The 72089-nt window shown below is 48.4% G+C and overlaps 1 protein-coding gene across 18 annotated transcripts; it reads right to left on the bottom strand.

Moving 5' to 3' along the window:
* Positions 1-44237: 44237 nt before the first annotated feature.
* Positions 44238-52035, bottom strand: LOC123136252 (uncharacterized). 18 transcript variants are annotated; one of them, XR_006466720.1, is made up of 6 exons: positions 51569-52035; positions 51292-51464; positions 51101-51220; positions 50886-51005; positions 50724-50787; positions 44238-44740 (listed from the first exon to the last, which is right to left on the bottom strand). XR_006466720.1 is itself a non-coding variant. In XM_044555588.1 (5 exons), the coding sequence occupies exons 1-4, from the start codon at positions 51356-51358 to the stop codon at positions 50739-50741; spliced, it is 339 nt and encodes a 112-aa protein (XP_044411523.1). In that variant the 5' UTR covers positions 51359-52035; the 3' UTR covers positions 44238-44740; positions 50724-50738. The 18 variants fall into 18 exon arrangements, 2 of the variants coding, with proteins under 2 accessions (XP_044411523.1, XP_044411522.1); XR_006466719.1 differs by having other exon boundaries at positions 51101-51206; XR_006466724.1 differs by having other exon boundaries at positions 51292-51358.
* Between the last annotated feature and the right edge of the window lie 20054 nt (positions 52036-72089).

Here is a 72089-nt window from a genome sequence, read left to right as displayed (position 1 = left end):
CTAAAATAGTGTGAATAGTGACCTATAATAGCAAATAAATTTTGTCTTTTTTGCTGTGAAGTCAACTTTTGTTTTTTTTTCATCCAGATTTTTTTACTAGTGCAAAAGTAAGTCAAGTGTTTTGTCAAAATAGTTCTTACCTATTTTGACTTTTTATTAAAAAAAAAATCCCATATAGGATGTATATACATGCAGGTTCCAAAGTGTATTTCCCGTGCTATATAGGACTATTCTCCAACTAAAGTACACAGACGGGCACCCTGTCTGTACCCAAGCTGTACCGGAGCGATCTGTGCTTGATCAAGCGATGCCATCTACCGGCGCCGGGCTCCACCTCGACGCCAGTGATCATCGCGAACGCGCACTCGCTGACGTAGCCATGGCAGCAGCGGCTGCACATCCAGTCATCATCGCACGCCTCCTGGCGCGTCGTCTCGAAGAACTTGGCGACGCAGAGCCGGCGGTCGCCCAGGTGCACCACGTACGAGTGCGACTCCAGGTCGTGGAATCCCTCGGGCACCGCGAAGCCGTCCCACACCTGGTCCGCCACCGGCGCTCGTCCCTCGTTGGCGGCAGTCTGCAGGTCGGACGCGCAGACGTAGCCGGCGTCCGAGGCCGAGACGCCGAACCAGAGGCGGCTGGCGTACTCTGGGATGGGCACGGCGCGTCCCTGGAAAGGGAGCGCCCAGTCGCCGGCCTTTGTCCACGCGCCGCTCGCCGTGTCCAGACAGTACGTGCCGCGGCCCGCCGTGGAGACCCAGATACGGGCGCCCTCCGCCGCGTGGCAGGTGATCTTGCCGGAGCGGCCGCCTTCCTCGTCGCCATAGCCGGGGACCCGCACGTAGGGCGGCGGCTCGAGTGGACGCCAGACCTGTTAGAAGTATATTTACGTTTAAGATAGAGATAAGAGATAGAAATAGGATAGGTTTAATTTGTCCTCTACTCTAAGTCTCTCTCCCTCCATTGTACCTCTATATATATCCCTACACGGGTCAGATTAATACAACATAATAGATGAGAAGAGCGCCACACATAGCCGTCTCCGTTGGCGTCGAGGAGTCAAGCGGGCCGTCGCTGGTCGCGGACTCTCCTGGCCTGCGCGTAGCTTGTCGAGCTTGACGTCGAGCCGACCGGAGTACTGCCCGCTGCATGCACGCGCCACCTGCGCGTGGATTCGGGTCAGATTAATACAACATAATATTCAGCCATCTCATAGCTTTTACATGGTATTAGAGCGGTTAGTCTCGCGACGCCGATCCTAAGTTCCTCTACCACTTCCGCAGCGCGCCGCCCCCGGGGAGATTAATTTTCTCTCCTCGGGGGCGCGGCACCCGATCGGTCAAAGATTTGATCGGTCTCGTAGTTTTAGATCAAATTTTCGAGTTCATCATTGTTAGATCGATTCTTTAGATTAGATCGATTTTCAAATCAGATCCCTTAGGTCAATTTCTTTTTAGCTACAAATAAATCCCGACCATCCTCAAATCTTGGTGAAAATTAGGTACAGTCAGGAGGGGCAGTGCCGGCCGGCCGAACAAGCCGGCAAATAGGAGACGGGACTCCGGGGCGTCTTCCTCAGATCCTTCAGATTCAATCTGACCCGAATCCACGCGCAGGTGGCGCGTGCATGCAGCGGGCAGTACTCCGGTCGGCTCGACGTCAAGCTCGACAAGCTACGCGCAGGCCAGGAGAGTCCGCGACCAGCGACGGCCCGCTTGACTCCTCGACGCCAACGGAGACGGCTATGCGTGGCGCTCTTCTCATCGACCAAGATCGACCAGCAACCCTCGCGCGGACCAGGCATGGCGAGCCTGCCGCGGAGGCGGATGCACAGACTCGCAGAACTCCATCAACAGATGCGCACGCAGCTTCCCACAATGTGGGACATGAAGCAACCAGCAGCCCGAGGTACGTGCATGCACTCAGATGAAGCTTCAGTCACGTCTACGCGTACGCGTCTGCGGACGCACGAACTTGGAGCACCGGCGGCTTGGATCGATCGGATCTCCGATCGTCGGCCGTGCCTACGGTCGTACACGGATCATCTTCTTCCGGTACGCGGATAACATCGACCCGACCTGCAACTGCATCGACACCAGCACCAATCAAACGACTACACCGAGCCCTCCTGCACCTGCATCGACCGCCGCCGCCGATCTGTGCACGGCTACACCGACGCCTCTGCATCGAGGCGAACGACATCAAGTTGTACGACTACGCCAGGCTACTTCTTCGACACAACACGGCGTCGACACCGCGTCGCCGCGAGGGACACCTTTAAGCGACACATCGTCGACGCGCCGCCGTGACGCCATAGCTGACACTTCATCGCCAAGGTCTTCATCAACGTTGTCTTCATCAACATAGTCGTTGACACACCGCCGCTGCCTTGTCCACAACATGGACACCCAGCGTCCTCTGACAGACTTTCTGCAAGACGCGACCCTGACGACGGCAATGACCGCGTCACGACGACGGCAATGACCGCGTCACGACGACGGCATCGACCGCGTCATCCATGACAGCACGACTGCATCGACACGGCGTCACTACAGTGGCGACCCTACACGGCCACACGGTTCTGGCAAAACCGATGTGTGCTCGATGGGCTTCCTCCGGTCTTGGCAAAATCGGTGGACTCATCGTCGACGGCACCCTCTGACATCAGCAAGGTGCATCGTCCACGTCTGCAGCTCCGTCATAGCGCATTTTTTTGCGCCTTCGGCTTTGTGCGGCTTCATCATCCACGACGACCACACCATCGACCACGACTACCTCGACCACGGCTACATCACCATGATCGGCTACCTCGACATTAATGGCTACGTCTACAGCAACTCATCGGCAACAACTCCAGTCAACAGTGTCCGCCTCGTCACTTGCGTCCACGACACTCCCGCTGTGACTGCGGGAGGGAATAGAGGAGAAGGCGGGAAGGCACAAGAAGGGGACACAGTCACCGCCCTAACTGCCGACCCATCAGAGACGCAGTGGATGATGGCGCAGCGGAGAAGACGACAAAGAGCAAGACTTCAAATTCAGTCGTAATCGTCCACTTCACTCCCGCTACGACTGAGGGGGAATGTTAGAAATATATTTACGTTTAAGATAGAGATAAGAGATAGAAATAGGATAGGTTTAACTTGTCCTCTACTCCAAGTCTCTCTCCCTCCATTGTACCTCTATATATACCCCTACACGGGTCAGATTAATACAACATAATATTCAGCCATCTCATAGCTTTTACAAGACCCAGCCCTCGTCCTCGTCGTCCTCCGCGGGCTTGTGGTCGTACGCGAGCGCCTCGACGGATCCCCGGCCGGGGTCGTCCGCCTGGGGGTCAGCCTCGATGATGTAGGCGCCGTCCTGGCCGTCGGCGGCGAGGGACAGCGTGGGGCACCACTTGGGCGCCGTCACGGGGGGCAGCGGGTGGACGGCGTGCGAGTAGTCGTCGTAGAGGACGGCGCGCCCCGTGTGGTCCATGGCGACGATCCTGTCCTTGCCGCGGCCGCCGAGGAGCGCGAACTCCCTGCTCCCGGCGTCGTGCGCCGAGTGGGGAGGGTAGAAGCTCATGGCGGGATCAGGCAGGCGCTCGTTCTCCGGCGGCGGCGGCGGCGACGCGGGGGTCGGCGTGCCCCTGGGGTAGAAGAGGCGGGACGGGTCGATGCGGTGCAGCGTGTACCAGGCGGAGGGCGCGTGCATGTAGTTGTTGAGCACCATGTACAGGAACCGCCGGCTCATCATCGCCGCCCTCCGCCCCACACGCGCTCCCCAACTCGCAGATCGATCGTGTCTTCCTTCACACGTCTAGGTCTTGATGAGGTCTACGGTGAAGTTTTGCGCAGCGGTTGTAACGAGTTGAGGTTATCCAAGGAAACCGTTCAATCGTAGTATAACAAAATAAATCAACCAGTAGGCCCGCATGCCACACCCAGGCTTCACGATTCGAATGCGCGCAATGTACACGCCATTGCTAGCAGCCTAGCACGAGGAACCTTGACGATGATCTTTCTCTGGCGATCGCACACTGTCATGTACTCCCTCCATTCCAAATTACTTGTTGCACATATGGATGTATCTAGATGTATTTTAGTTCTAGATACATCCATTTCAGCGATGAGTAAATTGGAACAGAGGAAGTAGGAGTAGCTGTTCTCGACATGTGTGGGCACCTGATCTCATCGAGCTGCCCAATGCTCACCACATTGCTTTTTTTTTTTGAGGGGATGGGGGGAGAGGAGGGGAACTCACCACATTGCTTCGGAGGTAAGGGATCTGGTGCACGTCCGTGGGTACGCGATGTTGGCCGTCGGTCACGACGAACAGGACCGTGCCCCTGCCGTGTGTACGAGTGTATCGTGTGTACGAGTGTATCGACGAGGGAGCCGTCGCCGAACTTGACCGCGCCAGAGATGTACTCCTTTAATTCTGTGTCAAAAACGTTCTTATATTATAGGACGGAGGGAGTACTTGTCAAGCTCCGTGAATGTCGGGTAATCCCTAGTCATATGATTTGAGGACCCAGTATCCAGGAACCGGGCCTTGTCGATCTCTTCTTCGGCGCGGCTAAACTCCACGCGGACTCACTCCTCGTTGATGTACACGCAGTTACCTTGTGTCGTGGAGGCACGCCATGGGGAATTTCTATCGTGGCAGCCGAATTTGCTGCCATGGCGGCATTTTCGTCAGGGGGCAATATGGGTGTCGAGCCCCCAGTTTGGCTGTCGTGGCAGCCTTTTCCTCCACGACCGTCATTGGGAGGCTAGGATAGGGGGCGTCCTCCTGGATGACGTGGGCCTCCTCCCTCGCCTTCTTGAGGTGTTCCCAGGTCCAGTGGCCCAGCTTGTGGCAGTAGCGGCACTCGTCGATGCTGCCGCCCCATTGCCGGCATGGTTGCCATCGTCATCGTGGTTTCCGCGCCCACCACCCATGCAACATCCGCGTCCTCCGCCGCGACCCTGGTTGGTGTTGCTGCTGCCGGATCTGTCATAATCATGGCGCGCTTGCACCACTCCTTTTCAGTGAGCAGGAGTTTGCCTCCGCCATGATCGGCGGAGTCGAGGTCGTACAACTCCTCCGCTGCCTTCAGCCTGCCGGTAAGCACTTCAATCAAGAGCGTGTCCAGATCAACCAACGTCTCAATGGACATGGTGGTCTGAGAATTTGTGTGGCACGACTGAAAGGAACTTACGAACAACCTTATTTTCCGGAATTTGCTTGTCGAGAAGGCTGAGCTGATTCACCATACCAATGAGCTGCATGGCAATATCGTCGATGCTCTCGCCATCGTTGAAGTGGACGGCAGTGTACTACTTGATGAGGGTCGCCACCTTCGCCTCTTGCACACGGCTTTCCTCGGATCCGCGTGGTCTTGAGGAGATCCCACACGTCCTTGGCCGACGCCTTTGCGGGATGGCCTCAGGGGCCAGCCTGTCATCTGCATGAATCACGGTGCCCTTTTCGATGGCCTCCCAGAGATGGCGCCCCCCAAGCATGACTTGCACGAGCAGACCCAGTCCCCATAATTGGTACGGGTGAGCATCGGCAAACGGTTGCCGGCGGCATCGCGCACCACTTGAGTCTGCACGATCTGCCCCGGCTCATCGTCGACGCCGGTGATTTGAGCTCGCAATGTGCTGTTGGGGGACCGTTGAGCCTTCAGCTTGTCGTCGTCACTCATGTCTCAACCAAGCTCTGGTGCCAATTGTTAACACACTCAATTATCCTCTCTTTTAACTCTCTCACTCTCCCGTACGAAGAAGATCAGTGGCGGAGCTATGTTGTGGCCAGGGGGGGGGGGGGGCTGCCACCCCAGCCTTTGGCCAATTTCCAAAGAAATTTATTTTAGGGAGACTTAGATTAGAACATTTTTAGCATTCCCCCCCCCCCCCCCCCCCAAACACCGATAATTTGTGTTTCGCCCCCCAAGAGCTTTCCGGCTAGCTCCGCCACTGAAGAAGATGAACAGAAGAAAGAGTACAAAGTTTTTGTGCAAGTTTGTTGTTTCTTTCTCTCCTATTTATTTCTTCTATATATCTAAAAATAGAACGTGTCGTGTTGCCATCCTACGACCGAGAACAAGCCGCACAAGCCTCAAATGCACATCCGGATGGCACGTATCACGTCCTCACGCGATTTCCAGCTTTTTTTTTTTTAGAACCACGCGATTTCCAACTAAAATGCCAGAAAAAAAGCGGACTAAACTGACCCGCTACCATGGCAGCAAAACTGGGCCGAAACGGGCTGCCATGGCAATGCAAGACCCGTGCCTTTCACAGCTAGTTTATTTCCACACGCAAATTTCACACACAAAAAAAATCAACACGCGAAGTACCAAATAATCCATCTATTACAAGACCAGGACGTGAGAAAAATGAACGACTTGGTAAAAATTTCCCTCCTAACCATTGGCGCACCTGTCTACCTACGAATTTTTTTTGCTGAAGTGGAGAACCGAGTCTTTTCTCTCTTTCTTTTTGAGGGGGAAGTGAAGAACCGAGTCGACTGGGCTGCTCCGGCCCAGCCCAAGGGGAAGTTCTGCCACTACGACATGAACAGCGAGATGCTGCATGACTCCTACCGCTACGAGTTAAAAACTGCAAGTCCACGCCACCATCTTCAGGGACGAAGCAAGAAAAAATGGGCACTAGTGTCAACCACTCCCCACGCTAAGCCTCTAGCACAAATTATAGTGGTGCAACAACATTGATAATGGCCAAGAGCGATATAAAAAGCAACAATATGCAAGTGATATTATTATTACATCAAAAAAATCATACCAAGTAGCGAGTATTGGCTGAGCAAAGCATAAAATAACACTTTTTTACATATTCCAGAAATAATAGGCAAAAGGATGACTTCGAACGTTTCATTTTTAACTTTCTGGAAAGGATGAACAAAATAACATATTAAATTCACAACAATAGTAAGAAACAAATAATGCAGAAAATAAGTATCATTAAGGAGAAAAAAAAGTGATACGAGGCTCACATTTCATAACTTCCCTTCTCGATCTTTCATCTTCTTAAACAGATCAATCACATCATCATTCGTTATCGTAGAAAATATGTCTTTCTCCACATAGCAAATCAAGCAATCACTCGTGAACTCGTCACCCATTTTGTTCCGCAAAACACTCTTGACAATATTCATTGCTGAAAAACATCTCTCCACGGACGCTGTGGCAACTGGCAGAATTAGCACCAACTTGAGAAGTTGATACACCAAAGGAAAAGCAAGATGCTTTTTAGTTTCCACCAACACTTTAGCAAGATCGGCAATGCCATCCAAATTGGCAAATCTTTGGTCCGCTCGGACATTGTCTATGAAAATCCGAAGTTCATGACCAAGATCCATCAATTGTGTTGAATTGAAATTATCAGGATAAAACTCAGCTAGCTTCAATAAACTATCCAAGTTAAAAGCAGCGAAGGAGTTTTTTTGGTTGAAAGAAGCCATGTGGATAAGCAATGCAGAATTCACTTCATTGAATCTATCATCGAACTCTCGAAGTTGCCAATCAATAACAAAATTAAGGCATTCTATTTGGTAATGATGAAGATTTGTAATGTTGGTTCTTTTTCTTGGCTTATGCCGATCGACATATTCATCATGCATGTTTAGCTTACCGAAAAAGGGTTTCCCCCCGCTTTGTATTTCAAAGCAAACCACCATTGACACATCGCAATGCTGGGGCGAGCAGCACATCAAGCCCAAAGAAAAAGAAGAAGAAAGGAAGAAAAAAACTAAAAACGGCAAAGATACAAGATACCAAAGGAGCCACTAACAAGACTCGAATACACCAAGCACAAGCTTGAACATCGAAGCCCTCGGCGAACAGGAGCCAACACACGCCGCGGCTGAGCCGAGGTAGATCCCGCTGCAGGAGGATTGTCACGCTCTGTCATCCCCCTTGGGCCAAGCCATCCGGTCCGCCATTCGTCTCTACCTCCGAAGAGAGCCCCCTGCCCTCTAGTCCTGGATCGGAGGACACTACGCCGTCGACAGGCAGAGTCGCTCACCCCTGAGCTCGCATGACTAGGACCAACAGGTTGCCGGGAGGGGACGACAAACACAACGACCGCACCAGGCAGCCGCACCACCGAGCATCGCCAACGCCGCGCGCCGGCGCCAACATCAACCGCAAGTGGCCGAGCATGGACACCACTGACGATATCCGGCAGCCACCTCCCATGCCAAGGCCTCGACCACCACTCCGTCGCACCAAGGTGGTGTCTTCAAGAAGAAAAACGACGCCGGGGCGCCGTCACCACCCAATCCGGAGATTTGAGGCTTTCACCCGGGACGACGAAGGGAGGGCGAGGGGGGATTGCGAAGCCGCCTTCAAGAAGGGGAACGACGCCGGAGTGCCGCCGGCATCGTGGCCGCAGAGAACAGCCAAGGGGTTTCCCCCAATCCATCCCCCGAGAGGAAGCACCATCGCCAGATCTGCTCCCAGGGCAAACGGGGAAGCCCCAGGAGCCAGCCACGCTCGCCGCCGATCCGCCGCCCACGCGGCCAGGAGCGGCGCACCCCGCATCTGCATCAGCCACCCGCCGAAGGGGGGCCGACGCGCTCCACCAATGGCCGCCACCACCACGCCAGACGCCACCGCGCAGAACAGAGCACACCAAGCCCAACACGCCGCCGCCAGGCACCGGCCCCGCCACCGTTGTCCGCCGCCACGCCGTCACGCCCTCGGCCAGCGCCACGGCGCCGCCCGCTAACCCCGACCCGCGTCGGCCCTAGTGAGCAGGGGGAAGGAAGGCCCCGCCGCCGCCGAGGCTGACCGGGCTTCGCCCGTCAGCGCGAGCCGGCGGCGGCGAGGGAGGAGTCGAGGAGGAGGGGGGCCTGTTACCGGCGGCTAGGGTTTCCCCTCCGCGTCGCCCGCAGGAGCGACCGGGAGGGGAGGGGGGGGGACTTTTGGTTTCACAACTCAGTCTGCACCTATTGAGGATGCTGAAACCCATGTTTAGCTTAGGAATGTCATGTTCTTCACAGAATGAATATACCTTCTCTAGAAGTGATTCCCATCCATCATCTCTTAGTTGTTGTAGATCATTCCGTATTGACTTCACACATGACATGGCATTCAAGATATCTTGATCCTTTTGTTGCAATGCATGTGACAAAGTATTGGCACTCCCTAATATATGGAACATCATGTGCAAATAGAACACAAAATCAAAGGTTCCAAAATATGATAGAAGGCCACGTGCTTCACTTTTCTTGGAATCCTTCTTGCCTTCTTTTGCTACATAATTCAAGACACTAACAATTGATGGGAACAACTGGATTAAGCTTGAGGGTTCTATAGTGAGAACCCCAACGGGTGTCTCCAGCCCTTTGAAGTGATTGGTCTTGATTTAGCCCTGTGCCAGTACTAATTCGTCCACTACTTATGGATTTTTTTACATTTTCTCGGTTACTCTCTCTGATCATGTCTTTTCTTTTGCAAGAAGCTCCGACCACATTAAATAGAAGAGAGATCATATAAAAGAAATCCGCAATATCTTCATTCTTCTTTGAAATCGCCACTATAACCAATTGAAGTTGGTGAGCAAAACAATGCACATAATATGCTGACCTATTCTCTTCCAGAATTTTGGCTTTCAATCCATTGAACTCACCGCGCATGTTGCTTGCGTCGTCATAGCATTGCCCTCTAACTTGTTTGAAGCTTAATCCAATTTTAGCAAGCAATTTTTTGAGAGCTGACTTGAGACACGTTGCAGATGTTTCACTCACATGTACAACTCCAACTAAACGTTCCAGGATCAGTCCAAGCTTGTCAACATATCTCAAGACAACAGCCATTTGTTCTTTATCTAACACATCCGAAGCCTCATCAATCAATAAACTGAAAAAATCACCACCAATCTCTTCAAGAATAGAACCCAACGTTATCTGTGCAAAACAAGAGAGAGTGTCATTTTGAGTGCTCACAGCAATATAAACTGCATGAAATAAATATATAGTAGTGAATAGTGATGGTTGTTATTCACCTTGGCAAAATAACTCACAAGTTCTTTTTGAATATCTGGACACACCCATTTGCAATTTTGTGGAGCATTCTGAAGGACTACCTTTCTTACATCCTCATTCTGATTTGCTAATGTTTGTACCAACTCTCGAAAATTCCCCTTATTTTTTGAATCCTCTGATTCATCATTGCCACGGAAAGCTAAACCTTGATGTAGCAAGTATCTAACCGATTCAACAGAAGTATTCAGCCGAATGCGGTTTTGCTTCTTTGTGATATCAGTTTGCTTGTCGAGGGCAACCTTAATGGACTGATTTTGATTCATTAAAGCATCGCATCTTTTAACAGCTACATTGTGAAAGCTATTAACTTCACCCTCATGAGTATCTAGTCTTTGTTTCTTATTCCAACAAGAGAAACCTTTAACAACAAATGCATCATTACCACCTTGGCCATCGATGCAATCTCTAAATAGATAGCAACACAAGCAAAATGCCTTATGCACCTTATCAGTGTACTCTAGCCAATTATAGTCTTTAAACCATTTTGGACTAAATCTCCGTTCAGCTCGTGCGATGGTTTTCTGAGGATATTTAAAGCCTTCTTGTGGTCTGTAAGGTCCTCTATTTAAATATATTCTTCTAATCTCATCTTGCTTCTTAGGATTCTTTGTGTACTGCCCTATTCTTTTTCGATCAGCTGGATCATGAGGAAGTGCATCTAAGTTAATTTCTGCCGGAGGCGAAGGAGTAGTATCAATATTTGACGCAAGATCTTGTCTTGGTCTAACTGGCCTTGAAGTCCCTGCCACGTTACTATCTGGTGCTGGTCGTTTTCCTTTCAACAAAAATTTATCCATATCCTCCTCGTCCTAGGCAAATCAAAGAAAAAAAACTAAAAAAATTACTTAGTCAATAGCCATCATGAAATCAATGGACATGTAGAATTGTAGTCTTGTAGACAGTCTAGAGAGTAGAGACCGAGATGCAAGAGAGAAGGTGCAGATTACCTGGGATGGGAAGCCAACACTTGCAAATCAAAGATTATGCACTGGCGGACGGTCGGCCGATGTCAACATTCACCCGATGAAACGGCGTCGAGTTCACCGTCGTTCGTCGCCGATTCGCTGTGGCGGCTGCGGAATTAGGGATCGAGATGAGGAGGCGAAGAGACGAGGGCGTCCGTCTGTTCGCGTACAGGTACAGGCGTACAACAGCCGGGTAGCGTATATGGATTAATTGATACATAGAGATGTGCGTAACAGCGTTACGTCAAAAAAAAAGAGAGATTTTTTTTTTGAGACAACACACGAAGCTTTTTATTGATTCGTCACAATGTTTACAGGGACGAAAGAAAGATCTCCGGGATGGCCTAACCATACACGGCGGCCACCCCTGAGAGATAAAGCATGCTTCGCTAAGTTGTGAGCTTCATAATTTGAGCTCCTAAACTCATGGCTAAACCTACACATATCAAAAGTTGCAGAATGGCTTAATATTTCATGCACAATAGCACCATATGGAGATGCGTCCTCCTTTTTCAGAGAGTCTACTGCCTTCTTGCAATCCGATGCAACATGAATGCGCCTTTGGTACAAGTCCTCCGCAAGTGCAAGGCCTTCTCTGATCGCCATGGCCTCCAGCGTTTCCGGGTCCCCAATATGCTCTATGATCAGCGCCGAAGCTCCCAAAAACAGACCATCTAAACTTCTGCAGATTGCACCCACAGCCCCGAAACGGGCTTGCCTTGGTGCGGCCGCGTCCACATTGATCTTCACGCATCCCGTGGCCGGAGCCTGCCACTGGGTTGGTCTTGCAGCTTTGACTACGGTCCTCCGAGGTTCACTTGCCTTAATATATCTCAAGTCATCAAGAAAGCTTGTGATAAATCCATAAGTAGATTGCGGTGATTGGAAGATGTCCTCATAGATCGCTTTCCTTCTTGCTCGCCAAATTGCCCACATAATAACAATCATGTGTGCAAGCATATCTCCGTTCAACACTCCACTCATAGCAAAAAGCCAATCCTTGGGGTGTTCTTCCACTCTGTCCACGAGATGATGAACCAACTCCTCCGGAGCTAAGGCCCAAACGCTGCTTGACATCGGACACATAAAGAGTGCATGTCTCCAAGAGTCAACCGCCCCGCACAAAGGGCATTTGTCCTCGGTGGCCATATTGCGGTGTTTGAGTAAATCAATAGTGGGCATGGAGTTTCTCGCCAATCTCCAAACGAACATGCGTAGTTTCGATGGAACCTGCATGTGCCAAATAGTACTCCACTTGTCCGCCTCCTGCTGCACAATAGAAGTTCCCGCTTCTCCGCTCAGCCAGGCCTCCCGCTCATGCTTTGTTCTGAGGATCATGCGGTAACAGGACCGAACACTGAAATTTCCTCTTGGTTCTTCCTGCCAAGCCCAAAAGTCCGCAACCTTGCGAGTACACAGTGGTATCTTCAGAATATCGTCGGCATCAAACCGAGCAAAGGTTGCTCGAATCAGCTCCTCTTTCCACGATGCCGTGGTACTATCTATAAGCTCGGAGACCATGATCGGAGGGTTTTGCGTTAGCGATGTGATAGGTCTTCTTACTCCCTCCCTCGGTATCCAATTGTGTCTCCAGATATAAGTGGACTCGCCATCTCCAATCCTCTTCACAGTACCCTGTATCAAAACATCCCGACCGTCAATGATCGAGCGCCAAACCTGAGAAGGGTGTGACCCAAGCTCCGCCTCAAGAATAGAAACCTCCGGGAAATAAACAGCTTTTAAAATCCTGGCACTTAAGCTCAGTTCCCCCGTTAGCAGCCTCCACGCTTGCCGTGCTAGTAGAGCTAAGTTGAAGATCTCCATATCCCGAAATCCCAACCCTCCCAAACTTTTCGGGCTTGTCATAATATCCCAAGCCACCCATGCGGGCTTTCTTCTCCCCTGCTTGCTTCCCCACCAAAACTGTCGTATGATTGAGGTTATATTTTCACAAAGGCCTCTTGGCAACCTGAAACAGGACATAGAATAGACTGGTATCGCTTGGGCCACAGCCTTGATTAACACTTCTTTACCTGCTGAGGACAACAGCTTCTCCATCCATCCTTTGATCTTCTCCCACACCCGGTCTCTCAAGTATTTGAACGTGCCATTTTTCGAACGTCCCACATCGGTTGGCATGCCTAGATAGTGTTCATTCAAAGTCTCCTTGTGCACATGCAAGGTGTTTTTTATTGATTCCTTCAACGTGGCCTGACACGACTTACTGAAGAAAATTGAAGACTTCTCATGATTGATTCTCTGCCCCGAAGCTGCGCAGTAGGTCTCGAGCAAGTTTGATGCCACACCTGCACCCTCTACGTTGGCCTTGAATAGCAACAGGCTATCATCTGCAAACAACAAGTGGTTAACGGTGGGAGCCGTTGGGGCCACTTGAATACCTGCAAATGATGACGAAGAACTTGATTTAAGGAGGCACGAAAGGCCCTCTGCTGCAATCAAGAATAAGTAGGGGGAGATTGGATCTCCTTGTCGGATTCCTCTCGATGGCTGGAACGATTCGAGCTTCTCTCCGTTGAACATTACCGAGAAAGATACCGAAGACACCATGCTCATCACAGTATCAATCCACTGTCCTGCAAACCCAAGTTTAGTCATGATAGCCCTCAGATATGTCCACTCTACCCGATCATAGGCCTTCATCATGTCCAATTTCAGTGCACAAAAATTATTTGATTTTGATCTAGACCGCTTCATAAAGTGCAGACACTCATAAGCTGAAATTATATTGTCAGTAATTAACCTTCCGGGGACAAAAGCGGACTGCTCCTCAGAGATAATGTCTGGCAGAATGAGTTTCAGTCTATTTGCAATTACCTTGGATGCTATCTTGTATAACACATTGCACAAACTGATAGGTCTATACTGAGATAAAGCAGTGGGGCTTGTTACCTTGGGTATGAGCACCAAAACCGTATCATTGATGCATTCCGGACTCTCCTCCCCCCGGACAATACTCAAGATAATTTTTGTTACCTCCTCTCCACACACATCCCAGTGTCTTTGGTAAAAATGAGCCGGGAAACCATCGGGCCCCGGCGCTTTTGTTGGAAACATCTGAAAGAGGGCGGTCTTAACCTCCTCATTCGTATAAGGGGCACACAATGAGGCATTCATCTCTGCTGACACCTTCCTCGGAACATGATCAAGTACTGCATCCATGTTTTGAACACCCTCCGAAGTGTACAGATCGTGATAGAATTCATTGGCCAATGCCCGTAGTTCAGCCGGATCATCAACCACTACCCCGAGGGAATTTTGGAGGGCTTTTATCATGTTTTTCTTCCTTCGGATACTGGCTCGTAGATGAAAAAACTTCGTGTTGCGATCGCCCGCAGTGAGCCATTCTATCCTGGATCTTTGCCTCCACATAACTTCCTCACGATGATACACCTCGATCAAATCTTGGTTTATTTTCAACTCATTATGTGAGGGAGCTATCCTTGCTGGATCGGCCCGCAGATCTTCCAACTCCTTCTTAAGCCTCTTTATTTCCTTCCGGACGCTGCCGAAAGTGTCTCTGCTCCATTTAACTAGGCCATGTGAGATGGTTTGCAGTTTTTGTTTCAAATCCTCCACCGACAGACATGGAGGGCTAGCTTCCCAATCTGCTAGAACCACATCCTTAAAACCTTCATGTGATTCCTACATCACCTCGTATTTAAAAGATTTCTGTGCTTGCAACCGATCTGTATCTCCGAACTCCACCAAAATCGGTGCGTGATCCGACGTGGCGCATGTGAGATGTGAAACCGAGGCCATAGGAAACTTGTTCATCCATCCCGCATTAGCTAATGCTCTGTCCAACCTGCATCTTGTGTAGCTTCCTCCAACAACTTTTTTCTCAAAGGTCCAAAAGTGCCCCGAGTAGCCCAAATCTTGCAACATGCAAATATCTATAGTATCTCGGAATGCTTGTATTTGAGCATTACTCCGCTGCCCAACCCCCGCATGCTCTTCCGGACGTAACACTTCGTTGAAATCACCCACGCACAACCACGGCAAGGAGCTCAAAGTACTGATATTCTTCAAAACTGTCCAGGTTTGGTGCCTCAAATTTGTTTGTGCTTCCCCATATACACATGTCAGCCTCCACCTATCCTGGTTCTGTTCCTCGACCAAAACATCCAAGTGATAATCAGAGTAACCAAAAATCTCAACATTTATTGACTTATTCCAAAACAGACCAATGCCACCACTTCGGCCCTGACTACTAACAGCATATGCATTATCATAACCCAACGTACCAGCTAAAGCTTCTACCCTATTACCATCTATTTGTGTTTCAACTATGCACAACAGGGTAGGGGCAAATTGCCTCGCGAAATCACGAAGCTCACGAACCGCCGCGACTTTGCCCGCGCCACGGCAGTTCCAACACATGGTACTCATTGGGCCCGGCGGCGCTCCTCGAAGGAGCCCGCCAAGTTCTTAACTGCTGAGTTTGATCCTTCATTCCCTTCTTCAAAAGTCTTAGATCTCTTCAACTCCCTCGTCGGTGGTGGACTGGCAACAGAGCTGCCCACAGGCACCAAGGCTAGATTATTGTCAGCTGTAGTCCTTCCCTGCCCTGCAGTATCATTCTGTGTCCTTTCTAACAGTCCAGCCGCTAGCCTTTTCCTGGTCGCGTCTTCCATGTCTACGTCCTCAGCCCCCGGCGCTGCAGCCGTCCCTGTTCTTCCCATGTTCTTGGTCCCAGCATAGCTAGTATTGCCCTCTTCATACCTGGTGTTGTTCCTACCACCAGAACGGCCTCCTCTCCTGCCTCCACGATTGCCACGGCCTCCCCCCGGGCCTCTTCCTGTACGCATTACCCAGCTCGCTCGCAGGTCCTTGAACACCAGGGCAGATGGTGGGTGGATCCCGTTCCCATGCTCCTTGTAAAGATGCCCAAGCCTACCACAGACGGCACACCAGTCAGGCAGCTTTTCGTATTTGACTCTGTAGATCTGCCTCTTCCCCTCTCTGACCATGGATACAGCATTCTTCAAAGGTTTGGATACATTGATCCGCACCCAGACCCGGTAGAAATTACCAATGAAATCATGAGACAAGGGCTCCGTAAACAAGACTTCCCCTACTTTGGCCGCCAGAGGGGTAATCAGATGGGCATACAGATCGGGCAGGTCGTGGATTTGAATCCAGATATCGATCGTCTCTAACTTGACCGTCGACGGCTTTGAGATCCCATCATAGCGAGCCATTACCACCGCATCTCCTCTGAAGTTCCACGGCCCGTCATTGATCACCCTCTCCCAATCTCCCAAGCACGAGAATTGGACGGTATACAGATTCTCTTCAAGAGGTTTGAACTTCACTTCCTGCGCAGCATCCCACGCCGAACGCATGTTCCTATAGAACCAGGTCTGGCTGTATGTCTTGGTGGTGTTGACTCTGGCAAGCATGATCCATCTAGGCCCCTCCGCAGGAGCTTGCTTCTCATCAAAGATCACATCATCTAGGTCTTCCTCCGTCAGTCCCAGCTCTCGCATCATCGCCTCAACATCCTCTGCATCCGCCGTGGCCGATGCCGCGTTCGAAGCCATCAAGAACCCTAACCCGATGAGACAACAGATCGGGTTTTTTTGTTTGGGGAACCCTAACTCCACCGTTCCCTAGCCAAGCAGAAGCAGGGCCGCGGCACACGGCCGCTCCCAGCGTCGTAAACGATCGCCTGAGATAGGGGTACGTGGTAGGGGAAGATAGAACTCGACGGCGGCGTGGTCGCCTCCGGGAGAAAAAGGCAAACCCTAACTAGAGGTTTTTTTTTTAGCTAAAAAAAAGAGAGATGTGCGTAACAGCGTAAGCATTGGGCCTGGCCTTGTATCGTTGTTTGCTGCCGCAGGTTGTTGATTATTTTAGTACTTGATGGATTTTATGGGCTAAGGCTTTAGAGATTAGCTGGTCTGCTGCTGGGCTGGGGTCAATGGACTTTTTGGGCTGGGGTCAATGGACTTTTTGGGCTGGAGTCCTCTGTCCCAGCCCCGAGTCTGCCAGTCGTCATTGGGGAAGCCGAACCAGAGGCCGAGCTCCGGAGCGTACTCGGCGCGTCCCCTGAACGGCAGCGGTGAGTCGCTGGCCTTGCTCCACACGCCGGTCGCCGTGTCCATGGTCCATGGAGTAGGTCCCGTGACTGCGCGTGGACGCCCAGATGTGCGACCTGTCCACCACCGCGTAGGCGCCCGCGGCACCTCCCTCAACGGGAGGCGGCGGAAAGGAATGCCATTGCCAGCCACCACCGCATGGACGTGTTTCTCCTTATCGTTCGGCGCAAACCGTGTGGAGTGTATGAAAGGTCGTCGCCGACGGCGACAGGCGCGACCTCGCCGTGGGGCAATGTGGCTGTGATGTCGGGCAGCGCGCGGAAGGAGTGCGAGGCATCGTCGTAGAGGACGGCGCTGCCCTGGGTCGTGATCCGGCAACCTCTGATGTCTTCGAGGTGGGCGCGGTGCAGGGCGACGATCTTGTCCTTGCTCCGGCCGATGAGCGCGAAGTCCGTATCCACCACGTTGTCCACGTCGGAAGAGGAGAAGGTCATGGAGGGGTGAGCCAGGCGAGCCTTCACCGCATCGGCCGCCGCCACCTCCGTCATCGCCCTCGCCCTCTCCTTCGCTGCCTCCATCGCCATAGCCCTCGCAGCCGGCGCTGCGGCCGCCGCCGTCCGCTCCGGCGAACCCTTGGGGTAGAACAGGCGCGAGGGGTTGATGCGGTTGACCGTGTGCGAGACGGGAGAAGCACACAAGTTCTCGACCGCCATGTACAGAAACCGCCGGCTCATCGTCGCCTCCTCGATCCTCGCTCCAGATCAGAAATTTGGTCGCCGACGATTTCTATTGAAGTATCAATCATCTAGGGACGATGGCCCATGGGCCGAACAAGAACTACCGGGGGTTTTGCAGAATGCATGGCACAAGTGTGCGCGCATCTCGGCCTTAAAAAATAAGTGTGTGGGCATGAAATCGTGTTTAAAAAAAACCTCAAAAAAGTAAGATCATGTTAAAAATTGGACAACTCCGAATGTTTTTTATGACGAGTTTAGTGACGCGAAGATGGCATCTTTAGTTGTCAAGCATGACAACTTTCTTTTCAGATGACAAGTTTCATATTTTCTTTTTCTTTTTGAATAAAAACTTTAGTTGTAAAAAATGCCAGGGACGTAGTGCTTTGTGCCACACGTGTGACGTTTATCATTTAGGTAAAAGCTTCCCCTTAAAAGAGATCATGTCGAAATGAGCAAATACAAAGCCCACATTCCTATTTAGCAGAAGACAAATTGTGAAAACGAAAAGTAACCGTGCAAGACAGCAACTTCGACTATATAACATAATAGTAACCATACAAAAACGAGACACGAAAATCCCCAAAAATGAAGTATGAAAAGAAATTATTTCCTTTGTATTTATAAATTCAAATTTCTATTTATTTTAACGTTTTTGTCAACCATGAATATTGTTTATTTGCGGGCAAACCCTGAATATTGTTGATGTGCAAGAGCAAAAAACTTGTAATCGTGCATATCTCTTTTCCAAAACAATTTATCTATATAGAAAAAAGTATATTACACGCCCTAAATCTCGAGGTGGATGGGAACACCTTTCAGGTTTGCGACGCTGACCGAATCCCTGCCACACACACCCTCAACGAGTAGTTGCATTGCATCACTATGGGGTCGGAACGCCGCTATTGCTACTCTACCTACCAGAGCGAGATGTGATGGCCCGCCTCTCCACATAAGTGTACAAGACACGAGGAAGATGACCGTACACATCACCCTCTATGGTGTAAGATTTTCCCGACGGTGATGGAGGAGGGTATAAGAAGGAGCTTGGTTGGTGCCGGCTAGGGTTCCCCACCCGAATCGCCTTCTCTGTTTATTTTGTTGTTTGCCCAATTTCACGATTTCTTTATTAATTATGCAATTCTCATAACAGACAAAAAAAGTTAAGCATGGTGCATTCCATGATATCTCAGAAGTGCATATGAAACTCAAAACCCAAGAACTCGTTGGGTTTAAGCTTGAATTCTGAAAAGAAAACATAAATGCTAAAGAAGCACAATGTCTGTTCTGCACCAAATTTTACAAATATACATGCATGCTATGGCATGATAGCATGTGTTCTATCTTAAAAGAAAAACATTTTTGTATGAAAAATCTCTACTATTGAAGGGGAGTTTGTTGGTTTTGCCTCCACCCCTTCCATCGATAGATGCCTCTTTCCACCATTTTTCAAACCGACCTTCACCTCGTTACTTAGGGCTTATTCGGTATGGAGGATTTCTATAGGAAAAACGTTGGAACAAGGATTCAATAGGAAAAATTCCTATATATGCATTCGGTTTGTAGGCAACGCGTACGGGAATTTCATAGAAATACTATTCATTTCCTGTGTTTTTGAAGGAATCTATACATCCACTCAAAGCTCATTTTGTGCATAGAAACGAGGCAAGACATTTTCTTAGAATGGCAAGTGTCATCCTATCAAATTCCTATACTACTCTTAATTCCTATTCCATCCGTTCCAAAATAGATAATCCAATTTTGTACTAATTTTGTACTAAATTTAGTACAAAGTTGAGTTATCAATTTTGAAATGGAGGAAGTACGTTCTGATTTGCACCAAACCAAATGAGGCCTTTATGGAGAAAGAATTCCCGTAGTTGTAAGTACGCAATCTCAATCGCATTGGGTTTTTTTCTTTTTGCTTTTGCCTATGGATTTAATCTCGGACCAAATTCCTCCGTTGAAACACACGGATATTGAGATAGTATATCTTTAGAGCAACTCCAACGGGGAGATCAAACGGACGCGCGCTTTATCTGCTTTTCGTTTGTTTGGGTCAGCCAGGCGAACGTGCGCGTCCGCATTTGGAAATGGGTCGGCTTGACCGCCCAACGGGGAGGCTGATCCAAATGTGCCAGCATGGAAAAAAAATAGCTCGCACGAAATAAACATAATTAAACATAAGTGGCCGGTCAAACGCCGACAAAAGTCCACTTAAACCCAATTAAACATTAATTAAAACATTAAAAAAGTCTACGCCCGCCTGCTGCCGCCCCACACGCTACCCTAGACGTCGTCGGCCTTGCCCTTGCCCTTGGCGTCGACGCCGTCGTCGCCATCGCCGGTGAGGTCGATAAAGACGGGAGCAAGGCCAGCCAACCCGAACGCCGCCTGGTACGCTGCCAGGGAAGCCTCCTCCGGCATCAGCTGGGGCGGCGGCATTGCGGCTAGCCGCGCGCTCCTCCTCCTCCTCCTCGAGCCAGAGCACCTCCGCGTCGCGTTGGAGCATGGCCTCGTAGCGCATCTGCTCCTTGCCATCTGCCTGCTCCTGGCGGAGCCAGTGCGCCTTCCAGCGCTCGAGGTGGGCGTCCTCCTACGCTGGCGTCGCGGCGAAGTGAACGAGAGGCGCGCTCACCCACTCGCGGTACTGGTTCGTCCACGAGTAGGCCTCCTCCGGCCAAGTGGGTGGAGGCGGGGAGCGCTTCCGCGTCGGCTCCGGCTTGGGCTGGATGGGCGGCGACGGTGGCGGCACAAACAACAGGGTGTGGACGGAGTCCCCCGCCGCCGACAGGGCAAGGGCTTGCGCCAGCTCATCCCAGTGCGCGTCCTCCTCGAGGCGGCTAGCCTCCAGCGCGTCCTGCAGGGCCTCCTCGAGGGCGGCTTGGTACTCCGCCTCCGCCTCCATGTCCTCCGGCTTAACCTGCGGGCGGCAGTGGGAACGGCGGCAGGACGACGTCGACACCCGAACGCTGTTGCTCCTCGTGTTCGAGGGTGAATCAAGCCTTCCAGTTGGGAGAGTCGGCGGCGTACTCAGGCAGTCGACGCTGCTCCAGCGTGAGCTGCGCGCGGCGCCGGCGCACCTCCTCGTCGTGCGCCCGCTGGCTCCGCGGAACCGTCGGCACCGGGATCCGCTGCGGATCCAGGTGCCAATGGTGCGGCAGCGTGACGTCGGGGTACGGCAGCGGCGCTTGGTGCACTGGAATGTGCAGGCGCCGCCGCACGCATGCTTAAAAAAGAACGCTTTCACTGACTAACTAGTGGGCCCGTTATCAGTGGTCGTCATAAATAAGACAACGACCGGTGGCAGTTGAATGACCTACAGGTGAGGACGCGGCGGACGCCGAGAAGACGCGTGGCTTGTCTGCTTCGCGTCTGCGCCAACGCAATTTTAGGCCGAAAATGTGATCGGCTCGTTGGGCCTTCACTTTCGTCTGCGCCGACTCAAACGGACGAAGTCGGACAAAATGGATTGGCCCATTGGAGTTGCTCTTTAAGTTAGGCGTACAAAGTGCATACCCACCAGGGTGAAAAGCCATCTTGGGGCATCGTAGGACAGTCTCAGAGGAGCTCGGCTTGATAGAGAAACGAGTAAATCAATCGACACTGATTTTCAAATTCGCAAGCCAGTGCTATATAGGGAGGGAACTTTTGGTCTATGGATGTATATGCACCCTATATGCAAAAAAAATTTAGTAATTCAACCAAAAGTCGAAAATTCCTGAAAATATTTTTGAAATAAACTTGACCTTTTATTGTACTCGTGAGAAAATAAATCCACAAAAAAAAATCCCTAAGACAAATTTTTGGCTAAAATAGTGTGAATAGTGACCTATAATAGCAAATAAATTTTGTCTTTTTTGCTGTGAAGTCAACTTTTGTTTTTTTTTCATCCAGATTTTTTTACTAGTGCAAAAGTAAGTCAAGTGTTTTGTCAAAATAGTTCTTACCTATTTTGACTTTTTATTAAAAAAAAAAATCCCATATAGGATGTATATACATGCAGGTTCCAAAGTGTATTTCCCGTGCTATATAGGACTATTCTCCAACTAAAGTACACAGACGGGCACCCTGTCTGTACCCAAGCTGTACCGGAGCGATCTGTGCTTGATCAAGCGATGCCATCTACCGGCGCCGGGCTCCACCTCGACGCCAGTGATCATCGCGAACGCGCACTCGCTGACGTAGCCATGGCAGCAGCGGCTGCACATCCAGTCATCATCGCACGCCTCCTGGCGCGTCGTCTCGAAGAACTTGGCGACGCAGAGCCGGCGGTCGCCCAGGTGCACCACGTACGAGTGCGACTCCAGGTCGTGGAATCCCTCGGGCACCGCGAAGCCGTCCCACACCTGGTCCGCCACCGGCGCTCGTCCCTCGTTGGCGGCAGTCTGCAGGTCGGACGCGCAGACGTAGCCGGCGTCCGAGGCCGAGACGCCGAACCAGAGGCGGCTGGCGTACTCTGGGATGGGCACGGCGCGTCCCTGGAAAGGGAGCGCCCAGTCGCCGGCCTTTGTCCACGCGCCGCTCGCCGTGTCCAGACAGTACGTGCCGCGGCCCGCCGTGGAGACCCAGATACGGGCGCCCTCCGCCGCGTGGCAGGTGATCTTGCCGGAGCGGCCGCCTTCCTCGTCGCCATAGCCGGGGACCCGCACGTAGGGCGGCGGCTCGAGTGGACGCCAGACCTGTTAGAAGTATATTTACGTTTAAGATAGAGATAAGAGATAGAAATAGGATAGGTTTAATTTGTCCTCTACTCTAAGTCTCTCTCCCTCCATTGTACCTCTATATATATCCCTACACGGGTCAGATTAATACAACATAATAGATGAGAAGAGCGCCACACATAGCCGTCTCCGTTGGCGTCGAGGAGTCAAGCGGGCCGTCGCTGGTCGCGGACTCTCCTGGCCTGCGCGTAGCTTGTCGAGCTTGACGTCGAGCCGACCGGAGTACTGCCCGCTGCATGCACGCGCCACCTGCGCGTGGATTCGGGTCAGATTAATACAACATAATATTCAGCCATCTCATAGCTTTTACATGGTATTAGAGCGGTTAGTCTCGCGACGCCGATCCTAAGTTCCTCTACCACTTCCGCAGCGCGCCGCCCCCGGGGAGATTAATTTTCTCTCCTCGGGGGCGCGGCACCCGATCGGTCAAAGATTTGATCGGTCTCGTAGTTTTAGATCAAATTTTCGAGTTCATCATTGTTAGATCGATTCTTTAGATTAGATCGATTTTCAAATCAGATCCCTTAGGTCAATTTCTTTTTAGCTACAAATAAATCCCGACCATCCTCAAATCTTGGTGAAAATTAGGTACAGTCAGGAGGGGCAGTGCCGGCCGGCCGAACAAGCCGGCAAATAGGAGACGGGACTCCGGGGCGTCTTCCTCAGATCCTTCAGATTCAATCTGACCCGAATCCACGCGCAGGTGGCGCGTGCATGCAGCGGGCAGTACTCCGGTCGGCTCGACGTCAAGCTCGACAAGCTACGCGCAGGCCAGGAGAGTCCGCGACCAGCGACGGCCCGCTTGACTCCTCGACGCCAACGGAGACGGCTATGCGTGGCGCTCTTCTCATCGACCAAGATCGACCAGCAACCCTCGCGCGGACCAGGCATGGCGAGCCTGCCGCGGAGGCGGATGCACAGACTCGCAGAACTCCATCAACAGATGCGCACGCAGCTTCCCACAATGTGGGACATGAAGCAACCAGCAGCCCGAGGTACGTGCATGCACTCAGATGAAGCTTCAGTCACGTCTACGCGTACGCGTCTGCGGACGCACGAACTTGGAGCACCGGCGGCTTGGATCGATCGGATCTCCGATCGTCGGCCGTGCCTACGGTCGTACACGGATCATCTTCTTCCGGTACGCGGATAACATCGACCCGACCTGCAACTGCATCGACACCAGCACCAATCAAACGACTACACCGAGCCCTCCTGCACCTGCATCGACCGCCGCCGCCGATCTGTGCACGGCTACACCGACGCCTCTGCATCGAGGCGAACGACATCAAGTTGTACGACTACGCCAGGCTACTTCTTCGACACAACACGGCGTCGACACCGCGTCGCCGCGAGGGACACCTTTAAGCGACACATCGTCGACGCGCCGCCGTGACGCCATAGCTGACACTTCATCGCCAAGGTCTTCATCAACGTTGTCTTCATCAACATAGTCGTTGACACACCGCCGCTGCCTTGTCCACAACATGGACACCCAGCGTCCTCTGACAGACTTTCTGCAAGACGCGACCCTGACGACGGCAATGACCGCGTCACGACGACGGCAATGACCGCGTCACGACGACGGCATCGACCGCGTCATCCATGACAGCACGACTGCATCGACACGGCGTCACTACAGTGGCGACCCTACACGGCCACACGGTTCTGGCAAAACCGATGTGTGCTCGATGGGCTTCCTCCGGTCTTGGCAAAATCGGTGGACTCATCGTCGACGGCACCCTCTGACATCAGCAAGGTGCATCGTCCACGTCTGCAGCTCCGTCATAGCGCATTTTTTTGCGCCTTCGGCTTTGTGCGGCTTCATCATCCACGACGACCACACCATCGACCACGACTACCTCGACCACGGCTACATCACCATGATCGGCTACCTCGACATTAATGGCTACGTCTACAGCAACTCATCGGCAACAACTCCAGTCAACAGTGTCCGCCTCGTCACTTGCGTCCACGACACTCCCGCTGTGACTGCGGGAGGGAATAGAGGAGAAGGCGGGAAGGCACAAGAAGGGGACACAGTCACCGCCCTAACTGCCGACCCATCAGAGACGCAGTGGATGATGGCGCAGCGGAGAAGACGACAAAGAGCAAGACTTCAAATTCAGTCGTAATCGTCCACTTCACTCCCGCTACGACTGAGGGGGAATGTTAGAAATATATTTACGTTTAAGATAGAGATAAGAGATAGAAATAGGATAGGTTTAACTTGTCCTCTACTCCAAGTCTCTCTCCCTCCATTGTACCTCTATATATACCCCTACACGGGTCAGATTAATACAACATAATATTCAGCCATCTCATAGCTTTTACAAGACCCAGCCCTCGTCCTCGTCGTCCTCCGCGGGCTTGTGGTCGTACGCGAGCGCCTCGACGGATCCCCGGCCGGGGTCGTCCGCCTGGGGGTCAGCCTCGATGATGTAGGCGCCGTCCTGGCCGTCGGCGGCGAGGGACAGCGTGGGGCACCACTTGGGCGCCGTCACGGGGGGCAGCGGGTGGACGGCGTGCGAGTAGTCGTCGTAGAGGACGGCGCGCCCCGTGTGGTCCATGGCGACGATCCTGTCCTTGCCGCGGCCGCCGAGGAGCGCGAACTCCCTGCTCCCGGCGTCGTGCGCCGAGTGGGGAGGGTAGAAGCTCATGGCGGGATCAGGCAGGCGCTCGTTCTCCGGCGGCGGCGGCGGCGACGCGGGGGTCGGCGTGCCCCTGGGGTAGAAGAGGCGGGACGGGTCGATGCGGTGCAGCGTGTACCAGGCGGAGGGCGCGTGCATGTAGTTGTTGAGCACCATGTACAGGAACCGCCGGCTCATCATCGCCGCCCTCCGCCCCACACGCGCTCCCCAACTCGCAGATCGATCGTGTCTTCCTTCACACGTCTAGGTCTTGATGAGGTCTACGGTGAAGTTTTGCGCAGCGGTTGTAACGAGTTGAGGTTATCCAAGGAAACCGTTCAATCGTAGTATAACAAAATAAATCAACCAGTAGGCCCGCATGCCACACCCAGGCTTCACGATTCGAATGCGCGCAATGTACACGCCATTGCTAGCAGCCTAGCACGAGGAACCTTGACGATGATCTTTCTCTGGCGATCGCACACTGTCATGTACTCCCTCCATTCCAAATTACTTGTTGCACATATGGATGTATCTAGATGTATTTTAGTTCTAGATACATCCATTTCAGCGATGAGTAAATTGGAACGGAGGAAGTAGGAGTAGCTGTTCTCGACATGTGTGGGCACCTGATCTCATCGAGCTGCCCAATGCTCACCACATTGCTTTTTTTTTTTGAGGGGATGGGGGGAGAGGAGGGGAACTCACCACATTGCTTCGGAGGTAAGGGATCTGGTGCACGTCCGTGGGTACGCGATGTTGGCCGTCGGTCACGACGAACAGGACCGTGCCCCTGCCGTGTGTACGAGTGTATCGTGTGTACGAGTGTATCGACGAGGGAGCCGTCGCCGAACTTGACCGCGCCAGAGATGTACTCCTTTAATTCTGTGTCAAAAACGTTCTTATATTATAGGACGGAGGGAGTACTTGTCAAGCTCCGTGAATGTCGGGTAATCCCTAGTCATATGATTTGAGGACCCAGTATCCAGGAACCGGGCCTTGTCGATCTCTTCTTCGGCGCGGCTAAACTCCACGCGGACTCACTCCTCGTTGATGTACACGCAGTTACCTTGTGTCGTGGAGGCACGCCATGGGGAATTTCTATCGTGGCAGCCGAATTTGCTGCCATGGCGGCATTTTCGTCAGGGGGCAATATGGGTGTCGAGCCCCCAGTTTGGCTGTCGTGGCAGCCTTTTCCTCCACGACCGTCATTGGGAGGCTAGGATAGGGGGCGTCCTCCTGGATGACGTGGGCCTCCTCCCTCGCCTTCTTGAGGTGTTCCCAGGTCCAGTGGCCCAGCTTGTGGCAGTAGCGGCACTCGTCGATGCTGCCGCCCCATTGCCGGCATGGTTGCCATCGTCATCGTGGTTTCCGCGCCCACCACCCATGCAACATCCGCGTCCTCCGCCGCGACCCTGGTTGGTGTTGCTGCTGCCGGATCTGTCATAATCATGGCGCGCTTGCACCACTCCTTTTCAGTGAGCAGGAGTTTGCCTCCGCCATGATCGGCGGAGTCGAGGTCGTACAACTCCTCCGCTGCCTTCAGCCTGCCGGTAAGCACTTCAATCAAGAGCGTGTCCAGATCAACCAACGTCTCAATGGACATGGTGGTCTGAGAATTTGTGTGGCACGACTGAAAGGAACTTACGAACAACCTTATTTTCCGGAATTTGCTTGTCGAGAAGGCTGAGCTGATTCACCATACCAATGAGCTGCATGGCAATATCGTCGATGCTCTCGCCATCGTTGAAGTGGACGGCAGTGTACTACTTGATGAGGGTCGCCACCTTCGCCTCTTGCACACGGCTTTCCTCGGATCCGCGTGGTCTTGAGGAGATCCCACACGTCCTTGGCCGACGCCTTTGCGGGATGGCCTCAGGGGCCAGCCTGTCATCTGCATGAATCACGGTGCCCTTTTCGATGGCCTCCCAGAGATGGCGCCCCCCAAGCATGACTTGCACGAGCAGACCCAGTCCCCATAATTGGTACGGGTGAGCATCGGCAAACGGTTGCCGGCGGCATCGCGCACCACTTGAGTCTGCACGATCTGCCCCGGCTCATCGTCGACGCCGGTGATTTGAGCTCGCAATGTGCTGTTGGGGGACCGTTGAGCCTTCAGCTTGTCGTCGTCACTCATGTCTCAACCAAGCTCTGGTGCCAATTGTTAACACACTCAATTATCCTCTCTTTTAACTCTCTCACTCTCCCGTACGAAGAAGATCAGTGGCGGAGCTATGTTGTGGCCAGGGGGGGGGGGGGGGCTGCCACCCCAGCCTTTGGCCAATTTCCAAAGAAATTTATTTTAGGGAGACTTAGATTAGAACATTTTTAGCATTCCCCCCCCCCCCCCCCCCAAACACCGATAATTTGTGTTTCGCCCCCCAAGAGCTTTCCGGCTAGCTCCGCCACTGAAGAAGATGAACAGAAGAAAGAGTACAAAGTTTTTGTGCAAGTTTGTTGTTTCTTTCTCTCCTATTTATTTCTTCTATATATCTAAAAATAGAACGTGTCGTGTTGCCATCCTACGACCGAGAACAAGCCGCACAAGCCTCAAATGCACATCCGGATGGCACGTATCACGTCCTCACGCGATTTCCAGCTTTTTTTTTTTTTAGAACCACGCGATTTCCAACTAAAATGCCAGAAAAAAAGCGGACTAAACTGACCCGCTACCATGGCAGCAAAACTGGGCCGAAACGGGCTGCCATGGCAATGCAAGACCCGTGCCTTTCACAGCTAGTTTATTTCCACACGCAAATTTCACACACAAAAAAAATCAACACGCGAAGTACCAAATAATCCATCTATTACAAGACCAGGACGTGAGAAAAATGAACGACTTGGTAAAAATTTCCCTCCTAACCATTGGCGCACCTGTCTACCTACGAATTTTTTTTGCTGAAGTGGAGAACCGAGTCTTTTCTCTCTTTCTTTTTGAGGGGGAAGTGAAGAACCGAGTCGACTGGGCTGCTCCGGCCCAGCCCAAGGGGAAGTTCTGCCACTACGACATGAACAGCGAGATGCTGCATGACTCCTACCGCTACGAGTTAAAAACTGCAAGTCCACGCCACCATCTTCAGGGACGAAGCAAGAAAAAATGGGCACTAGTGTCAACCACTCCCCACGCTAAGCCTCTAGCACAAATTATAGTGGTGCAACAACATTGATAATGGCCAAGAGCGATATAAAAAGCAACAATATGCAAGTGATATTATTATTACATCAAAAAAATCATACCAAGTAGCGAGTATTGGCTGAGCAAAGCATAAAATAACACTTTTTTACATATTCCAGAAATAATAGGCAAAAGGATGACTTCGAACGTTTCATTTTTAACTTTCTGGAAAGGATGAACAAAATAACATATTAAATTCACAACAATAGTAAGAAACAAATAATGCAGAAAATAAGTATCATTAAGGAGAAAAAAAAGTGATACGAGGCTCACATTTCATAACTTCCCTTCTCGATCTTTCATCTTCTTAAACAGATCAATCACATCATCATTCGTTATCGTAGAAAATATGTCTTTCTCCACATAGCAAATCAAGCAATCACTCGTGAACTCGTCACCCATTTTGTTCCGCAAAACACTCTTGACAATATTCATTGCTGAAAAACATCTCTCCACGGACGCTGTGGCAACTGGCAGAATTAGCACCAACTTGAGAAGTTGATACACCAAAGGAAAAGCAAGATGCTTTTTAGTTTCCACCAACACTTTAGCAAGATCGGCAATGCCATCCAAATTGGCAAATCTTTGGTCCGCTCGGACATTGTCTATGAAAATCCGAAGTTCATGACCAAGATCCATCAATTGTGTTGAATTGAAATTATCAGGATAAAACTCAGCTAGCTTCAATAAACTATCCAAGTTAAAAGCAGCGAAGGAGTTTTTTTGGTTGAAAGAAGCCATGTGGATAAGCAATGCAGAATTCACTTCATTGAATCTATCATCGAACTCTCGAAGTTGCCAATCAATAACAAAATTAAGGCATTCTATTTGGTAATGATGAAGATTTGTAATGTTGGTTCTTTTTCTTGGCTTATGCCGATCGACATATTCATCATGCATGTTTAGCTTACCGAAAAAGGGTTTCCCCCCGCTTTGTATTTCAAAGCAAACCACCATTGACACATCGCAATGCTGGGGCGAGCAGCACATCAAGCCCAAAGAAAAAGAAGAAGAAAGGAAGAAAAAAACTAAAAACGGCAAAGATACAAGATACCAAAGGAGCCACTAACAAGACTCGAATACACCAAGCACAAGCTTGAACATCGAAGCCCTCGGCGAACAGGAGCCAACACACGCCGCGGCTGAGCCGAGGTAGATCCCGCTGCAGGAGGATTGTCACGCTCTGTCATCCCCCTTGGGCCAAGCCATCCGGTCCGCCATTCGTCTCTACCTCCGAAGAGAGCCCCCTGCCCTCTAGTCCTGGATCGGAGGACACTACGCCGTCGACAGGCAGAGTCGCTCACCCCTGAGCTCGCATGACTAGGACCAACAGGTTGCCGGGAGGGGACGACAAACACAACGACCGCACCAGGCAGCCGCACCACCGAGCATCGCCAACGCCGCGCGCCGGCGCCAACATCAACCGCAAGTGGCCGAGCATGGACACCACTGACGATATCCGGCAGCCACCTCCCATGCCAAGGCCTCGACCACCACTCCGTCGCACCAAGGTGGTGTCTTCAAGAAGAAAAACGACGCCGGGGCGCCGTCACCACCCAATCCGGAGATTTGAGGCTTTCACCCGGGACGACGAAGGGAGGGCGAGGGGGGATTGCGAAGCCGCCTTCAAGAAGGGGAACGACGCCGGAGTGCCGCCGGCATCGTGGCCGCAGAGAACAGCCAAGGGGTTTCCCCCAATCCATCCCCCGAGAGGAAGCACCATCGCCAGATCTGCTCCCAGGGCAAACGGGGAAGCCCCAGGAGCCAGCCACGCTCGCCGCCGATCCGCCGCCCACGCGGCCAGGAGCGGCGCACCCCGCATCTGCATCAGCCACCCGCCGAAGGGGGGCCGACGCGCTCCACCAATGGCCGCCACCACCACGCCAGACGCCACCGCGCAGAACAGAGCACACCAAGCCCAACACGCCGCCGCCAGGCACCGGCCCCGCCACCGTTGTCCGCCGCCGCGCCGTCACGCCCTCGGCCAGCGCCACGGCGCCGCCCGCTAACCCCGACCCGCGTCGGCCCTAGTGAGCAGGGGGAAGGAAGGCCCCGCCGCCGCCGAGGCTGACCGGGCTTCGCCCGTCAGCGCGAGCCGGCGGCGGCGAGGGAGGAGTCGAGGAGGAGGGGGGCCTGTTACCGGCGGCTAGGGTTTCCCCTCCGCGTCGCCCGCAGGAGCGACCGGGAGGGGAGGGGGGGGGGACTTTTGGTTTCACAACTCAGTCTGCACCTATTGAGGATGCTGAAACCCATGTTTAGCTTAGGAATGTCATGTTCTTCACAGAATGAATATACCTTCTCTAGAAGTGATTCCCATCCATCATCTCTTAGTTGTTGTAGATCATTCCGTATTGACTTCACACATGACATGGCATTCAAGATATCTTGATCCTTTTGTTGCAATGCATGTGACAAAGTATTGGCACTCCCTAATATATGGAACATCATGTGCAAATAGAACACAAAATCAAAGGTTCCAAAATATGATAGAAGGCCACGTGCTTCACTTTTCTTGGAATCCTTCTTGCCTTCTTTTGCTACATAATTCAAGACACTAACAATTGATGGGAACAACTGGATTAAGCTTGAGGGTTCTATAGTGAGAACCCCAACGGGTGTCTCCAGCCCTTTGAAGTGATTGGTCTTGATTTAGCCCTGTGCCAGTACTAATTCGTCCACTACTTATGGATTTTTTTACATTTTCTCGGTTACTCTCTCTGATCATGTCTTTTCTTTTGCAAGAAGCTCCGACCACATTAAATAGAAGAGAGATCATATAAAAGAAATCCGCAATATCTTCATTCTTCTTTGAAATCGCCACTATAACCAATTGAAGTTGGTGAGCAAAACAATGCACATAATATGCTGACCTATTCTCTTCCAGAATTTTGGCTTTCAATCCATTGAACTCACCGCGCATGTTGCTTGCGTCGTCATAGCATTGCCCTCTAACTTGTTTGAAGCTTAATCCAATTTTAGCAAGCAATTTTTTGAGAGCTGACTTGAGACACGTTGCAGATGTTTCACTCACATGTACAACTCCAACTAAACGTTCCAGGATCAGTCCAAGCTTGTCAACATATCTCAAGACAACAGCCATTTGTTCTTTATCTAACACATCCGAAGCCTCATCAATCAATAAACTGAAAAAATCACCACCAATCTCTTCAAGAATAGAACCCAACGTTATCTGTGCAAAACAAGAGAGAGTGTCATTTTGAGTGCTCACAGCAATATAAACTGCATGAAATAAATATATAGTAGTGAATAGTGATGGTTGTTATTCACCTTGGCAAAATAACTCACAAGTTCTTTTTGAATATCTGGACACACCCATTTGCAATTTTGTGGAGCATTCTGAAGGACTACCTTTCTTACATCCTCATTCTGATTTGCTAATGTTTGTACCAACTCTCGAAAATTCCCCTTATTTTTTGAATCCTCTGATTCATCATTGCCACGGAAAGCTAAACCTTGATGTAGCAAGTATCTAACCGATTCAACAGAAGTATTCAGCCGAATGCGGTTTTGCTTCTTTGTGATATCAGTTTGCTTGTCGAGGGCAACCTTAATGGACTGATTTTGATTCATTAAAGCATCGCATCTTTTAACAGCTACATTGTGAAAGCTATTAACTTCACCCTCATGAGTATCTAGTCTTTGTTTCTTATTCCAACAAGAGAAACCTTTAACAACAAATGCATCATTACCACCTTGGCCATCGATGCAATCTCTAAATAGATAGCAACACAAGCAAAATGCCTTATGCACCTTATCAGTGTACTCTAGCCAATTATAGTCTTTAAACCATTTTGGACTAAATCTCCGTTCAGCTCGTGCGATGGTTTTCTGAGGATATTTAAAGCCTTCTTGTGGTCTGTAAGGTCCTCTATTTAAATATATTCTTCTAATCTCATCTTGCTTCTTAGGATTCTTTGTGTACTGCCCTATTCTTTTTCGATCAGCTGGATCATGAGGAAGTGCATCTAAGTTAATTTCTGCCGGAGGCGAAGGAGTAGTATCAATATTTGACGCAAGATCTTGTCTTGGTCTAACTGGCCTTGAAGTCCCTGCCACGTTACTATCTGGTGCTGGTCGTTTTCCTTTCAACAAAAATTTATCCATATCCTCCTCGTCCTAGGCAAATCAAAGAAAAAAAACTAAAAAAATTACTTAGTCAATAGCCATCATGAAATCAATGGACATGTAGAATTGTAGTCTTGTAGACAGTCTAGAGAGTAGAGACCGAGATGCAAGAGAGAAGGTGCAGATTACCTGGGATGGGAAGCCAACACTTGCAAATCAAAGATTATGCACTGGCGGACGGTCGGCCGATGTCAACATTCACCCGATGAAACGGCGTCGAGTTCACCGTCGTTCGTCGCCGATTCGCTGTGGCGGCTGCGGAATTAGGGATCGAGATGAGGAGGCGAAGAGACGAGGGCGTCCGTCTGTTCGCGTACAGGTACAGGCGTACAACAGCCGGGTAGCGTATATGGATTAATTGATACATAGAGATGTGCGTAACAGCGTTACGTCAAAAAAAAAGAGAGATTTTTTTTTTGAGACAACACACGAAGCTTTTTATTGATTCGTCACAATGTTTACAGGGACGAAAGAAAGATCTCCGGGATGGCCTAACCATACACGGCGGCCACCCCTGAGAGATAAAGCATGCTTCGCTAAGTTGTGAGCTTCATAATTTGAGCTCCTAAACTCATGGCTAAACCTACACATATCAAAAGTTGCAGAATGGCTTAATATTTCATGCACAATAGCACCATATGGAGATGCGTCCTCCTTTTTCAGAGAGTCTACTGCCTTCTTGCAATCCGATGCAACATGAATGCGCCTTTGGTACAAGTCCTCCGCAAGTGCAAGGCCTTCTCTGATCGCCATGGCCTCCAGCGTTTCCGGGTCCCCAATATGCTCTATGATCAGCGCCGAAGCTCCCAAAAACAGACCATCTAAACTTCTGCAGATTGCACCCACAGCCCCGAAACGGGCTTGCCTTGGTGCGGCCGCGTCCACATTGATCTTCACGCATCCCGTGGCCGGAGCCTGCCACTGGGTTGGTCTTGCAGCTTTGACTACGGTCCTCCGAGGTTCACTTGCCTTAATATATCTCAAGTCATCAAGAAAGCTTGTGATAAATCCATAAGTAGATTGCGGTGATTGGAAGATGTCCTCATAGATCGCTTTCCTTCTTGCTCGCCAAATTGCCCACATAATAACAATCATGTGTGCAAGCATATCTCCGTTCAACACTCCACTCATAGCAAAAAGCCAATCCTTGGGGTGTTCTTCCACTCTGTCCACGAGATGATGAACCAACTCCTCCGGAGCTAAGGCCCAAACGCTGCTTGACATCGGACACATAAAGAGTGCATGTCTCCAAGAGTCAACCGCCCCGCACAAAGGGCATTTGTCCTCGGTGGCCATATTGCGGTGTTTGAGTAAATCAATAGTGGGCATGGAGTTTCTCGCCAATCTCCAAACGAACATGCGTAGTTTCGATGGAACCTGCATGTGCCAAATAGTACTCCACTTGTCCGCCTCCTGCTGCACAATAGAAGTTCCCGCTTCTCCGCTCAGCCAGGCCTCCCGCTCATGCTTTGTTCTGAGGATCATGCGGTAACAGGACCGAACACTGAAATTTCCTCTTGGTTCTTCCTGCCAAGCCCAAAAGTCCGCAACCTTGCGAGTACACAGTGGTATCTTCAGAATATCGTCGGCATCAAACCGAGCAAAGGTTGCTCGAATCAGCTCCTCTTTCCACGATGCCGTGGTACTATCTATAAGCTCGGAGACCATGATCGGAGGGTTTTGCGTTAGCGATGTGATAGGTCTTCTTACTCCCTCCCTCGGTATCCAATTGTGTCTCCAGATATAAGTGGACTCGCCATCTCCAATCCTCTTCACAGTACCCTGTATCAAAACATCCCGACCGTCAATGATCGAGCGCCAAACCTGAGAAGGGTGTGACCCAAGCTCCGCCTCAAGAATAGAAACCTCCGGGAAATAAACAGCTTTTAAAATCCTGGCACTTAAGCTCAGTTCCCCCGTTAGCAGCCTCCACGCTTGCCGTGCTAGTAGAGCTAAGTTGAAGATCTCCATATCCCGAAATCCCAACCCTCCCAAACTTTTCGGGCTTGTCATAATATCCCAAGCCACCCATGCGGGCTTTCTTCTCCCCTGCTTGCTTCCCCACCAAAACTGTCGTATGATTGAGGTTATATTTTCACAAAGGCCTCTTGGCAACCTGAAACAGGACATAGAATAGACTGGTATCGCTTGGGCCACAGCCTTGATTAACACTTCTTTACCTGCTGAGGACAACAGCTTCTCCATCCATCCTTTGATCTTCTCCCACACCCGGTCTCTCAAGTATTTGAACGTGCCATTTTTCGAACGTCCCACATCGGTTGGCATGCCTAGATAGTGTTCATTCAAAGTCTCCTTGTGCACATGCAAGGTGTTTTTTATTGATTCCTTCAACGTGGCCTGACACGACTTACTGAAGAAAATTGAAGACTTCTCATGATTGATTCTCTGCCCCGAAGCTGCGCAGTAGGTCTCGAGCAAGTTTGATGCCACACCTGCACCCTCTACGTTGGCCTTGAATAGCAACAGGCTATCATCTGCAAACAACAAGTGGTTAACGGTGGGAGCCGTTGGGGCCACTTGAATACCTGCAAATGATGACGAAGAACTTGATTTAAGGAGGCACGAAAGGCCCTCTGCTGCAATCAAGAATAAGTAGGGGGAGATTGGATCTCCTTGTCGGATTCCTCTCGATGGCTGGAACGATTCGAGCTTCTCTCCGTTGAACATTACCGAGAAAGATACCGAAGACACCATGCTCATCACAGTATCAATCCACTGTCCTGCAAACCCAAGTTTAGTCATGATAGCCCTCAGATATGTCCACTCTACCCGATCATAGGCCTTCATCATGTCCAATTTCAGTGCACAAAAATTATTTGATTTTGATCTAGACCGCTTCATAAAGTGCAGACACTCATAAGCTGAAATTATATTGTCAGTAATTAACCTTCCGGGGACAAAAGCGGACTGCTCCTCAGAGATAATGTCTGGCAGAATGAGTTTCAGTCTATTTGCAATTACCTTGGATGCTATCTTGTATAACACATTGCACAAACTGATAGGTCTATACTGAGATAAAGCAGTGGGGCTTGTTACCTTGGGTATGAGCACCAAAACCGTATCATTGATGCATTCCGGACTCTCCTCCCCCCGGACAATACTCAAGATAATTTTTGTTACCTCCTCTCCACACACATCCCAGTGTCTTTGGTAAAAATGAGCCGGGAAACCATCGGGCCCCGGCGCTTTTGTTGGAAACATCTGAAAGAGGGCGGTCTTAACCTCCTCATTCGTATAAGGGGCACACAATGAGGCATTCATCTCTGCTGACACCTTCCTCGGAACATGATCAAGTACTGCATCCATGTTTTGAACACCCTCCGAAGTGTACAGATCGTGATAGAATTCATTGGCCAATGCCCGTAGTTCAGCCGGATCATCAACCACTACCCCGAGGGAATTTTGGAGGGCTTTTATCATGTTTTTCTTCCTTCGGATACTGGCTCGTAGATGAAAAAACTTCGTGTTGCGATCGCCCGCAGTGAGCCATTCTATCCTGGATCTTTGCCTCCACATAACTTCCTCACGATGATACACCTCGATCAAATCTTGGTTTATTTTCAACTCATTATGTGAGGGAGCTATCCTTGCTGGATCGGCCCGCAGATCTTCCAACTCCTTCTTAAGCCTCTTTATTTCCTTCCGGACGCTGCCGAAAGTGTCTCTGCTCCATTTAACTAGGCCATGTGAGATGGTTTGCAGTTTTTGTTTCAAATCCTCCACCGACAGACATGGAGGGCTAGCTTCCCAATCTGCTAGAACCACATCCTTAAAACCTTCATGTGATTCCTACATCACCTCGTATTTAAAAGATTTCTGTGCTTGCAACCGATCTGTATCTCCGAACTCCACCAAAATCGGTGCGTGATCCGACGTGGCGCATGTGAGATGTGAAACCGAGGCCATAGGAAACTTGTTCATCCATCCCGCATTAGCTAATGCTCTGTCCAACCTGCATCTTGTGTAGCTTCCTCCAACAACTTTTTTCTCAAAGGTCCAAAAGTGCCCCGAGTAGCCCAAATCTTGCAACATGCAAATATCTATAGTATCTCGGAATGCTTGTATTTGAGCATTACTCCGCTGCCCAACCCCCGCATGCTCTTCCGGACGTAACACTTCGTTGAAATCACCCACGCACAACCACGGCAAGGAGCTCAAAGTACTGATATTCTTCAAAACTGTCCAGGTTTGGTGCCTCAAATTTGTTTGTGCTTCCCCATATACACATGTCAGCCTCCACCTATCCTGGTTCTGTTCCTCGACCAAAACATCCAAGTGATAATCAGAGTAACCAAAAATCTCAACATTTATTGACTTATTCCAAAACAGACCAATGCCACCACTTCGGCCCTGACTACTAACAGCATATGCATTATCATAACCCAACGTACCAGCTAAAGCTTCTACCCTATTACCATCTATTTGTGTTTCAACTATGCACAACAGGGTAGGGGCAAATTGCCTCGCGAAATCACGAAGCTCACGAACCGCCGCGACTTTGCCCGCGCCACGGCAGTTCCAACACATGGTACTCATTGGGCCCGGCGGCGCTCCTCGAAGGAGCCCGCCAAGTTCTTAACTGCTGAGTTTGATCCTTCATTCCCTTCTTCAAAAGTCTTAGATCTCTTCAACTCCCTCGTCGGTGGTGGACTGGCAACAGAGCTGCCCACAGGCACCAAGGCTAGATTATTGTCAGCTGTAGTCCTTCCCTGCCCTGCAGTATCATTCTGTGTCCTTTCTAACAGTCCAGCCGCTAGCCTTTTCCTGGTCGCGTCTTCCATGTCTACGTCCTCAGCCCCCGGCGCTGCAGCCGTCCCTGTTCTTCCCATGTTCTTGGTCCCAGCATAGCTAGTATTGCCCTCTTCATACCTGGTGTTGTTCCTACCACCAGAACGGCCTCCTCTCCTGCCTCCACGATTGCCACGGCCTCCCCCCGGGCCTCTTCCTGTACGCATTACCCAGCTCGCTCGCAGGTCCTTGAACACCAGGGCAGATGGTGGGTGGATCCCGTTCCCATGCTCCTTGTAAAGATGCCCAAGCCTACCACAGACGGCACACCAGTCAGGCAGCTTTTCGTATTTGACTCTGTAGATCTGCCTCTTCCCCTCTCTGACCATGGATACAGCATTCTTCAAAGGTTTGGATACATTGATCCGCACCCAGACCCGGTAGAAATTACCAATGAAATCATGAGACAAGGGCTCCGTAAACAAGACTTCCCCTACTTTGGCCGCCAGAGGGGTAATCAGATGGGCATACAGATCGGGCAGGTCGTGGATTTGAATCCAGATATCGATCGTCTCTAACTTGACCGTCGACGGCTTTGAGATCCCATCATAGCGAGCCATTACCACCGCATCTCCTCTGAAGTTCCACGGCCCGTCATTGATCACCCTCTCCCAATCTCCCAAGCACGAGAATTGGACGGTATACAGATTCTCTTCAAGAGGTTTGAACTTCACTTCCTGCGCAGCATCCCACGCCGAACGCATGTTCCTATAGAACCAGGTCTGGCTGTATGTCTTGGTGGTGTTGACTCTGGCAAGCATGATCCATCTAGGCCCCTCCGCAGGAGCTTGCTTCTCATCAAAGATCACATCATCTAGGTCTTCCTCCGTCAGTCCCAGCTCTCGCATCATCGCCTCAACATCCTCTGCATCCGCCGTGGCCGATGCCGCGTTCGAAGCCATCAAGAACCCTAACCCGATGAGACAACAGATCGGGTTTTTTTGTTTGGGGAACCCTAACTCCACCGTTCCCTAGCCAAGCAGAAGCAGGGCCGCGGCACACGGCCGCTCCCAGCGTCGTAAACGATCGCCTGAGATAGGGGTACGTGGTAGGGGAAGATAGAACTCGACGGCGGCGTGGTCGCCTCCGGGAGAAAAAGGCAAACCCTAACTAGAGGTTTTTTTTTAGCTAAAAAAAAGAGAGATGTGCGTAACAGCGTAAGCATTGGGCCTGGCCTTGTATCGTTGTTTGCTGCCGCAGGTTGTTGATTATTTTAGTACTTGATGGATTTTATGGGCTAAGGCTTTAGAGATTAGCTGGTCTGCTGCTGGGCTGGGGTCAATGGACTTTTTGGGCTGGGGTCATACGCACATTTTGTTAATACTTATTACCTGAAAAGCCAGAAGGCACTGGTGTCAATTGACCCCAGCCCAGTGAATACATGTGAATACATGGGAGCTCCGTCCCTGACCATCTTCATGGAAAAAAATTCTATGAGACCAGATCTTACGGGTTAGCATGTGAGACCCATCCTGATGGATGATACGTGGCATTTCCAAATCACAAAGCATCTATCCCACCCCTCACCTAAAATCAGGAGGGGAGAGATTAGATACTTTGTGATTTGTGAATGCCACATGTTATCCATCAGGGCGGGTCTCACCTGATTTATATGAGACCTGGTCTCATATAATTTTTTCCCATCTTCATGGTGCTAGTCTCCGTGAATTACTGCAACGTGGAGGGTATGTGCCACATCCGCGAGACGTCCGAGGCGTACATCGACCAGATCATCAGCGGATCGGCCTGCAGGAGCAGAGCGCGGCGGTGGGTGGCACCAGGCTGCATGGGGCACATGACATGAGCAACCCAGAGCACGGAGATCGGCGTGCCGTTGGCGATGCTGCGGAAGGTACACACGCACCCTGGCGGTGGAGGGCGTCATGCTCTGGGGTTTCTGGGAGCAATTCATGAGCGGGACTTGAGGACGGGGCGTCGACCCGTTGGCTGGGCAGCTGAGGTTGCTGTCAGCTCACCCGAGTTCAAGTCTCAGCTTAGACGCGTGATGCTCACGGAATTTTTCCTATAAATAAATGTCAAGGAGGATTAACCCTTTGGTTGAATTTTTTTTTTTATGAGCGGCGACTCTGCGCACCTCGTCAACACCGAGGGGGGACACCAACGCGCCCGGATGCTGGCTGCAATAGATGAAGAAAGAGTGATTGATGGACGTCCGTGATTAATGCATGTGCTCGACCACACTGACGGGAGCGACGAGCTCAAGTTCCACGTGTGCCTGGAGCCCTGGACGAATCCCATCGGAGTCCCAATGGTCGCCGGTGAGCACTGCTTCCGCCCTAGCTATGTCCACCGACAAGGACTAGAGTGTACTGTTTTAATGCGATTTTGTCAAATACCACCTGCGGAATTTTGCCCCCTTGGCTGATTTGTGCCAGATATGAATCACACATGCAAAGATAATGTACCGAATTATGAGATTTCTAACTGCACTTTCTCGACAACTCCATTTACTAAACGTGTACGTTACTCTTTTTTTTTCCAGGGGAACGCTGCTTATTTATCCGGTGTTCATCGCCCCTTCAGTGGCGATGTCCGAGCTTACACACTCCGGTGCCATATGGAGCCAAATTTTACAGAACGACGCACAACTCTAAACTCTAGAAACTAAGGGCGTGTTCGGTACTCCTCCAACTCCCAACTCCTCAAACTCCCAGCCAGGAGTCCAACCGAACGGCTCCACTCCAGGATTTAGACGAGAGAAGCTGGCTAAAAACGTAGTATAAATTTTGTGGAGTCGTGGAGTTGGGAAATCACAGCTCCTCCAAAACTGGGAAGTCAGAGTTGAGAGATAATTACTAGTCCCTGCCACCGCCAAGTGAATCCTTCTCGTACCGGTTCGCTGCCAGTATCACAATTCGTCGCTCCCTGCACCATTCCCCTCCTGTCCGCCACCAGGCCTTTGGCCCAGTCCATCTTTTCCCAACCCTTTGGATTACCAGCCTGCTCTTGCTGGGCCACAAAGGGGCAATTTTGTGGGCTTCAGGTTCGCTCCTAGTGCGACCGAGAAGCGGTGACCCCGAACGGATCGATGACTCCAGGATCGATGGCGAGAAGCTGGCACTGGATTCGTAGCGTTGGAGTTGAGGATTTTTTGGCCATGGAGGACTACCGAACACGCCCTAAGCTAGAAGTTCCTAGATCTCTTGGACGACTTGTCCACTCTCCGGCACGTCCCTCTGCTTATTGTTGATCTTACCCATGGCTGTCTGCGAGTACATCTCCACCACCACCTTCCGGGAGTCGATTTCCTGCGTGAGGAGAACCCCTCGGCAACACGCTAGGAGCCCCGCAAGTTCTGAATCCACATCAACTGGGAAAAAATGGCACGCTCCTGCCACGAACGAGCCATGTACGTTACTCCCTTGATATTACGGCTTATTTCTGCATAAACAAACACCCCCCCCCCCACACACACAGCCCTCTGTCTCTCTCTCCCATCTTTAACTAAGCCTCCACATCGTCTTTTAGTTTAGTTGGCAGTGTTTAGATATGGCATACGACTATAAGGGTTGGGCACGCTTTGCTGCGCTATTGACGTTGTTTAGGTTTCTTCAAAAGTCAACATGGCACCCGCAGGGTTTGGGTATGGGTATTACGTGCCCATACCCACATCCGTCTCAAAAAATTTCGTCCATACCCATACCTGGACCCGCACCCTGGGTTTCAAACTGTTCCCATACCCGTACCCAGCTGGGTACGGGTAATCCCCGAGGGTAAAAATACCTAGTTAGGCGTGTATACTTGAGCATTTATATTTCCGTATTTTTACACATATTGACAACATCTCAGCACATATATACAATATTTCAGCACATATACCCAGCTAGGAGATCAGAAGAAGGAGCAGGCCAAAGGCGGCGGGTTGCTTTGATGCAGCAGCAGCGGTGACTTGGCGTCGGCGCGGCGTTGACCGCCTAGGGTTAGAAAGTGGGCACAATTTGGTGGTGTGTGTGACGGCGGAAGGGGGTGGGGCGCAGTTTCGGATCGGGAATTTGGAGGGGTTGGGGCGGCTGGGTCCCGTGGTAGCATCTAAGTCAATGACACGTGGGACCTACTTGACAGGGTTATTATTATACGGGTTCGAGGGTTCGCGGCTATGGGTATTGCCTTCCCATACCCGTACCCGCCTTACCCACTGGGTATTGTTTTTTCCCATTTAGAAATCCATGGGTATTTTAATTTCCCATACCCTTACCCTAATAGGGTTTTTACCCGGCGGATTCGTGGGTAGCGGGTACCCATTGCCATGTTGATTCAAAAGATAGTCATTATATTTCAAAATATAAGATGTATTAGTTTTTTATAAAAATTCAAACCTTTTAAATTTGATCAAATTTGTAGAGAAATATATCAAAAATCCATAATATCAAAAAGGTATTTTTAATTCATCATAAAATTAATTTCCATACATTTTTGTTTAATATTGTGGATGTTGGTATTTTCTCTCTGAACTTGGTCAAAGTTAAAGAAATTTGACTTTCTATAAAACTAATACCCCTTATATTTTGGAATAGATAGAATATTTGGTGTGGTGCTGGGGGAGATGATAGAGTGTGTTTTCTTTTTATTTATAGTGCAGTGATTTTGGTGGCCCTTTAGTGATGGAATATTTCTGTGTCGCTGGTCGCATGTACTACTATATGGTGCTATAATATGACATGGTGACGCTTATTTTTGTTTCCAGGTGGTGGGAGGTGCGCGGGATTGATATGCTTTTATAGGCCGATTGCTCATGATTGATTTAAAAAATTATTGGTCCCGTCGAAGTCATAAACCAAATCCAAAATTAAATATCTCAATTGAATGGAAGAGTTCTAAAATTAGGAAACATAGTGAATTGAATGGGAGAGCTTGAGAAAGTGTTGAACCGGTCAAAATCGGTTGACCGGTTCTAAATTGAATACCTAAATTGAGTGTGAGGCCTTAAAAATTAGGAAGGACGGTGTATAGTATAAAAGAACTGAATGAGAGTTTTAAGAAATTGTTGACCCGATCAAAATCGGTCGACCCAATTCTAATCGAATATCTCAACTAATTACGGACTCTTTAAAATTTAGGAGCTTACTGTTATAGAGGATTTAAGCATTTGGACTGCCCTAACATTTTTTTTGTCAATCAACAATCATGGACTTCAATTGGGAAATGCCCTAACACATTCTGCATCACATTGTCGAGCTTTCGCACAAGAGTTGGCGATCAAGCAGTGAGCAGGGCTGTCCTATTAAAAGTTTGGGTAACTTTCTAGGAGGTTCCAAGCTGGTTTTAACTAGTTTTGGGAACCATAAAGGAGGTTCCTGAACCGGGTTTTTTAATTGGTATTTGGTTCCTTCAAAAAAAATTTGGTATTTGGGTTTTTTCTATTTTTTTAGAAAATCACAAATATAAAAAATGTTCATAATTAAAAAAATGGCAAACTAAAAAAACATGTTTAAAAAAATTGAAAAATTGAAAAATGTTCTTGTTTTTAAAGAAGGTTCACAAATTTCATAAAATATCAGAGTCTTGAAAAATGTTGGTAAATTTGGAAAAATATCGCATTTTCAAAAACATTCACAGGTTATTAAAAACGTATTTTCAATAAATTGTTCATAAATTTGCAAAAATGGTCACATTTTCAAAAAATGTTTGTAAGATAGAAAAAATATCCATGTTTCAATTTTTTTTGGAAATTCAATATTCATGTTTACAAAGTAATGTTCGCAAATTTGGAATAATGTTTTTAATCTAGACGATGTGCTGGGGTTATTCAACAATTAGGGGTCTCATCAAGCGAACCATGTGTCCACTCCTGGAAGAGTTTTGCAGCGGCCCTTGATGGCCCAACAAAAAATGAACATGTAGTAAAAATGAGCTAGGCCCACTTTGCTGTTTTTCTAAAGAAATAATTGTCAACAACAAAATCGCCATGTAATAATAATAATAATGCATAATAAGGTGCAAAAAAGGTGCCATGTTTTAAACCAAAAAATTGTGTCATTGCCAAGAGACTATATGAAATAAACTATTAAAACATTACAAATTGCTACGTAACCAAGAAAATACAATTACAAAATTGCAATGACTTGAAGGAAAACATATTTTCTATACCCATGTCATTTTGTGTTAAGAAAAAATTGTGAATTTTTCCATGATCCAAAAATAAATTTTCCATGCTTTCCATGATAAAAAATATAAAATTTTCATGCTATGAAACATTTTTTTGCCATGGTTCACAAGTTAAAATTGCATGGCTAAAAACTAAAATTTCCATGGTTCAAATTTTTTGCCATGATAAAATACAAAATGAATTAATAAAATTGCCATGACTGAATTAAAGAAGGAAATATTTTTTCCATGCACCTAAAACTATTTTTTGGCATATTTTGCCACCTAGTGAAAAAGAAATGTTGTAAATTTGCCAAGTATCTTTTTTTTTGCATATTCCCTTTGTAAAAAGGATGAAAATAGAAGAGGGGGTACGATTGAACTAAGATGTCCTAGGTGGAATCTAGATGCCCTGGCCAGTGCGGTGGGCTTGTGTGTTCAAATGACATTGTTCGCGCTTCTTTTGTTTCGGCGCGATCTGAAACGAAATCTGACATGCCACAACCCTCTGCTCCAAGATTTGTGTGTCATATCGAACGACAGAAACGGAGCTCGCGCTAGGCCTCTAAAAAACCGATGTCAGTTTTTTGACGATTGGGATAATCATTTGGTTCTACGGTTTATGTGAAACTTACAGAGTTCAACGGCATGCATCATGTCTGAGAATACCTATGAAATATGCTGAACTATGTCAGCGTGATTCTGAATCCATAATTGGTCCCGGATGTGGTAATACCAGCATTCTACTAGTAAAGAGAGATACAAGAGTTGGTTTTTTGGCTCTGCTTTATTAAGAGGAAAGCTTTCGAATAAGAACCACGCACCATTCTGAACTCTTAGGTATGACATCACAGGCAGAGCAACTTTGTTAAAATCATTCAAGCATGCCTTTACATTACTGATGATAAAAATCACTAGCATGAAGCACCAGCATAGAAGCTGCGCAGTGTAAGGTTCAGCAAGAAGAAGAAAAGTACCCCTCTGCTCCGACATCACCTACCATCTAGGATAGCTAGGAGGATGGAACCAAGGCTAAACTGTAAACTCAGGCCAAGTCAGTTTGGTTTCGCAGCAGGGGAGGGTGCCGCCGCCACATGACATCTTGTTCGAGCATCATATACAACAGCAGATACAGCACCACGGAAGAACAAGAACAATTATCAAGATTAGTTCGTTGGCAACCTCCTCACTCGCCACTCGGTACATCACCAGTCAACGTTGTTCCATCCTTTGGGCACAAATGACAACGGTCATGTGTCGGCGTTTGCTCTTTGGGAAGCTTCTTGAACCAGTCCCTTTGCAGCATGCTCAGGATCCTCTATTGGCTTGACCATGGCAACAGCTTCCTGGAAATAGAAAATCCGGGGCAGCCCATTGAGAACTACAGAAAATATCACTATGTGAAGGAGAATCTTCAGTAAAAACATCGTTAGTTACAAAACCCCACAGCCCATCACTAGCATGGGTGAGGAATTCTAGTCAGCTGTTGACTACCTCCTCCTGTAAATAACAGTGAAGCAAAGTGATTAAGAAGGTTGACTTGATAAAAGGTTCAATCACCAACTGTAATAGCCTTGATCTTCCTCTTATAAGGGAGAATGGGTGACCATTATTTGTTCTTCATGCGAAAACAACAAACATCTTGGATGAGAAGTTCATGTGTTATGACCGGGGTAACTTCAGTGTAACTTATACCCGGAGGAGGCCCACTGGGCAGGTTTAGTTAGGGGCTTAGCCCACAAGTTATCTTATTTTCCTTAGCATCGTGGTTATATAAACAAGCTGTAAGACTCTTTTGGAATTAAGCAATAAGAATAATCTATTGCCCGGCTCCCTGGGAGCCGGACCCTAACCCTAGCCGCCTCCTGCCTCTAGCGCCGCGCCTCCTCCCTCGCGCACGACGGCGCCCTGCCGCCAGCGACCGCGAGCCCAACCTCTTCCAGCACACCCCTTCCCCTACAACCTCCGTTCTAGACCCGGTAGAACCCTAGCTCCTACCACCTTGGTATCAGTTAGCTCCGGTTCGATCATGTCTTCACCGCAGCCCACACCATCCCTCCCGATGCCGACCTCCACCACCGCGCCGCTGCTCTCGGCCTCCGCGCCGCTGGACTCCACCGCCCAGATGCATCCCTCCACCGCACCACCCGCCGCCGTCTTCACCCCGGAGCAGGTCACCAGGGTCCTCAACGACCTGGTCACAGCGGTCCAGGGGATCCGGATGTACCTAGCCAGCCCCTACGGGCCGCCGCCACTGGCCCGCCAGTCCTACCGTGGTATCCGCCACCCCGGCGGCCTCCGCGACGTTCGCTGGGCCGCTGCAGCCCCAGCTGTAGCTACAACCGCCGCCGGCCACCACCCCGCAGTGGCCGCAATGGCCAGCGCCGGCCCTCGCGGCGCCCCCCGCGTCCATCGCCCCGCCGCCGTTCAGCACCGGGCCGGCCTCGACCACGTCGGGAGGCGTCCCGATCCAGAAGGTCCCCTTCCCATCGTCACCGTCACCGCTCCCGGCCTGGCTGTCTGGGTCGTCGCCGCAGCCGGACTACACCATGGCCAGGGACCAGCCGGCGCCCGCCCTACAGTATAGCGATCCGTCCGGCTCCGCAAGTGCCTACGCGGGCCGCGCTGACCCGCCGTTCCGCGGGGAACCCCCGGTCCCCACCGACCGGGTGCCACCCTCCTCGCTACTCCGCACCACCGAGCCGTAAGGCCATGGCGGTCAGACTCAGACGCCGCCACGATTCGCCAAGATTGACTTCGCCACTTACGATGGTACTGAGGACCCCCTCAACTGGCTCAACCAGTGCGAGCAGTTCTTCCGCGGGCAAACGCACCCTCGCGTCGGACCGCACCTGGCTCGCCTCGTATCACCTTCGGGGTGCCGCACAGACATGGTATTACGCCCTCGAGCAGGACAAGGGCGGCATGCCCCCTTGGGAGTGCTTTCGCGAGCTATGCCTCCTTCGCTTCGGGCCGCCGATCCGCGGGAGCCGACTGGCGGAGCTTGGCCGCCTCCCTTTCACCTCCACGGTGCAGGACTTCGCCGACCGTTTCCAGGCCCTGGCATGCCACACGCCAGGTGTGACGGTGCAGCAGCGCGCCGAGCTCTTCGTCGGCGGTCTTCCGGATCACATCCGCGTGGACATGGAGCTTCGGGGACCCCAGGACCTCCAGAAGGCCATGTACTACGCCCACGCCTTCGAGTGTTGAGCGCAGGCTCTACAACAGGCGGCACCGGCCCGAGGTGGCCGTCCCGCCGCCAGGCCACCCCCAACAGCCCCCGTGCCGGGCCGGATGCCCCCGGCCACCCTAGCGGCCGCTCCAGCCGCGACGCGGCCCTTCTGTCGGCTCACTCAGGCTGAGCAGCTCGAGCGACGTCGCCGGGGGCTTTGCTATAACTGCGATGAGCCCTACGTGCCGGGCCACGTCTGCCCGCGCCTCTTCTACTTGGAGACAGTCGACTACGTCGAGGAGGACACACCCGCCGACGGACTCGGCGAGTTGCCGCCACCAGCTGCTGCGGAGACCGCTCCCGCGCTCGCCCGGGCAACGGCACTGGTGGTCTCGCTCCATGCGCTTGCCGGCATCCGCGACGAGCGGACGATGCTTTTGCCGGTGATGATTCACGGCGAGCTCCTGGTGGCCCTCCTGGATACGGGCTCCACACATAACTTCTTGCCCGAGGCAACCATGCGCCGCTTAGCGCTTCAGCCAACGGGCGGGGAGCAACTTCAAGTCACGGTGGCTAACGGCGACCGCCTCCGGTGCCATGGGCTGGCGCTAAACGTGCCCATCACCATCGACGGCGAGCACTTCACCATCAGGTGCGCCGGCATCGACTTGGGCTGCTTCGACTTCATCCTCGGTGTCGACTTCTTGCGGACTCTCGGTCCCATCCTATGGGACTTCGATGCCCTGACGATGACCTTCTGGCGTCTCGGTCGTCGCATCCGGTGGGAGGGCGTTGGGGGCGCCTACCCAACGACGCCGCAGCTTCAGCTGGCCGCGACCACCACCGAGCCCGAGCACCCACTGTTGGATCACCGACTGCGGCAGCACGGCGACCTCTTCGAGGAGCCTCAGGGACTTCCGCCAGCCCGGGTGTATGATCACCGCATTCATCTCCTGCCGGGCACGGCACCGATTGCAGTGCGCCCCTACCGCTATCCCCAGCTGCAGAAGGACGAGCTGGAGCGGGCAGTGCGCGCTCATGCTCGCCTTGGGCATCATCCGGATCTCCACGTCGCCGTTTTCGGCGCCGGTCCTCCTCGTTCGCAAGTCGGACGACACGTGGCGCTTCTGCATCGACTACCGCGCCCTTAACGCATGACGCTCAAGGACAAGTTTCCTATTCCGGTGGTCGACGAGCTCCATGGGGCGTGCTTCTTCACCAAGCTCGACCTCCGGTCGGGCTACCACCAGTTGCGGATGCACCCGGATGATGTCGCCAAGACGGCGTTTCGGACTCATCACGGCCACTTTGAGTTCTTGGTGATGCCTTTTGGCCTCTCCAACGCTCCGGCAACCTTCCAGGCTTTGATGAACGACGTCCTCCGCCCCTACTTGCGTCGGTTTGTGCTCGTTTTCTTTGATGATATTCTTATCTACAGCGCCTTGTGGGCAGAGCACCTTCAGCACGTCGCCGTCATCTTCCACGAGCTTCGAGCACATCATCTTCATCTTAAGCGCTCGAAGTGCTCGTTCGGGACGCCTTCAGTCGCCTACCTCGGCCACGTCATCTCGGCCGAGGGGGTGACTATGGACGCCGACAAGGTGGCGGCCGTCGCGGCCTGGACGACACCGCACTCACCGCGGGCTCTTCGCGGCTTTCTGGGTCTTGCCGGCTACTACTGGAAATTTATCCGGGAGTTCAACCTCATCGCGTCCCCGCTCAGCGCCTGCTGCGTCGCGACGCCTTTGCCTGGGATGAGGAGGCGACAGCGGCGTTCGAGGCCCTTAAGGGGGCCCTCACGACGGGTCCCGTTCTTCAGATGCCTGACTTCGACCGGCCATTCGTCGTGGACTGCGGCGCCTCCGGTGTGGGGTTCGGCGCCGTCCTTCATCAGGGCGATGGACCTCTCGCCTTTTTCAGCAGGCCCTTCGCTGCGCGCCATCTTAAGCTCGCGGCTTATGAGAGGGAGCTCATTGGCTTGGTGCAGGCGGTGCACCATTGGCGGCCTTATCTTTGGGGCCGGTCATTCCGGATTCGCACGGATCACTACAACCTCAAGTTCTTGCTGGACCAGAGGCTGTCTACCGTGCCGCAGCATCAGTGGATCAGCAAGCTCTTTGGCTTCGACTTCACCGTCGAGTATCGTTCGGGCCGCCTCAACACTGTGGCCGACGCTCTGTCTCGCCGCGATGCCGACCACGACGCAGCCGTCGGCGACTCCGAGGGGGCGGCGCTTTGCATCCTCTCGGGGCCATCTTTCGCCCTCTTCGCCGACATCCGTCGGGCCACCGCGGCCGCGCCGGACACTCAGCTCCTTCGGCAGCGACTTGCTGCCGGCGACCTGGAGGAGCTGTGGCGCCTAGCAGATGGCTTGCTCCTGCATGGGCGCCATATCTTCGTGCCGGACCACGATGACCTCCGTCACCAGGTTCTGCTGCTGGCACACTCGGACGGCCACGAGGGTGTGCAGAAAACCCTCCATCGTCTCCGCGCCGACTTCTACATCCCCGGTGATCGGGCCCTGGTCCGGGACTGGGTGCGGTCTTGTGAGACGTGCCAGCGCAACAAGACGGAGACACTGCGGCCGACTGGCCTACTGCAGCCCTTGGAGGTGCCCTCTCAGGTCTGGGCTGATATTTCCATGGACTTCATCGAGGGCCTTCCCAAGGTGGGCGGCAAGTCCGTCATCCTCACGGTGGTCGACCGCTTCTCCAAGTATGCTCACTTCATCGCGCTCGGCCATCCCTACACAGCAGCGTCCGTGGCCCATGCCTTCTTTGACGGCATCGTCCGCCTCCACGGGTTTCCCTCTTCGATCGTCAGCGATCGGGACCCGGTGTTCACGGGGCATGTCTGGCGCGATCTCTTCCGGATGGCGGGCGTGAAGCTCCGCCTGAGCACGGCCTTCCACCCTCAGACGGACGGCCAATCCGAGGTGGTCAACAAGGTGATTGCCATGTATTTGCGTTGTGTCACAGGTGATCGTCCTCGCGCTTGGGTGGATTGGCTCGCGTGGGGCGGAGTACTGCTACAACACCTCCTATCACTCTGCCCTGCGCGCTACGCCATTCGAGGTGGTCTACGGCCGACCGTACCCGGCGATGGCTCGGACGGAGGCAGCGGGCGATCTTCTTCGCAACCGTGACGAGATGCTTGCGGAGGTCCGGCAACGCCTCCTTCAGGCCCAGCAGCTGGCCAAGCACTACTACGACGGCCACCATCGCGAGGCGGAGTACACGGTGGGCGATTGGGTGTGGCTGCGCCTTCTTCACCGCTCTACACAGTCCCTGGACCCACGCGCTAAGCGCAAGTTGGGTCCTCGCTACGCCGGGCCATTTGCCGTCTTGGAGCGCATTCCGAAGGTGGCCTATCGCCTTCAGCTTCCAGCCGGTGCTCGCATCCACGACGTCTTCCATGTGGGGCTGCTGAAGCCCTTCCGTGGGGAGCCACCGGCGGCCACACCCCCGCTTCCTCCGACCTCCGACGGGCACCTCCTTCCGGGACCAGCAAAGGTGTTGCAGGCCCAACTACGTCGCGGGGTGTGGTACTTGTTGATTCAGTGGGATGGCCTTCCGGAGGAGGCCACTTGGGAGCAGCGCGACGAGTTCCGCCAGCCCGACTTTCAGCTCGAGGACGAACTGTTTGCGCAGGCGGGGAGAGATGCTATGACCGGGTAACTTATACCCGGAGGAGGCCCACTGGGCATGTTTAGTTAGGGGCTTAGCCCACAAGTTATCTTATTTTCCTTAGCATCATGGTTATATAAACAAGCTGTAAGACTCTTTTGGAATTAAGCAATAAGAATAATCTATTGCCCGGCTCCCAGAGGAGCCGGACCCTAACCCTAGCCGCCTCCTGCCTCTTGCGCCGCGCCTCCTCCCTCGCGCACGACAGCGCCCTGCCGCCGGCGACCGCGAGCCCAACCTCGTCCAGTACACTCCTTCCCCTACAACCTCCGTCCTAGACCCGGTAGAACCCTAGCTCCTACCATGTGCATCGGTAAATCAGAAATCTCTATAAAGAGGCTACCGTTGAGTTATGATGACGTAATGACCGCCTAGAATATCTAATCAAAAACCTACAAGTCAAGGTTGTAGTTGAGAACTAAGGAAGAAAACAAAAGTCAAGCCTTGATCTCTCGATCACCGATAACATACTGCTTTGTAAGTTTATCACCAGATGCTCGAGAAACAGCACGAACACCAGCAACACACCACGTCCCTGCAAAAAAGAAAACACAGTAAAAACAGAAATAATATTAGTAATGAGCACATACTGAAGTATAGGGTTTCAGAGGCCTCATAAAATTACCAGCCCACCTCACAAAGCCTGCAGCTTCTATAATTCTCTGTCTCTCTGTTTGGTAAGGTTTGTGATCCCTCGAAACGGCTATTGCTGAAAGGGTGCGATGCAGCAAACATCATTATCATCTGACGCAACTGAAATGACATAAACATGAGATCATTATCATCTAACGCAACTGAAATGACATCATTATCATCTAATAGAAATAATCGATCAAGGAGCTGCTCACATATGAAAAACCTGAACAATTGATAATGTTCTTTTGAACCCCAATTCATGAACATCATCAACCCTTGTCTCAGAGTCGTCCATTGATGCCCTGTTCACAGCACAACCTGCAAACCCATAACTGAACCTTTCCTTTTCACTGCATTGGCAAGAGGAAAAAATACTGTGCACAGAAAATTGAACTGGTCATACTTTCGAAAGACGGATACTTCAAGTACTCCAACATAGGAAAACACAGGATATTTTGAGATTTTGCCATCTTTGGTTCCCAGAAAACAATCCGAAGTAGCAAAAGCACATGTGAGCAATTTGTGGAGTATTTTAACTCACATGACAGTATCTCAGACAGAAATGGTTAGACATAGCTGTTAAAAATGGCTCAAAGGCCGTGAATCATCAAGGAGGTCAGCAACATAGACATTGAAAATCAGGATACAACAGCATATCAGTTCAGGACATGGAAACCCACCTGGGGGTGGCTAATCACTCCTTGCCTTCGAGATGAAGTTCTGGGAGAATTACATCAAACAGCATGCATTCAATTGGATTTTGGGATTAGCCAGTGCTCCACCATCATGGTCGCCGCCAAGCTCCAAGGGGAGTGAGCATGCTGCTGCACAAACACAACTCCGCCGCTGGCCGCCGGGGCACCTCCCCGCGGCGAAGCACCACGCCTGAAGGGAGGGCCAGATCCACCCAGGCTCTGGATCCGAGCCCCCCACGCAAGCCACCACGAGGCCCGCCGGCGACCTCACCCCCAGGGCCGCCGCTCCACCTCCCGCGAGGCCCAGAGCAGCCCGCGCCCTCCACGGCCGCCGCAGAGCAGAGCCGCACGCCGAGCCCACCACCGCGGAGCCGTCACTCGGCGGCCTATCCGGCCGCCGCCCTCCTCCCCTCCCCTCTCCTCTCCCCTCGTTCTGCGGTAACCCACCAACCAATCTCAGCAAACAGACAATGTACTAAAAGGAACACCTTACTTCTGAATATAAATGTCGACAGTGAACATCACAGCAACTGAATTGTTTCAAAATGTTCAGTTAACTAAGCTCGCATCCAAAACTCTGAATTCAGACAATGTACTAAAGGAACATCTTACTAAGCTCGCATCCAAAATGTTCAGTTAACTAAGCTCGCATCTAAATCGATTTTTCTAACGAAACAAAATGCGTGCTGTGCCTCTGAATTCAGAATGCCGAATTCTACTAGCTAAGTTCGCATCCAAAACTCTGCCTCCGAAGCTCCGAATCCAAATGGTTGCTCCTGCTTTTTTCGTCGCTGCTCCCCTGCCCCGAAGATCAGTCTGCGTGCTGCAAACCCAATCAAATTGGTCAGTGATTCAGTTAATTGGAAGAAGCAATCATCGTTCTCACTTACGAACTCACCTGACGACACACCAGGCTGCAGGACTGGCCCTGGGCATCTACGGGCTGGAAGCAGCCCTGCCGGGCACACTCCTGTGGTGGTGCAGGGCCTGGAAGAAGTACTCCCCGGGGTCGGACGGGCACGAACAGCTCCCCCTGTACATTCACACGCTGCACGAAGTTCAGTTAGCGTCAGAGTCAGACAATTTGAGAATTCTTTCAGAAGATTGAATCGATGGACTAAATAGCAAACAACATTCAGCCTACCATAACTCCCTGCGTCAGAAACCCCGGCAGCTGATCCTCGGGGATGAGGATACGCCCGTCGAGGTGGGTCAGATGAAGAATGGCATTGTCGCCGCCACCGTGATGGAGACGGTGGTCCGGACAGTGGTCGGACGAATATGGCAGTGCACAGATGGTGCACAGCCTGTCTCTCTGCGCTAGCGTGTGGTAGTCTGCGTCGACCATCGCGCGAACCACAGCTCTGCCTCCGCCATGGTGAACCGAATCAAGCTGGGTAACACAAAAAGTGAACTTCAAATCACCAAGAACAGGGGAAAGAAAGAACACGAGGAAGAAAGAACAGCGGCAACAAGAACCAAGAAATTACCTTGCAAAAGGGGCTGCAGTACTCATTATCCTTCCCCGCCACTATCTTGTCAGCGCAGACGCGACAGTGAGCCTTGAATCTTCGGTTGAAGTTAGGCTGCCTCCTGAGGACAACGAACTTGTCCCTCTCGCCGTCGACGGGCACCCTCTGGATGCCACACCAGTTGTAACCCAGAGTATGAGTCAGTTCTTTTGGGCAATTCTCCCAGAATTGACCCCCTCCCAGCTTCTTCCAGAATTGCCACTTAATATTTTTTTACAATTCCTAGCTAATTAGACCTTAACTAACTAGGAATTGTAAAAAAATATTAAATGGCAATTCTGGAAGAAGCTGGGGAAGGGGTCAATTCTGGGAGAATTGACCAAAAGAACTGGCCCTATGATCTCTCACGTCACGATACGAGAGCGCGGGTGACCCTCCTACAACAAACGTCTAAAACAGCGAGAACAGTTGATTAACTAAGCCACAAGAATTTCGAGGTTTCTTGGTTTCTTTTCGTACCTGAAGCAGCAGCGCCTCTGCATCTGCGTGCGCGTGCACCTCAGGATCAGCGTGGAACTCTCCGTGATCCGTGCAACAGCTCCGGCAAACCGACCTCCTACAGAGAACGCAGAACCACGACGGGGAGCACTCCGCGTCGAGCTCGTCGGAGAACAAGAGCTCCTCCATGTACGCCTCCATCCTGGCGAAGGCAAATCACTGACAGAGGGGGAGGGAACAGGAAGAACGACCCCGGCGTGCGGGCGGGCTATTTATGAACACCGCTTGGGTCGCCCATGGGCCTGCCTTTTCCTTCCTTTTCTTTTTTTTTCTTTTTTCTCCTTTTTTCATAATTTATTTTTTTAGAATAAAGTGGTTTGTTTTATAAAACAACGCCAAAAATGAAAAAACATTTCTGTAATTTTAAAAGGGTCCAAACATTTTTTGTAAGATGTGCATATGACTAACAAAATATTTACACAACATTGTTCATGTTCTAGAAAAAATGTGTTCATGTATAAAAAGCATGTTCTTTTCTTAAAATTTGATATAAAATTTTGAAAATAAAAGAGTAACAATATTGAAACATGTACATAAAAAATTAAAAATGGCAAAAAAAAGAGAAATAAACAAAGACAAATAATGTTCATGGGGCATCCGGAACACTGCTATGCTAATTTTATTGATCCATAAACATAGTTATGTCGTTCACTGTATGGCAAATCAAAAGTCCCGGGATTCGTCAACCCAATAAAACGAGACTCTATGGCTCACAAGATTTACCAAATTTTACCGTGTTAGAAAACATAGTAGAAAAAAAATCCGCGCTTACGAGTAGTCTAGGATCACTATGAAGATGACCCGCAAAAAAAAGGATCACTACGAAGATGCAAGTACATATGGATCTTAATTAGATCGTTTACCAACGTAACACGTCGGAGAGGATAGTTGGTGATGCGAGTTGTTGCAGATTCCCACAGCTAGGTTATATTCCTCCCAGCCAACAGCCGGATGAAAGGATCGAGATGGACCTAGAGGGGGCGAATAGGTACAATTCCAAATTTTAATTGTTACTTAACAATTTTAGGCACTAATGCGGAATATGAGAGTGAGCCTAACAATTGCAAAGGGGATACTAGTGCTAAGCAAGAGAGTGAATACAACAAGTATTTAAACAAGCAAGCACAATATAATGTAATTACAAGCTAAGAGACAAGTAACCACAAGTAGGAAGCTAGGGTTAGGAATAACTGCAACTCCGAGAGACGAGGATGTATGCCGATGTTCACTTCCTTGGAGGGAAGCTACGTCACCGTTTATAGAGGTGGATGTTACCACGAAGGAACACCAACGCCACGTGGTTCACCCTATTATCTCTTTGAGATATCACCACGAAGGCGATTCTCAACCACTAGTGGTAGACCTTGGGGTGGTCTCCAAACCCTCACAAACTTTTAGGGGGTAATCACAATGGTTGATTCCTCTCCGAAGAACTCCTACCGCCTTGGAGTCTCCAACCTCCAAGAGGAACAAGAACGATGGGGAAATGCTCAAGACTTGCTGAAATCATGAATTCCTTTGGTGAGATGAAGGGGAAGGAGTGGATCTATCACTTGAATGGACAACTTCTCACAAATGCTCTCAAATCCCTCCGAGATCTAAGATTTGGTGTATGAGAGAGAGAGAGAGAGAGAGAGAGAGAGAGAGGAATGTGTTAACCTAATCCCGTGGAGGAAGAAGACTATATATAGTGGTGGAGCAAATATGGCCGTTGTAGTGTAAGTGACAGGGTTAGGCCGGACATCCGGCGAGAGGCTGGACGTTTGGCACAGTGAGACGGCCAAGTAAGAAACATAAAGACCAGAGGAAAAATAAAGGGGCCGGACATTCCGGGGTGGACCCGGACATTCAACATATTAGTGAGGCCCCGGACATCCGACATGAGGGCCAGACATCCGTCTCGTGCAGACCCTAGAGAAGCAAAGCTCCTGGACTAATGGGTCGGATTTCCGAGGAGCACCCGGACATCCGGCGTCATATGGCTGCCCAGACATCCGGTGCTACGGGGGCGGCCCGGACATCCGGCAGCCAGGGATAAGCAAATTATTCCATACTGTGATGGGAGTCGGATTTCCGGTAAGGGCCCCGGACATCCGGCAACCTCCAGGCTAGAGACACATGAAGAAGTGAGAGAGTGAGTGTATGTGATGATAGTTGATCCTACCAGTGGTCCAAAATGAGTTTGGTATATTTAGGAGATGTGGAAGGAAGGAAATCTAAGGGGAAAATGTAATGACTTGAGCAAGTCTTCTGTTAACCCTATCGATCTCCTCTTAATAGTGCGGGGGTCCCTATACTCAAGAAAACCAATAAAAGGACCGTTGATCTAATTTTCCTTCTTCCTTGAGTGATATCAATCTCGTACGTCCATGATCCACATACATGTGTCATCCGAGGGCTAACACCTGAGAATTACTTGATAAACAGAGTTAGTCCCCTACATGTATATTGTCATCAACATCAAAATATTATGTAAGGGCATGATTGCTCTTTCAATCTCCCCTTTTTTGTTTGTTGATGACAATCATACATGTAGTACCGAATAAAAATATTTTGCAATGTAACACATATATAATTTTTGATTGAGCTCCCCCTTAATGTGTGCATAAGATGCTTATCAATAATTCAATGCACATTTTGTATATATGCGAATGGGAGAGTAGTTAAGACACAATTTAAACCATGTTGAAGACAACCCATAGTGAACAATGAATCTTATGTTGATAGGTAAACAGCCAATATATGAGATACATCATCAACTCATAGTCTCATAGATAGAATCTCATAATTAAGTACCACACATAGCATACATAGATAGTTCAAATGATAGCAAAGCAAACATATAGCTCGACATCTAAACCCCTAGATAATATTATCTAATTACTCTCAATGGCATACCAAAAGATCTTCCACTAGTAAAAAAGTGCATGCGATTGAAGAAATTAATACTTTGAATGGAAAGATGGACGAGCTTATGAAATTGTTTGCTAGTAAGAGTGCTCCTATTGATCCTAATGATATGCCTTTCTCTACTTTGATTGAGAACAATAATGAATCACTGGATGTGAATTTTGTTGGTAGGAACAATTTTGGTAATAACGCGTATGGTAACCCACAAGTATAGGGGATCGTAAGTAAGAGTGTCGAACCCAATGAGGAGCTAAAGGTAGAACAAATATTCCCTCAAGTTCTATCGACCACCGATACAACTCTACGCACGCTTGACGTTCACTTTACCTAAAACAAGTATAAAACTAGAAGTACTTTGTAGGTGTTTTTGGATAGGTTTGCAAGATAATAAAGAGTGCGCAAATAAAAAGTAGGGGCTGTTTAGGTAAAGACACAACAAAGTAAATATAGAGAGTGCGGAAAAGTGGTGGTAGGAGTTGCGAAATTGTCCCTAAGCAATTGACTACTTTACTTGACCGATAGCAAGTTTAATTTGGGAGAGGCCACTGCTAGCATGTCATCCCTGACTTGGAATTCTATGCACTTATGATTGGAACTATTAGCAAGCATCCGCAACTACTAACGTTCATTAAGGTAAAACCCAACCATAGCATTAAGTTATATTGGTCCCCCTTCAATCCCGTATGCATCAATTTCTATGCTAGGTTGAAGCTTCTGTCACTCTTGCCCTCCAATACATAGCCCTATCAACATACTACTAATCCTATGGTGTGATCCATGCGCGCGCTCATATGATGGGCACCAAAGGACAGCAACATAACCACAAGCAAATTAAATCAATCATAGAAATTCATCAACCACCGATAGGACAACGAAAATCTACTCAAACATCTAGGATGGCAACACATCATTGGATAATAATATGAAGCATAAAGCACCATGTTCAAGTAGAGGGTACAACGGGTTGCAGGAGAGTGGACCGCTGTAGATAGAGGGGGGAAGGTGATGGAGATGTTGGTGAAGATGGCGGAGGTGTTGGTGAAGATCACGGTGATGATGATGGTGGCCACGGCAGCGTTCCGGCGCCACCGGAAGAGAGGGGGAGAGGGGTCCCCTTCTTCTTCTTCTTCCTTGACCTCCTCCCTAGATGGGAGAAGGGTTTCCCCTCTGGTCCTTGGCCTCCATGGCATGGGAGGGGCGAGAGCCCCTCCGAGATTGGATCTATCTCTCTGTCTCTCTCTTTTTCTGCGTTCTCCGCTTCTGCCCTTTCATTGTTTCATATATATATATGGAGATCCGTAATGCCGATTGGATTGAAACCTTCGCCCAGATTTTTCTTCGAAAATTAGCTTTCTTGAAGCCGAAGAAGAGCAGCAACTGCCTTACGTGTGGCCCACGAGGGTCAGGGGCGCGCCCAGGGGGGCAGGCACGCCCCCCTGCCTCGTGGCCACCTTGGGCACCGTCTCATGTTGATTCTTCTTCCCATATTCTCCAAATATTCCAAAAATATTCTTCGTCTGTTTTTATCCCGTTTGGATTCCGTTTGATATGGGGTTTCTACGAAACATAAAACATGCAACAAACAGGAACTGACACTGGGCACTGGATCAATATGTTTGTCCCAAAAATAGTATAAAAAGGTGCCAAAAGCGTATGAAAGTTGAATAATATTGGCATGGAACGATAAAAAATTATAGATACGACGGAGACGTATCAGCATCCCCAAGCTTAATTCCCGCTCGTCCTCGAGTAGGTAAATGATAAAAAGATAATTTTTGATGTGGAATGCTACCTAGCATGATCTTGATCATGTATCTAATCATGGCATGAATATTAAGACACGAGTGATTCAAAGCAATAGTCTATCATTTGACATAAAAATAATAATACTTCAAGCCTACTAATAAAGCAATCATGTCTTTTCAAAATAACATGGCCAAAGAAAGTTATCACTACAAAATCATATAGTCTGGCTATGCTCCATCTTCACCACACAAAATATTCACATCATGCACATCCCCGATGACAAGCCGAGCAATTGGTTCATACTTTTTAACGCGCTTCAACTTTTTCAACCCTCACGCAATACATGAGCACAAGCCATGGATATAACACTATAGGTGGAATAGAATATGATGATGGGGGTTATGTGGAGAAGACAAAAAAGGAGAAAGTCTCACATCGACGCGGCTAATCAACGGGCTATGGAGATGCCCATCAATTTATGTCAATGTGAGGAGTAGGGATTGCCATGCAATGGATGCACTAGAGCTATAAGTATATGAAAGCTCAAACTGAAACTAAGTGGGTGTGTATCCAACTTGCTTGCTCATGAAGACCTAGGGCATTTATGGAAGCCCATCATTGGAATATACAAACCAAGTCCTATAATAAAAATTCCCACTAGTATATGACAGTGATAACTCAAGAGACTCTCTATATGAAGAACATGGTGCTACTTTGAAGCACAAGTGTGGTAAAAGGATAGTAACATTGCCCCTTTTTCTTTTTCTTTTCCTTTTTTTGCGGGCTTCTTTGGCCCCCCTTTTTTTATTTAGGCGTCTTTGGACTCTCCTTTTTTTATTGGGCAATGCTCTAATAATGATGATCATCACACTTTTATTTACTTACAACTCGATATGACAACTCGGTACTAGAACAAAGATATGACTCTATATGAATGCCTCCGGCAGTGTACCGGGATCTGCAATGATCTAGCGTAGCAATGACATAAAAAAAGGACAAGCCATGAAAACGTCATGCTATCTACGATCATGTAAAGCAATATGACAATAAATGCTCAAGTCATGTATATGATGATGATGGAAGTTGCATGGCAATATATCTCGGAATGGCTATGGAAATGCCATGATAGGTAGGTATGGTGGCTGTTTTGAGGAAGATATAATGAGGCTTATGTGTGACAGAGTGTATCATATCACGGGGTTTGGATGTACCGGCGAAGTTTGCACCAACTCTCGAGGCGAGAAAGGACAATGCACGGTACCGAAGAGGCTAGCAATGATGGAAGGGTGAGAGTGCGTATAATCCATGGACTCACATTAGTCATAAAGAACTCATATACTTATTGCAAAAGTTTATTAGCCCTCGAAGCAAGGTACTACTACGCATGCCCTAGGGGGGTAGATTGGTAGGAAAAGACCATCGCTCGTCCCCAACCGCCACTCATAAGGAAGACAACCAATAAATAAATCATGCTCCGACTTCGTTACATAACGGTTCACCATACGTGCATGCTACGGGAATCACAAACCTCAACACAAGTATTTCTACTAATCCAAAACTACCCACTAGAATGACTCTAATATCACAACCTTTATATTGCAAAACTATTTCAAGGAATCAAACATATCATATTGAGTGATCTACAAGTTTTATGTAGGATTTTATGACTAACCATGTGAATGACCAGTTCCTGTCATCTATCTAAATAGATATAAGTGAAGCAAGAGAGTTTAATTCTTTGTACAAATGATATGCCCACGCTCTAACAAATATAAGTGAAGCAAAAGAGCATTCTACAAATGGCGGTTTTCTATGTAAAGAGAAACAGGCAATCCGAACTTCAAATGATATAAGTGAAGCACATGAAGCATTCTAGAAAGCCATACTCAAAAGATATAAGTGAAGTGCAAAGAGCATTCTATAAATCAACCAAGAACTATCTCATACCAGCATGATGCATAAAAGAAAAGTGAAAACTAAATGCAAAAGACACTCCAAGATTTACACATATCGCATGAACGAAACGAATCCGAAAACATACCGATATTTGTTGAAGAAAGAGGAAGCTTAGATGCTTGAGTCTCCTTGAATATTTACTTGTGGTGCCTTGGGCATCCCCAAGCTTGAGCTCTTGCCTCTCCTCCTTTTCCTCATATTGAGACCTTCTTGATCATCGAACACTTCATCCACACAAAACTTCAACAGAAAACTCAGTAAGATCCGTTAGTATAATAAAACAAATCACTACTTTAAGTACTATTGCAAACCAATTCATACTTTGTTTTTTCATTGTATCTACTGTAATATAACTTTTCCATGGCTTAATCCACTGATAGGAGTTGATAGTTTCATCAAAACAAGCAAACTATGCATCAAAAACAGAATCTGTCTAAAACAGAACAGTCTGTAACAATCTGAACATTAACCATACTTCTGGTACTTGAAAAATTCTTCCAAAATTAGGAAAAATAAAAAAAATTATAGAAAGACAGTGCAAGAAGAATCAGAACCATTTGACGTTCCAGTAAAACATTAAAAATCACGCACTACAGCCAAAGTTTCTGTCCTGCACCGTACGAACCAACAAGCATTGTGAACATCCTAAAGGCAAACCTTGGCACATTATTTTTATAATACAATGGAATTGTACAAGGGGATAATTATTTTTGTTGAAAAGTTTCTGTAATCAAGATTCACAAAGTTTCCGTGAGCATGAACAAAGTTCAAGGATAGCTCCCACTTTAACAATGCTCGTCTTTCTCACTTTCGCTTTTCTTTTACCACACTTTCAACTTTTTGAAAAGTTTTGGGTTACCCTCTTTATTTTTTTTGTTTTTAAACTATATAAAAGCACTCAACAGAAATAAATGACTCTCTAAAACTTCCGGGTTGTCTCCCTGGCAGCGCTTTCTTTAAAGCCATTAAGCTAGGCATATAGTGCTCAAGTAATGAATCCACCCGGATCCCAAGGTATATCAAAGCCAATTTTAATTAGCAATGATTTGGCATTTAGTAGTGAGCACAAAGAAACATATATCAAGCAATGACGATGTCTAACTCTCTTCCTATGCATCGGCATGTCATAAAAGAACAATTCATGCACGCCAAGTAAAGGCCAATGCATAGTATAAGCAGTTTCTTGCAATTCTATCATATTGGAAACATAGAGAGGTGGAGATATAGTTCCTCTCTCGTAATAATTGCAAGTTGGAGCAGCAAGCACATGCATATTATATCTATCAAAATTATCATGTGCAATAGTAAAAGGCAACCCATCAATATAATCCTTAATAAGCACAAACTTCTCCGATATAGTGTAGTAGGGAGAATTCAAAAAGATAATAGGACTATCATGCGTGGGTGCAATAGCAACAATTTCATGTTTAACATAAGGTACTATAGCAAGTTCATCTCCATAAGCATAATTCATATTGGCATCTTGGCCACAAGCATAGCAAGAGTCATCAAAAAGGGATATTTCAAAAGAATCAACGAGATCATAACAATCATCATAGCAATCATCCTTCGGTAAGGGAAATTAAACAATGTATGAGTTGAAGAGTTACTCTCATTAGAAGGTGGGCACGGGTAGCTAATCCGCTCTTCCTCCTTTTGTTCTTCGCTCTCCTCATCATCTTTTTCATCCAATGAGCTCATAGTTTCATCAATTTCTTCTTCCATAGACTCCTGCAAAATATTAGTCTCTTCTTGGACAGCGAAGGAGTCCTCAATATATGGTTTAACATAGGCACTAGAAGCATAATTATCATAACAATATTCAAGTATGGCAAAATTTTCAGATTTGTAAAGAGTAGCGTCATACGTTTCAATCAAAGAAGCAATTTCATAAGCACCCTTAACAGCAACAAATTCTTCAATTTGTTAAACATCATAGTAATTATAAACACCCTTAGCATACGAAGATACGATTCCATTATCAATAAACTCACATTGGTAAGGAAGGTGTTTCTTAGGGTTTTCAGAACAACAAGTAACATCATATATTTCACATAATTTCCAAGCATAGCATTGCAAATGATGAATTTGATCCAGTAAACGTTTCCCTTTTTCAAATATGCGGTGTCGCACATAACAAGCATGCTCATCTAAAGATTTGCCCTCAACTAAGCTAGTTGGGGTTTCAACACGAGCACATAGGGATCGAAGATGATCCAAGTAATAAGCTTCAGGAGTGTGATAGATTTTGAGTGGTTTCAACCATTGGTTTAGTAGGTACAACTAATTTTTTTGGTATTTTGCGTTTCCTACCCATAACTAAAGATAGAAAACAAATAAGAACAGCAAATAAAAATTACTTAGTGATAAAGCAAACAAGCACACACGAGAATATTCACCCCACGCTATTGCTCCCCGGCAACGGCGCCAGAAGAAGGTCTTGGTAACCCACAAGTATAGGGGATCAATTGTAGTCTCTTTCGATAAGTAAGAGTGTCGAACCCAACGAGGAGCTAAAGGTGGAACAAATATTCCCTCAAGTTCTATCGACCACCGATACAACTCTACGCACGCTTGACGTTCGCTTTACCTAAAATAAGTATAAAACTAGAAGTACTTTATAGGTGTTTTTGGATAGGTTTGCAAGGTAATAAAGAGCGCAAATAAAAAGTAGGGGCTATTTAGGTAAAGACACAATAAAGTAAATATAGTGAGTGTGGAAAAGTGGTGGTAGGAGTTGCGAAATTGTCCCTAAGCAATTGACTACTTTACTAGACCGATAGCAAGTTTTATGTGGGAGAGGCCACTGCTAGCATGTCATCCCTGACTTGGAATTCTATGCACTTATGATTGGAACTATTAGCAGGCATCCGCAACTACTAACATTCATTAAGGTAAAACCCAACCATAGCATTAAGTTATATTGGCCCCCCTTTAATCCCGTATGCATCAATTTCTATGCTAGGTTGAAGCTTCTGTCACTCTTGCCCTCCAATACATAGTCCTATCAACATACAACTAACCCTACGGTGTGATCCACGCACGCGCTCATATGATGGGCACCAAAGGATAGAAACATAACCACAAGCAAATTAAATCAATCATAGCAATTCATCAACCACCGATAGGACAACGAAAATCTACTCAGACATCATAGGATGGCAACACATCATTGGATAATAATATGAAGCATAAAGCACCATGTTCAAGTAGAGGGTACGGCGGGTTGCGGGAGAGTGGACTGTTGTAGATAGAGGGGGGAAGGTGATGGAGATGTTGGTGAAGATGGCGGAGGTGTTGGTGAAGATCGCAGTGATGATGATGGTGGCCACGGCAGCGTTCCGGCGCCACCGGAAGAGAGGGGGAGAGGGGTCCCCTTCTTCTTCTTCTTCTTCTTCTTCCTTGACCTCCTCCCTAGATGGGAGAAGGGTTTCCCCTCTGGTCCTTGGCCTCCATGGCATGGGAGGGGCGAGAGCCCCTCCGAGATTGGATCTCTCTCTCTCTCTCTCTCTCTCTCTCTCTCTCTCTCTCTCTCTCTCTCTCTCTCTCTCTCTCTCTCTCTCTCTTTCTTCTGCGTTCTCCGCTTCTGCCCTTTCACTGTTTCGTATATATATGGAGATCCTTAATGCCAATTGGATTGAAACCTTCGCCCAGATTTTTCTTCGAAAATTAGCTTTCTTGAAGCCGAAGAAGAGCAGCAACCGCCTTACGGGTGGCCCACGAGGGTCAGGGGTGCGCCCAGGGGGGCAGGCGCGCCCCCTGCCTCGTGGCCACCTCGGGCATCATCTCGTGTTGATTCTTCTTCCCATATTCTCCAAATATTCCAAAAATATTCTCCGTCCATTTTTATCCCGTTTGGATTCCGTTTGATATGGAGTTTCTGTGAAACATAAAACATGCAACAAACAGGAACTGGCACCGGGCACTGGATCAATATATGTTAGTCCCAAAAATAGTATAAAAAGTTGCCAAAAAGCGTATGAAAGTTGAATAATATTGGCATGGAATGATAAAAAATTATAGATACGACGGAGACGTATCAACGTATAGAGGAAATTTCAACCCTAGGCCGTTTCCTAGTAATTCCTCTAATAATTATGGTAATTCCTACAACAATTCTTACGGAAATTGTAATAAGATGCCCTCTGATCTTGAGAACAATATTAAAGAATTTATTAATTCACATAAAGTTTTCAATGCTATGGTTGAAGAAAAATTGCTCAAGATTGATGATTTGGCTAGGAACATTGATAGAATTTCTCTTGAGATTGATTCTTTGAAAATTAGATCTATGCCACCCAAGCATGATATTAATGAATCTCTTAAAGCTATTAAAATTTCTATTGATGAGCGCAAAGAAAGAACCGCTAGGATGTGTGCTAAGCGAGATTAGTTTGTAAAAGCGTGTTCTTCAATTTCTTGTGATAATAATGACGAAGATCTAAAAGTGATTGGTGTGACTCTTATTGAATCTTTGTTTTCTAATATAAATCTTGATAAAGATGGGACTGGAGATGAGTCAACTTTAGCTAGAAGGCGTCCCAATGATTCAGAGTTTATAGATCTTAATGCAAAAATTGATAAAAGTGGGATCGGAGAGGTCAACCCTTTAAGTAGCAATGAACCCACTCTTTTGGATTTCAAGGATTTTATTTATGATAATTGTTCTTTGATAGATTGTATTTCCTTGTTGCAATTGCTTATAATCAAAATAAAGCTTTTACTAAACATATCGTTGATGCTATGATGAATTTTTTTGAAGAAAAACTTGAGTTGGAAGTTTCAATCCCTAGAAAGCTTTATGATGAGTGGGAACCTACTATTAAAATTAAAATTAAAGATTATGAGTGCCATGCTTTGTGTGATTTGGGTGCTAGCATTTCCATGATTCCCAAAACTTTATGTAATGTGCTAGATTTCCGTGAATTTGATTATTGTTCTTTAAATTTGCATCTCGCGAATTCAACTATTAAGAAACCTATGGGAAGAATTAATGATGTTATTATTGTTGCAAATATGAATTATGTGCCCATAGATTTCATTGTGCTTGATATAGATTGCAATCCTACATGTCCTATTATTCTTGGTAGACCTTTCCTTAGAACAGTTGATGCAATTATTGATATGAAAGAAGGAAACATTAGATTTCAGTTTCCATTAAGGAAGGGCATGGAACACTTTCCAAAAAGTAAATTAAGTTGCCATATGAATTATTATGATGGCTACTTATGAATTGCATACCAAAGATGACAATACCTAGATATATGTTTTATGCCTAGCTAGGGGCATTAAACAATAGCGCTTGTTTGGAGGCAACCCAATTTTATTTTTATGTTTCTTTGTTTTTTGTTATGTTTTTCAATAAATACACATTACTACCTCAGTAGTAATTGTGTTTTGGTGTTTCAATTAGTGTTTCAGCCAAGTAAGACCTTTTGGATGGGCTTACGGTGATAGTTGATTTGATCTTGCTAAAAAACAGAAACTTTTACGCTTAGTAAAACAATTTTAAAAAATCACAAAAGCGTGCTTTTTATCATTTTTTACACAAGATTGATATACAAATTTCCCAGGTTGTTCTAGTTTTTCAAAAAAAATTGAGTTACGGAAGTATACAAAGTTTTCAGATTGCTACAAACTATTCTATTTTTGAGAAATTCTGTTTTCTATGTGTTATTTGCTTATTTTGATGAATCTATGGGTAGTATCGGGGGGTATGAACCATGGAAAAGTTGTAATAAAGTAGATATTACACCAATATAAATAAATAATGATTTCACAACAGTACCAAAAAATGGTGATTTATTTTCTTATACTAATGGATCTCATGAGTTTTCTGTTGTAAAGTTTTCAAGTTTTGGGTAAAGATTTGATGGACTATGGAGTAAGGAGTGGCAAGAGCCTAAGCTTTGGGATGCACAAGGCACCCCAAGGTAATATTCAGGGACAACCAATCATCTAAGCCTGGGGATGCCCCGGATGGCTTCCCCTCTTTCGTCTTTGTCTATCGGTAAATTTACTTGAGGCTATATTTTTATTCACCACATGATATGTGTTTTGCTTGGAGCGTCTTGTATGATATTAGTCTTTGCTTTTAGTTTTCCACAATCATCCTTGCTGCACACACCTTTTGAGAGGGACACGCATGAATCATGAATTTATTAGAATACTCTATGTGCTTCACTTATATCTTTTGAGCTAGGCAATTTGCTCTAGTGCTTCACTTATATCTTTTTAGAGCACAGCGGTGGCTTTATTATATTGAAATTGTTGAACTCTCATGCTTCACTTATATTATTTTGAGAGTCTCTCTAAACAGCATGATAATTTGCTTAGGTTATGAATTTAGTCCTAATATGATGGGCATCCAAGAGGGATATAATAAAAACGTTCATATAAAGAGCGTTGAATAGTATGAGAAGTTTGATTCCTTATGATTGATTTGAGATATAAAGATGGTGATATCAGAGTCATCCTAGTGAGTAATTGTGGATTGGTAGAAATACTTGTGTTAAAGTTTGTGATTCCCATAGCATGCACTTATGGTGAACCGTTATGTGATGAAGTCGAAGCATGATTTATTTATTGATTGTCTTCCTTATGAGTGGCGGTCGGTGACGAGCGATGGTCTTTTCCTACCAATCTATCCCCCTAGGTGCATGCGTGTAGCACTTTGTTTTGATAGCTAATAGACTTTTGCAATTAGTATGTGAGTTCTTTATGACTAATGTTGAGTCCATGGATTATACGCACTCTCACCCTTCCACCATTGCTAGACTCTCTAGTACCACATAACTTTAGCCGGTGCATTACACCCACCATATCCCTTCCTCAAAACAGCCACCATACCTACCTATTATGGCATTTGCATAGCTATTCCAAGATATATTGCCATGCAACTTCCACCGTTCCATTTTATTATGACACGCTCCATCATTGTCATATTACTTTGCATGATCATAAGATAGCTAGCATGATGTTTTCATAGCTTGTCCATTTTTTGATGTCATTTGCTACGCTAGATCATTGCACATCCCCGTACACCGCCGGAGACATTCATATAGAGTCATATTTTGTTCTAAGTATCGAGTTATAATTCTTGAGTTGTAAGTAAATAAAAGTGTGATGATCATCATTATTAGAGCATTGTCCCAGTGAGGAAAGGATGATGGAGACTATGATTCCCCCACAAGTCGGGATGAAACTCCGAACGAAAAAAAGAGAGAGAAGGCCCAAAAAAATAAAAAAATAAAAAAATGAGAGAAAAAGAGAGAAGGGGCAATGTTACTATCCTTTTTCCACACTTGTGCTTCAAAGTAGCACCATGATCTTCATGATAGAGAGTCTCCTATGTTGTCACTTTCATATACTAGTGGGAATTTTTCATTATAAAACTTGGCTTGTATATTCCAATCATGGGCTTCCTCAAATTTCCCTAGGTCTCCGTGAGCAAGCGAGTTGGATGGAAGCCCACTTAGTTTCTTTTTGAGCTTTCATAAACTTATAGCTCTAGTGCATCTGTTGCATGGCAATCCCTACTCACTCACATGATATCTATTGATGGGCATCTCCATAGCCCATTAATACACCTAGTTGATGTGAGACTATCTCACTAGACTATCACCTAGTCAATATTAAACTTTTGTTTTGAATCTTATGGATCTGAATATTCATGCCACAATAAATAAAATTACATGGATAAATATGTTAGGTAGCATACCAAATCAAAAATTCTGTTTTTTATCATTACCTACTCGAGGACGAGCAGGAATTAAGTTTGGGGATGCTTGATACATCTCCAACGTATCTATAATCTTTTATTGTTCCATGCTGTTATATTATCGGTTTTGGATGGTTTATGTGCATTAATATGCTATTTTCTATTATTTTTGGCACTAACTTATTAACCCAGAGCCCAGTGCCAGTTTCTGTTTTTCTCCTTGTTTTTGAGTTTTACAGAAAAGGAATACCAAACAGAGTCCAAATGGAATAAAACTTTCGCGATGATTTTTCTTGGACCAGAAGACACATGTACGTTTTTCTCCATGTGGTTGCAGTACCTAAGTAGACATGAAGATTTGAAAACAGTTAAGGTCTAAAAAAAGAGTATGTCAAAAGAGCAACAGCTGAACGGTTAATTCTAGTACAATATATACGGTCTTTCAATGTGCATGAAATCATCACCTTTATATATAAATTCTCCAAAGACCGAAAGCATCACATCAAGCCAATAATTATGTTCAGATCATAACAATACATTCCGATATATAAGATCTTGAAAAAATCCAACAGCATTGACAGGCTATCCATGGACGAACTCTTCATTGAGCATATAACATAATATTAGTACCCAAAGTATACTCCAAGATGATATAAAACGTATGCGCACAAATGAAAAATGCAGCTTATGATTACAAATGTGTAGATGATAATATACGGTACCTGAAAAAGTGAGTAGCCAAACACCAACTTGTTGTGATCATCAAACGGAGCACTAGTTAGACCCAAGGTCTCCAGTTTGGGCGCAGAGACGACAGTTATTTGCGAAGGTTTATAACAATGATCAAGGAGCAACCTTTGAAGTGAAGGGGCATCTTCGATGATGAGCTGCTGTCCTTCAAAACAAATTCCAATGCTTTTAAGGTGAGGCGACTTTATTTGGAGACAACAGATAGGGATTTCTATTCCCAAAACAATCAGCAAGCGCTCCAGGGCAGGGCAACTGGAGTGGATGATGCTGTGCAGTGAGGCCTCCGACAGATAAACCACCACAAGCGAAAGTTTTTTTAGCAGTGGGAGTCGAAGCATTTGTACCAGATCGTCTGGTAGATGGCACCGGGCAAAGGTGGCGGTGTGGAGAGAGGAGGAAAACCGCGAGATGGATAATGGTGGTGTCGGCACGAATTCTTGGTATGTTCGTGGTATGAAACTTTCGTGGTAATGGTAGAACTCAAATTGCTGGAGTTTTCCGAACTCAGGGGATGTCAGCCAAGCGTCCACCATGCCGGGTATGGACAACAGGTAGCGTGTCGGGATGCAAAGGCGTTGAACGGGGCCCTACTAGTGAGAGGAGACGATGGGTCTGAGGGGATCAAATTCAGGAAGGACAGATATGTGACGATAGTCAAAATTGAGGGGCACGGTGCGCCATAGAGGGCGCCACCGAGTTGAGAGGACTTGTGTGCGGCAGCAATCCTTGGTAGGGACAAGTGAGATGATCTCCTCAAGGATGACGTCCGGGAGATCGCTGATGCGGTCCATCGGAGATTCTACCGGTTCCTTAGATCTGGGTGGGGGGGAGGGCTCGCCGCTTCTCCCCGTGATGCCGGGTGTGGGATCTACAACCGGCGTCGCCGCTGACAGGAGCCTCATATTCTTGGCGTTGGGGCCAGTCGACTCCATTTTCCTTGTGGGCGTCGCGCCGAGCTCACAGGCCTGAGCAGAGTAGCCAGAGACGAGCCTGGTGGCAGTGCGAGTGGGGAAGAAGGAGGGCTGGGGTTTCTGTAGGAGTGGAATAAGAGGAGCAGGCATTTTCTGTACGAGTGAGGAAGAAGGTGAGCGGGGGTTTTCTAGAAGAGTGAGGAAGATGGGGAGCGGGGGGAATTGGGGCGAGACGGAAGCGTAAGTGGATTCGAGGATGAAGGAGGGTTTTCCTGGGATCAATCCCTCTTTAAGAAATATGGGCTTCTCCTCGCAAAAAACAAAAACAAATGGGCTTTAAGATGGATAGGCTTTTGTATCGGCCCAGTTGGCTGCCTGTGTTTCGTACTCTGGAGGGCCTTGTGCTAGAGGCAGCCCGAGACACTCTCCAGCTTATTGCCCATTGGAAAGAAAAAAAGAGACGCCTCCAGCTTATGGCTACTCATCGGCAATCTTTTTCAAATTGGCATCCACCAAATTAGAGGATGCGGTACTGGATGCAGACACTCACACTAGTGGCGTAGACCGGCAAAGTGAGGTGTCAAATAACATGCCTACAATATAATTACTAGATTGTGAAGGTTCACAGGCTAGTCAACATTTACATTAAACTAAGCTTCAGAAGATACGGTATGCATACTAACATTCAGAAGAACAAAAGTTCAGCATGTTTATGCATCTCAATGATTCACCATACTATAACCAATACAAAGCTGTGAGAAGGTGTGGAAATAAAGGAAATCGGTCGATGCTTCTCTGAGCAAAGGGCCTCCATGCACACACATTAAATTTCCTGGGCATGCTTGTTTCTTCTCAATGTTGCGAGCACTTTGAGCATGTTGGCAACTCCACATCTAGCTAGCTACCTCATCTTGCAATTGATGCTGACACATTTGCAGCAAACACATGAGGCAATAGAGATGACTCAACATGAGTCCATATTGTGCAGTTCCCCTGAAATCATCTTCATTGTCCTGAATCTGAAAAGATAGGAAAACAATAGCTATACTTAAACGGTGTTGCAAAACAGTAGCACATATCAATACCTCGTCATGACAAAACAAGATCATCTAGATGAAGGGGATACTGACCTGCCTGAGGAAGATTATATATAATTTCATAAGTCCTTGGTTGATTTCCACCTTAGGCTGCACTGCTTGTTTGCTACTCCACACATGACAGGATTGTTCCGCACTGCATTCAGCAAGTCAATGTACGAATAAGCTTATTTCATCTTGCGGTGGTCATTGTACCTAGTTACGAATGTAGGAATACCTGGAGCACCATGAGGTTAGCTGACAGCAGGTAGATGCAGCTATATAAGTTTTGTGCGGTGCTACCAAAACTGAGGTTTGTATCCCTTCCTGCTATGAGAATTCTTCTTGAAGTTGGTAGAATGTGACGGCTTGTTCTTTGCATCAAACTTGCCTTTCCCCTGAGATTTGTTCTTGTTGTTTTGGGGCTGGTTGGGCTGGAAGTTCTTCTTGTGTACCATATGGGCACTAGAAGCTCCCTCAGCAACCCGAGCACGTGTGTCTTTTGCTCTGCCTTCTTTTCAAAACAAAGAGTGCTAAGGAGATCCAAAACGGAAAACTCATGTCCCTTGTTTTTCAGAGAAGTAGCAAAATCATTCCATGAAGGTGGAAGCTTGGCAATGATGGTCCCAACAACAAATTTTTCCGGCAACACACACTTGAAGTACTCAAGTTCCTGCGAGTGACTGTATCTCATGAGTCTACTGAACAACAGAGCGCTCATCAGTCATCTTGTAGTCACAGAATTGCTCCATGACGTACAACTCGTTGCCAGCACTCGAGGCCCCAAACATGGCCTCGAGCGCAGCCTACATGTCTTTTCCGCTGTCAAACGGCATATATGAATCCACAATGGAATCGTCAAGAACACTCAGTAGGGCAGCTTTGAAGAGGGTATCCATGTTCTCAAAAGCTTCCTGCTGTGTAGGATTAAGATCGCCCTAAGGCTTACCCATAGTGGTGTCATAGCAGTACATGATCTGAAACCAATATACTACTCTTGTGCGCCACCTTTTATATTGCACCCCCTTAAAAGTAGGCGGCTTCAAAAGCGCAGCAAAACCACTCAGAGTAAATTGCCTATAATCAGTTTTTTGGATTGGATTGTTGAATATATGAGCAATTTACTGTGAGATGTAATCTGGATCAATAGTAAATAGATCATGACGACAATTGCAAATATCAATGTAATGATGCGGACTAAACCAGGAGGACAGAATCACATACTGTACAGCGGGAGCAGAACCGCTGTGGTTGATGTTGTCACTCATGTCGTTGATGAAGAGGTTACCGAGGTCGGGGAAGAAGGCTGTCATTGAGGAAGTCGTCACTGGTAGCAGTCACAGGAGTGTGCTCCCCAAAAACTTGATCGACCCTCTCCCGTACAGGATCACGAAAGGTGGGGTTCGG

This window comes from Triticum aestivum, chromosome 6B, assembly GCF_018294505.1.
Source record: "Triticum aestivum cultivar Chinese Spring chromosome 6B, IWGSC CS RefSeq v2.1, whole genome shotgun sequence".
NCBI classification, from domain to species: Eukaryota; Viridiplantae; Streptophyta; class Magnoliopsida; order Poales; family Poaceae; genus Triticum; species Triticum aestivum.
Note: the sequence above shows the minus strand (reverse complement) of the source record. Positions and strands in the feature narration are given on the sequence as shown.

What these genes read in the sequence shown, in the direction of transcription:
- LOC123136252 (XM_044555587.1), bottom strand. Translation starts at nt 51,358, where the DNA reads ATGGCAAAATCTCAAAATATCCTGTGTTTTCCTATGTTGGAGTACTTG. An exon ending in GAAGCTGCAGGCTTTGTGAG is followed by an intron (nt 50,788 to 50,885) that starts GTGGGCTGGTAA and finishes TCTTTTTTGCAG; the next exon opens with GGACGTGGTGTGTTGCTGGT. An exon ending in GGTGATAAACTTACAAAGCA is followed by an intron (nt 44,741 to 50,723) that starts GTATGTTATCGG and finishes TTCTATTTCCAG; the next exon opens with GAAGCTGTTGCCATGGTCAA.